This window comes from Oncorhynchus kisutch, linkage group LG19 (genome assembly GCF_002021735.2).
Source record: "Oncorhynchus kisutch isolate 150728-3 linkage group LG19, Okis_V2, whole genome shotgun sequence".
NCBI classification, from domain to species: Eukaryota; Metazoa; Chordata; class Actinopteri; order Salmoniformes; family Salmonidae; genus Oncorhynchus; species Oncorhynchus kisutch.
In genome coordinates this window covers 18,002,765-18,074,853 of record NC_034192.2, presented here as the reverse complement: position 1 = coordinate 18,074,853, position 72,089 = coordinate 18,002,765, and the positions used below count along the sequence as shown (strand labels likewise).

At 42.8% G+C, this 72,089-nt stretch overlaps 3 protein-coding genes across 4 annotated transcripts; 1 reads left to right on the top strand and 2 right to left on the bottom strand.

The window, feature by feature from the left end:
- Window positions 1–31,412: 31,412 nt before the first annotated feature.
- Window positions 31,413–37,453, bottom strand: creld2 (CRELD disulfide isomerase 2). 2 transcript variants are annotated; one of them, XM_020452158.1, is made up of 11 exons: window positions 37,036–37,453; window positions 36,539–36,621; window positions 36,217–36,327; window positions 35,899–35,990; window positions 35,634–35,810; window positions 35,374–35,472; window positions 35,180–35,263; window positions 34,913–35,008; window positions 32,208–32,348; window positions 31,931–32,002; window positions 31,413–31,725 (listed from the first exon to the last, which is right to left on the bottom strand). In XM_020452158.1, exons 1-11 carry the CDS (start codon window positions 37,165–37,167, stop codon window positions 31,676–31,678), a joined length of 1,137 nt encoding a protein of 378 aa, XP_020307747.1. In that variant the 5' UTR covers window positions 37,168–37,453; the 3' UTR covers window positions 31,413–31,675. The 2 variants fall into 2 exon arrangements, with proteins under 2 accessions (XP_020307747.1, XP_020307748.1); XM_020452159.1 differs by lacking the exon at window positions 31,931–32,002.
- Window positions 37,454–37,564: 111 nt separating this feature from the next.
- alg12 (ALG12 alpha-1,6-mannosyltransferase) lies at window positions 37,565–44,796 on the top strand. Its single transcript, XM_020452156.2, has 9 exons — window positions 37,565–37,740; window positions 38,173–38,305; window positions 38,510–38,683; window positions 42,249–42,443; window positions 42,678–42,781; window positions 43,017–43,240; window positions 43,451–43,620; window positions 43,876–43,951; window positions 44,043–44,796. The coding sequence occupies exons 1-9, from the start codon at window positions 37,582–37,584 to the stop codon at window positions 44,281–44,283; spliced, it is 1,476 nt and encodes a 491-aa protein (XP_020307745.2). The 5' UTR covers window positions 37,565–37,581; the 3' UTR covers window positions 44,284–44,796.
- A 254-nt stretch (window positions 44,797–45,050) lies between these two features.
- Window positions 45,051–52,373, bottom strand: zbed4 (zinc finger, BED-type containing 4). The gene is made up of 4 exons (XM_020452154.2): window positions 52,283–52,373; window positions 52,171–52,196; window positions 51,365–51,524; window positions 45,051–49,771 (listed from the first exon to the last, which is right to left on the bottom strand). The coding sequence occupies exon 4, from the start codon at window positions 49,579–49,581 to the stop codon at window positions 45,769–45,771; it is 3,813 nt and encodes a 1,270-aa protein (XP_020307743.2). The 5' UTR covers window positions 49,582–49,771; window positions 51,365–51,524; window positions 52,171–52,196; window positions 52,283–52,373; the 3' UTR covers window positions 45,051–45,768.
- Between the last annotated feature and the right edge of the window lie 19,716 nt (window positions 52,374–72,089).

The window sequence follows — 72,089 nt, the reverse complement described above, 5'->3', positions numbered from 1 at the left end:
TATAGTGAACAGATCAGAGTGGCAGCAAGTCTCAAACCTTTAGTGATTGCTAGCTATGTCCTTTGATTTGTTTGGCCTTGTAGTCACTGCCAGTTTAGAAGCCTTTGTTGAGGCCTTGACAAGTGCAAGTTATAAAACACAAAATATTCATAAATATGCTGTAATATACAAATACCTAACAGCCAACCTGTTTGCACTAATCCCATTTAACTACAGTAAAATAATGTGAAACACCAACATGATTACAGTAGTATTTACTTTCTTACAGTAGGCACATTTTACGTTATTGTACTGTGTCATTGTTCTGCAGTTTCTGCAGCTTACAGGAATCCGATGGCAAATTACTGTGATTATTACAATAACGTAGTTTGCACAAGTCAGAGATACATCTAAAAGATATCTCGTTTCTAATACAGCCTATTTTTAACTAAAGCAACATTCCATTCCCAGTAACGGTTACAGAAGCTTGGGTGAACATTTTAAAAAGCACCCCCCCCCGCAGCTCCTCGCCCAAGCCTCTCCAGGTTCTCCTTTACCCAAATCCAGATAGCAGATGTTCTGAAAGAGCTGCAAAACCTGGACCCGTACAAATCAGCTGGGCTTGACAATCTGGACCCTCTATTTCTGAAACTATCTGCCACCATTGTCGCAACCCCTATTACCAGCCTGTTCAACCTCTCTTTCATCTCGTCTGAGATCCCCAAGGATTGGAAAGCTGCCGCAGTCATCCCCCTCTTCAAAGGGGGAGACACCCTGGACCCAAACTGTTACAGACCTATATCCATCCTGCCCTGCCTATCTAAGGTCTTCGAAAGCCAAGTCAACAAACAGGTCACTGACCATCTCGAATCCCACCGTACCTTCTCCGCTGTGCAATCTGGTTTCCGAGCCGGTCACGGGTGCACCTCAGCCACACTCAAGGTACTAAACGATATCATAACCGCCATCGATAAAAGACAGTACTGTGCAGCCGTCTTCATCGACCTTGCCAAGGCTTTCGACTCTGTCAATCACCATATTCTTATCGGCAGACTCAGTAGCCTCGGTTTTTCGGATGACTGCCTTGCCTGGTTCACCAATTACTTTGCAGACAGAGTTCAGTGTGTCAAATCGGAGGGCATGCTGTCCGGTCCTCTGGCAGTCTCTATGGGGGTGCCACAGGGTTCAATTCTCGGGCCGACTCTTTTCTCTGTGTATATCAATGATGTTGCTCTTGCTGCGGGCGATTCCCTGATCCACCTCTACGCAGACGACACCATTCTATATACTTTCGGCCCGTCTTTGGACACTGTGCTATCTAACCTCCAAACAAGCTTCAATGCCATACAACACTCCTTCCGTGGCCTCCAACTGCTCTTAAACGCTAGTAAAACCAAATGCATGCTTTTCAACCGGTCGCTGCCTGCACCCGCATGCCCGACTAGCATCACCACCCTGGATGGTTCCGACCTAGAATATGTGGACGTCTATAAGTACCTAGGTGTCTGGCTAGACTGCAAACTCTCCTTCCAGACTCATATCAAACATCTCCAATCGAAAATCAAATCAAGAGTCGGCTTTCTATTCCGCAACAAAGCCTCCTTCACTCACGCCGCCAAGCTTACCCTAGTAAAACTGACTATCCTACCGATCCTCGACTTCGGCGATATCATCTACAAAATGGCTTCCAACACTCTACTCAGCAAACTGGATGCAGTCTATCACAGTGCCATCCGTTTTGTCACTAAAGCACCTTATACCACCCACCACTGCGACTTGTATGCTCTAGTCGGCTGGCCCTCGCTACATATTCGTCGCCAGACCCACTGGCTCCAGGTCATCTACAAGTCCATGCTAGGTAAAGCTCCGCCTTATCTCAGCTCAATGGTCACGATGGCAACACCCATCCTTAGCACGCGTTCCAGCAGGTGTATCTCACTGATCATCCCTAAAGCCAACACCTCATTTGGCCGCCTTTCGTTCCAGTACTCTGCTGCCTGTGACTGGAACGAATTGCAAAAATCGCTGAAGTTGGAGACTTTTATCTCCCTCACCAACTTCAAACATCAGCTATCTGAGCAGCTAACCGATCGCTGCAGCTGTACATAGTCTATTGGTAAATAGCCCACCCTTTTCACCTACCTCATCCCCATACTGTTTTTATTTATTTACTTTTCTGCTCTTCTGCACACCAATATCTCTACCTGTACATGACCATCTGATCATTTATCACTCCAGTGTTAATCTGCAAAATTGTAATTATTTGCCTACTTCCTTATGCCTTTTGCACACATTGTATATAGACCCCCCCTTTGTTTTCTACTGTGTTATTGACTTGTTAATTGTTTACTCCATGTGTAACTCTGTTGTCTGTTCACACTGCTATGCTTTATCTTGGCCAGGTCGCAGTTGCAAATGAGAACTTGTTCTCAACTAGCCTACCTGGTTAAATAAAGGTGAAATAAAACAAATATAAAAAAAACACTGAATATATCCCTTTTGAGCATGGTTACAATTTGGATGGTGTATCAATACACCCAGTTACAACAAATATATAGCCATCCGTCCTAACTCAGTTGCCGGAGAGGAAGGAAACACTCAGGGATTTCACCATGAGGCCAATGGTGATTTTAAAACAGTTACAGAGTTAATAGAAGTGATTGGAGAAAACTGAGGATGGACCAACAACATTGTAGTTGGTCCACAAGACTAACCTACATGAGGAAATCTGTATAGAAAACAAATATTCCAAAACATGCAACCTGTTTGCAATAAGGCACTAAAGTAATGCTGCAAACATGAAAATGTCTGTTTAGCAATGATCAACAACCAACTTGAAGAATTATTTTAATAATAATGGGCAAATATTGTACAGTCCAGGTATGCAAAGCTCTTAGAGCAGGGGTGTCAAACTCATATCCTGGAGGGCCTAATCTCTGCTGGTTTTTCCTTTAAATTAATCCCTAGACAACAAGGTGAGGGAAGTTCCTTAAAAATGTGTGTAATTAATTTGTCAATCAAGTACAAGGGAGGAGCGAAAACCTGTCACATCTGCTCCTGTAACGCCCTCTACTGCTTATCCTGTGTCTCCTTGACCTGCCGCCACTCCCTGGGTACTCTCTCCCTCTCCCTCTCCCTCTCTCTCTCTGTGTGATTGTGTGGGCGGAGACAGGTGTGCCAGAGTCACAGCAGATCCCCACCAGGTGCAACCTGTCCCATAATCAAGACCTCCACAAATACTCAGCCCTGCCACTTCTAAGCTGCCAGATCGTAATCTCTGCTCAGTCACTCTACGCTTCTAGCCGTTTGTTACTATTCAGATCCTGTTATCCTGTTGTGCCTGATTTCGTTGCTGCTACAGTTCTGCCCTCTCTGACTCTGGTCTCTGTCTCCAGTCCCACGTCTCATCATCCTGCTACTGTGTCTTGGATTCCCCTCCGGACCTTCTTACCCTGTCTCAATCCCTCTTGCTCCAACCTCAGTCTCCGCACCTGGTTTCCAGCAATGCACCCGAGCTTCCCCTGATCTGCACTCCATCTTACCCCTCTTTCAATAAATACCTTAGTTACTTCATCCCAGTCTCCTTGTCTGAGTCTGCTCTTGGGTTCCCCTGTTCCACTCCACATAACAGTACAAACTGGCCAAAGAGATGAACCCAGCAGACTCTGCTGCTCTTCACCAAACCCTCGTCGGCCAAGGTGTCCTGCTCGAGCAAGATGACCAAGCCCCGAAGACCCTTCTGGAGCACATCAAGGAGTTTTCAGAGAGCCTGTCTGACCTACAGGGCCAACCCTTCGCCCAGAGCTAACAACCAGTTCCAAGTTCTTCTCCTCCGCTCCGGGAGCCGTTTGTTTCCGACTCCCGAGCACTACAATGGCAACCTCTGAGCTTGCAGAGCCTTTTTGGTACAATGTTCACTAGTATTTGAGCAACAGCCCTACTCTTATGCTAACAAACGGGCCAAGATTTCCTTTCTGATTGGCTGCCTCCGTGGAGCAGCGCTTTCCTGGACCATAGCGGTGTGGGACTGACCGTCCCTCATCTGCTTCTCCTACTCCAGATTCACAGTCGGGATGAAGAAAGTCTTCGACCACCTGGTCTGTGGTAAAGATGTCGCTAAACAACTCCTCTCCCTCCGTCGTGGCCGCCATAGTGTTGTCATGAGGAGGCCCTTCAGGGAGCATTCCTGAACGCGCTCACTGAGACCCTCAAGGATGAGTTGGTGTCCAGGGATGAGCCTGGTGGACTTGATGAACTCATCTCTCTCGCTATCCGCATTGACAACCATCTCCGTGAGCGTCGGAAGGAGAGGGTAGGTAGGGTTACATGTCCCATAACATCTGATTCAGTGCCTTGTCCTCCTTCTCCATCTGCATCCCATCCCCAGGCTCATCCAGATCCTGAACCCATGCAGCTCGGCCGGGCCCCTTTCTCTCCAGAGGAGAGGCAACGACGAATAGGCGCTAGGAGCTGCCTATACTGTGGAAAGGTTGGTCACTTTATCTCCACTTGTTCCCTGCGTCCAGCAAAAGAGGGGGCTCGGCAGTAGTGGGGGATATGCAGTTGAGCCAAATCTCCTGCCCATCTTCCCCCAGACCCCTGCTCGAAGGCAACCTTGAGTGGCAGAGCCAGGCTTTTCCTCTGTCTGCTCATCGATTTGGGTGCCAACGAGAGCTTCCTGGTGTCGTTACCCAGTTGGGCCTGGACACTGTCCCACTCAATTTACCCCTTGATGCCAATGCTCTCAATGGACAACTCCTCGCCAGTGTCTGTGAGAATCGCCCCTGTTATCCTGCGTCTCTCTGGAAATCACTAGGAAAATATTCGTTTCCACATAATCAACTGTCCTTACTCTCCCCTGGTTCTTGGCTATCCATGGTTAAAGCTACATAACCCACAGATCGACTGGGCTGCCAAAAAGGTAACCACTTGGAGTTCATTTTGTCACTCTAATTGTTTACATTCCGCCCTTCCCCCTGCCTTGTCTGTGCCCCAGTTCATTCCAGAATCTCCGGACCTGTCATCAGTTCCTCCCGAGTATCACAATCTAGCTCCTGTGTTCAGCACGCACCACGCCCTGTCGCTGCCACCTCATCGGCCGTACCACTGCGCCATTGACCTCCAGCTTAGAGCTCCTCTCCCGAGTAGCCGATTGTTTAACCTCTCTCGTCCCAAGAAAGAGGCTCTGGAGAGGTACATCCAGGATTCTCTGGCCAGCTTCCTCCCTGATGGGGGCTGGGTTTTTCTTTGTAAAGGATGGGTCACTAAGGTCGTGCATAGACTTCCGTGGGCTGAATAATATCACTGTTGAGACAAGTACCCCTTGCCACTCATCAGCTCTACTTTTTCCCCCTTCCATGGTGCCACGGGGTTTACCAAACTCGACCTCCGGAATTCCTACCCCCTTGTCCGCATAAGAGAGGGGGGCGAGTGGAAGACTGCATTCAACACACCACTTGGTCCCTGAGTATTTGGTCATGCCTTTTGGCATGACCAAAAGGCTGTTTTCCAGAACCTAGTCAATGATGTGCTGAGGGATGTGATTGGACACTTCGTTTTTGTCTATTTAGGTGACATCCTGACTTTTTTACCCAAGGACCCTGAGGCTCACCAGCAACATGTTCGCCAAGTTCTTCAACGGCTGCTGGAGAGTAAGCTTTTTGTTTAATGCTGAAAAATGTTAGTTCTATACTGTCAGTGTCTTTCCTGGGTTATATTATTGCACAGGGACAGTTATGTATGGACCCCGCCAAGGTCATGGCAGTCACAGAGTGCCCTGTGCCCTCCATCTTGAAGCAGCTACAACGTTTCCTGGGGTTTGATTTTTTTAAACGTTTCATTCACAACTACAGCCGTCTGGCAGCACCTCACCTCCACCTCCATTCCATTCCACTGAAATCCTGAGGCAGAGGCAGCATTCCTGGAACTCAAGCGTCGCTTCACCTCCGCTCCGGTCTTTACTCAGCCTGACCCAGAACTCCAGTGGAGGTGGATGCCTCTGACACCAGGGTAAGTGCTGTTCTGTCTCAACGTTCCCCCTCTGATCAGAAGGTCCACCCATGTGCATTCTTTTGACGTAAGCTCTCACCCGCAGAGTAATTTTGACATCAGAAACTGGGAACTCTTGGCAGTTAAGCTGGCTTTGGAGGAATGGTGTCACTGGCTGGAGGGCTCTGTAACCCCCTTCATCGTGTGGACTGACCATAAAAGCCTGTCCTACATCCAGACCGCCAAACGTCTGAACTCCCGGCAAGCCAGGTGGGCCTTGTTCTTCGGTAGATTAAATTTCACACTCACTCACGCCTTGTTCGAAGAATACCAAGCCTGATGCCCTCTCTCGCCAGTTCACCAACGACAACACGGGTACCGAGCCAGAAGCAATTGTGCAATCCACCTCCATCGTTGCCGCTGTCCCCTGGGAGATTGAGTTCCGTATCCGCCAGAATTAGCAGAACCAGCCTGACCCGGGTAACGGTCCTAGTAATGTTCTGTTTGTTCCAGATTGTCTTCGCTCTGTTATTCAGTGGGGCCATTCTACCCACCTCACCTGTCACCCTGGTATGAACCGGTCCCTAGCCTTCCTGCGTCAGTGCTTTTGGTGGCCCACCATGGAGAGAGATGTCCAGGAGTTTGTCTCAGCTTGTTCGGTTTGTGCCTGGAACAAAACCACCACTAAACCCACTTCCGGTCTGCTCCGCCCTCTTCCTATACCCAGTCGACCCTGGTCACACAGAGCTCTGGACTTCGTCACTGGCCTTCCCCCATCTAACGGTAACTCTGTCATCCTCACCATTATTGACAGGTTTTCCAAAATGGCTCACTTCATTCCCCTCTACAAGCTCCCGTCCTCCAGGGAGACTGCGGACCTGTTAGTATCCCATGTGTTTCACCTGCATGGCATCCCCACTGACATTGTTTCCGACAGAGGACCCGAGTTTACCTCCCAGGTATGGAGATACTTCTGTTCAGCTCTTGGTCTCAATGTCAGTCTTCTGGATATCACCCCTAGACCAACGGCCAGACCGAACGGGCCAACCAAGAGATGGAGACTGCCCTACACTGCGTGACTTCTGCTAACCCATCCTCCTGGTGCACTCAGCTACCCTGGGTTGAATATGGCCACACCACCCTCACCAACACCTCGTCAGGTATGTCACCATTTGAGTGTGCTCTGGGTTACCAACCCCTTCTTGTTCACCGCCCCAAGAGGTTGCGGTTCTCTCTGTCCAGGACCATCTGCGCCAATGTCACCGTACCTGGAGGAAGGCCCGGGTTGCCCTCCTTCGTGCCTCCGACAGGACCAAGTGCCAAGCCAACCGTCGCCGGGCCTCAGTTCCAGTCTACACCCCAGGTCAAAAGGTATGGCTCTCATCGAAGGACCTGCTATTGAAGGTGGCGTCTAAGAAACTTTCCCCCTGATTCATTGGTCGCTTTGAAATTGACCATGTCATTAACCCCTCTGCGGTGCGCCTGAAACTGCCAGCCTCTCTCAGGATTCATCCTACCTTCCATGTATCCCTCATTAAACCTGTCTGCTCCGGTCCCCTGTCCCCTCCTGCAGCAGCTCCTCCACCCTCTCGGCTCATTGATGACCATCTTGCCTATACCGTCCAGCGGCTTCTGGACGTGCGCCATCGTGGCTGGCAGTACCTGGTGGACTGGGAGGGATAGGGGCCTGAGGAGCGCTACTGGGTACCCTGCCATCACATTCTGGATCCCTCCCTCTTATGGGATTTCTATACCTCCCACCCAGATCTGGTGGTCTGGTGCCAAGTGGCGCCCATCGGGGGGGGGTTTACTGTCACATCTGCTCCCACAACGCCCTATACTGCTCATCCTGCGTCTCCTTGACATGCCACCATTCCCCCAGTACTCTCTCCTTCTCCCACTCTCTGTGTGGGCGGAGACAGGTGTGCTGGAGTCAGAGCAGATCCCCACGAGCTGCAACCTGTTCCATAATATAGACCTCTACAAATACTCAGCCCGGCCACTTCCATGATGCCAGATCGTAATCTCTGCTCAGTCAGTCTACGCTTCTAGCTGTTTGCTACTATCCTGTTGTGCCCATTTTCCTTGCCTGACGCTGTTTTCCCCTCCGCTACAGTTTTGCCCGCTTTGACTCTGGTCCCTGTCTCCAGGCCTCATTATCCTGCTACTGTCTTGGATTCCCCTCTGGACCTGCTTCCCTTGTCTCAACCCCTCTCACTCCAGCCTCTGCACCTGGTTTCCAGCAACGCACCCGAGCATTCGAGCACTCCATCTTCCCCCTGTGCTTCAATAAATACCTTGGTTACGTCATCCCAGTATCCTCGTCTGAGTCTGCTCTTGTGTTACACTCCGCATAACATGTAGACACTCGGCCCTCTGTGGAATGAGTCAAAAGCCTTGTTCACACTGCAGGCCTTATTGCACAAATCAGTTTTGTTTTTCAAATCGATTTGGGACTACTGACTTTACAAACAGCAAGTTACAAGTGACCAAATCGGATTTGTGTCCATTCAGACAGCAGTCATTTGCTGACAGGGTTACGCTAATTGTCATGGTAATGACAGGTATGTATGCAGTGGTGTAGGCTGATTGCTGGTGCTTCTTATCACTCAGAAGTTCTATAGCAAGCTACGGTGACAACAAAGCCTGCCATTGACATTTCCAAGTTGCTTTGAATGTTAAAAATCTTAGAGTAACAACACTTTTAAAACCTCAAAGGACAGCATGATCCAACTTTCAAAAACAGTCCTTTCTGGCTAGCCACAGCAGTCAACTAGCTAACTAGGCAGTTTAGCTTTCTAGCACAGTCACTAATTTGTAAACAATTAACAAGCTAGTTAACTGCCATATGTTCTTGTCTAACTGTAAACAGAGTAGCAAGCAACAAGAGATTCCAAATAACAGTCTAAACTACTTCAGGGTAAATAAATAAGAATTGACTGTTCAGATACGAATCTGATTCCTGGCCATGTGACTTACGAAGGTGGTTTTGAAATATCCAATTCCATGTGACTTTTGGCTGTTCAGACTACTTGAAAAATAACACATTTGAATTGGATATATACATAGGATTTGAGTCAAAACTGCCAATTTGAACACGGCTTTAGAGACTTACCCAAACGCGCTACCCTCCTGTGGGGTTTCACTCCAACCCCAGTTGTAACTAATCTGATTCAGTTTATCAACCAGCTAATCATGTGCACTAGATTAGGGTTGGAGTGAACACCTACAGTACTGGACAGTAGCTCTCTAGGAACAGGGTTGACTTGAGGGGGAATACTTACTCTATAATCAAGATATATTAGTGTTTTATTATTCAGAAAAATACATTAATTTTCTTCCACTTTAACATTACAGAGTACTATGTGTTTAATACCATATACCCACAAATGGTTTTTAGATTCCCAAAATATAGTGTGGTGCTGTATTCTGTGGGGTGATACTGAATTACAGTAAATTACTGGTTGTACAGTAGCCAGTAAGTTACTGTCAATTTACTGGACAAAAATATGGTACTGTATTCTGTGGGGTACAGCATTCTCACTAATCGGTGTAAGAAATATAGCCTCTTACAAGGCATGCATCAAAATATGTTATTGAGAGATGCTTTCCCCCCACAACCCTAATTGACAGTATGCTGCTGTAAATATACAGCAAAACCAGCAATACAGTACTTTATTGTAAAATGGTTTTCCTTTTACAGCAGTGTAGCTGAACGCCATTGAGCCCCCATAATGCATTGCTCTTTACAGTACTGTACTGTAATATTTAATGAGAGTAGCTAACAGTAAACGTTTTGCTGTGAATTTACAGCAATTTGTTAGTGTGTTTTCCACCCATTCTTCTTCTTACGTTTTCATGAGTCATGAACTCCCTGAGTGTTTTTCATATGACACTATAAATAAACCCAAATGTATCTGCTCTGTTCATGTGTGCATGTGAATGCTCGCTGAAGTGTACTACTAACCAAGTGCTTAATTATTCAAGATGTGGAAAAGGTTGTGTTTTCTTAGACGGGGATGTGCCTGCGTCATCTCTGAGTGCGTGTCACTGTGTCATTCGTTCATACGTGCCTCTGCCCGGTGACAATTATAGAAAGGATCGTGGCACTTGTTGTTGTCACACAGCGTGTGTCATCTGAAAAAAAGACCAGTGTGGCTCAGAGCTAGAAATCAGGGTGGTGGTCAGGATGTGACACAAACACACACACACTGCATAATCCGCCTCACCGCCTCAATGTGACTCCATGGGGCTGAATCGTTCATACACCGAATAGTCTCTATTGCTCTGGACCTGGTTTCCAATAGCAATAGAAATGTTCTGTAGCCTAGTATGTTTGTAGGTCTAAGTGATTTCTATTAGGCTATGTTTGCCATGCGTTATCTATTCAGTTTTCTCATGATATTTTGTATGCAATGTGTGATTGTGTAAATTCTGCATTTTTTTCAGTGTGTGTAAACTGTGAGCAAAACGGAATGAATCCAAAATCAAAGTTGCTTGATCCCTTGTTTGCTACGGAAAATATCAAGGTGACCTAAAAACAGGATATGATGACAATTGTTTTCGTAATTGCTGAACAAATCATTGTAGTCTAATGGTAGGCAGGAATTGGGCTTCAAGTAAGCCTACAATCATCCTACAATTAAATCATTAAACAATTAAAATAATAAAAAATGATTAAGGAACAGATGGCAATTTACTGGGGGGGAGGGATGGTCCAAAATGGGGGAGGGCTGTCCATTTTGTTTTGTTGCTTTGGATAGGGTTGTGTGGTGTTTTATTGGGCACGGGAGGGTAATGCATTTTTTTTCCTGGTTAACATTCGCTGTTTTGTAGGTTTTAGTATATAATTTCTTCCATCCTGGCCAAATTTCCTCATCTGCTTGCATATGTCAAGGTGTTTTGGTAAAAACGTGAAGCACTATGCTTTCCATGTGCTAACTCTTACTATACCACAGGTCAGTATTGTCTACCAGGCTACGGGTCTATCCTGCCCGTTATTGACCATTCATAGTGACAGTGGCAGGTGGATCGTTTGTCCAGCTCTGGAATAGGCTAACTAGCAATCATCCCACATTTAAAACCATTCAAAGCTAGATCAATTTTCAATATGAATTGACAAGAACAAATAGGAATAGCTGATAGGCAGTGGACAGGCCAGGTGCATCATTGCACATGAAAGAACAGTGAAGAGATGAAATGCACATCCCAGAAACGTAGGGACAATACAAGTATCCTACCTAGACTATAATAGCCTACAACACCACAAGTAGGCTAGTGGTTAGAGCATTGGACTAGTAACTGAAAGGTTGCAAGATTGAATCCCAGAGTTGACAAGGTAAAAATCTGTTGTTCTGCCCCTTAACAACGCAGTTAACCCTCTGTTCCTAGGCTGTCATTGAAAATAAGAATCTGTTCTTAACTGACTTGCCTACTTAAATATTGGTTTAAAAAAATGTGCCTCTTTAATTGCATTGTTGTTTTCAAGTGAGTACAAAATTTAAGTGAATAACAAAGCGAAAGCCCTGTGACTTTGTTTCATTCGATTTGCATCCGTTGTGGGTCTACTCTTGAAAGTTTACGAGGGTTAGTAAGGCACACTATAAGGTAGCAGTCTGGCTGTATTTTTACTTGTGATACTGAAAGCCCTGTCTGTTTCAGATCATCATTCTTCCAAGTCGTTCTATTATAATTTGCCCACTTTAGCATGCTTTCTCATGGCAGGCCCAGTTATTCAGGAAACACACGCTCTGCCTCCTCTCCAGTACCAGCGACTATTCCTCATGCACCTAGACCATAACACTTCAATATAGCCAAAATATGTATCATTCAACTTTTAAAATGTATTACCTTTTATATGTGGCATAAAAAAACTGTCACAATATTTTCATCTGATTAGGCTACTTCAAAGGTGTGGGCAGAGTGGGCATATTGCTATACCTACACAACATTTTTTATGACAAACAATCAGTAGGCCTAGAGTTGAAAAGGTGATGGAAACTCTTTTAACTTGTATTTTTTATTCAGTACATGGGAATTAACCTCAAAGGGTATTTTTATGTACACTACATATTAATTCACAGACTTTTATCTGCAACAAGTCAATTTGATGGTAACAACTCTGATGGGTTGTTTCCATCAAATACCTTAGCCGGTAATAGCAGCTTTTGGTCAAAAATGTAAAAAAATCTATAAATAAAGTTGGTGCAGGCCAAATTGTCCAGGAGAGACAATCAAAGCCTACACCTGAATTCACGCTTCACCTCCATTGCAATTGTAAAGTATTCAGACACATTTAATTTTTACACAATTTGTAGCGTAACAGCCTTATTCTAAAATCTATTAAATAATTTCCCCCTCAAATCTACACCCCGTGTCCCATAACAACAAAGCAAAAACTGTTTTTTAGAAATGTTTGCAAATGTTATGAAAAAAATGTGTTTATAAACCTTATTTACATACAGTTGAAATTGGAAGTTTACATACACCTTAGCCAAATACATTTAAACTCACAATTCCTGACATTTAATCCTAGAAAAAAAATCATTGTATTATGTCAGTTAGGATCACCACTTTATTTTAAGAATATGAAATGTCAGAATAATAGTAGAGGATGATTTATTTCATCTTTTGTTTCTGTTAATCACATTCCCAGAGGGTCAGAAGTTAACATACAGGAAAAAGGGTGAGTTACACCAGTATTTGGTAGCATTGTCTTTAAATTGTTTAACTTGGGTCAAACGTTTCTTGTAGCCTTCCACAAGCTTCCCATTATAAGTTGGGTGAATTTTGGCCAATTCCTCCTGACAGAGCTGGTGTAACTGAGACAGATTTGAAGGCCTCCTTGTTCGCACAGACTTTTTTAGTTCTGCCCACAAATTTTCTATAGGATTGAGGTCAGGGCTTTGTGATGGCCACTCCAATATCTTGACTTTGTTGTCATTTAGCCATTTTGCCACAATTTTGGAAGTATGTTTGTGGTCATTGTCCATTTGGAAGACCCATTTGCGACCAAGCTTTAACTTCCTGACTGATGTCTTGAGATGTTGCTTCAATATATCCACATAATTTTCCATCCTCATGACGACATCTATGTTGTGAAGTGCACCAGTCCCTTCTGCAGCAAAGCACCCCCACAACATGATGCTGCCACCCCTGTGCTTCACGGTTGGGATGGTGTTCTTCGGCTTGCAGGCCTCACCCTTTTTCCTCCAAACATAATGATGGTCATCATGGCCAAACAGTTATATTTTTGTTTCATCAGACCAGAGGACATTTCTCCAAAGTACCATCTTTATCCCCATGTGCAGTTGCAAACCGTAGTCTGGCTTTTTTATGGCGGTTTTGGAGCAGTGGCTTCTTCCTTGCTGAGCGACCTTTTATGTCGATATAGGATTTGTTTTACTGTGGATATAGATACATTTGTACCTGTTAACTCCAGCATATTCACAAGGTCCTTTTCTGTTTTTCTGGGATTGATTGCGCTTTTCTCAGCAAAGTACGTTCATCGCTAGTAGAGAGAACGTGTCTCCTTCCTGAGCAGTATACGTGGTCCCAGCTGCATGGTCCCATGGTGTTTATACTTGCGTACTATTGTTTGTGCAGATGAATGTGGTACCTTCAGGCATTTGGAAATTGCTCCCAAGGATGAGCCAGACTTGTGGAGGTCTGCAATTTTTATCTCTGAGGTCTTGGCTGATTTCTTTTGATTTCCCCATGATGTCAAGCAAAGAGGCACCGAGTTTGAAGATAGGCCATTAAATACACCCACAGGTACAGCTCCAATTGACTTAAATTATGGCAATTACCCTATCAGAAGCATCTAAAGCCATGACATAATTTTCTGGAATTTTCCAAGCTGCTTAAAGGCACAGTCAAGTTAGTGTTTGTAAATTTCTGACCCACTGGAATTGTGACACAGTGAATTATAAGTGAAATAATCTGTCTGTAAACATATGTTGGAGAAATTACTTGTGTCATGCACAAAGTACATATCCTAACCGACTTGCTAAAACTATAGTTTGTTAACAAGAAATTTGTGGATGGGTTGAAAAACTCATTTTAATGACTCCAACCTAAGTGTATGTAAACTTCTGACTTCAACTGTAACTATTCAGTGCCTTTGCTATGACACTCGAAATTGAGCTCAGGTGCATACTGTTTCCAATGATCATCCTTGAGATGTATCTACAACTTCACTGGAGTCCATCTGTGGTAAATTCAGTTGATTGTACATGATTTGGAAAGAGACACACTTGTTTATATAAGGTCCCACAGTTGACAGAGCATGTCAGAGCAAAAACCAAGCTGTGAGGTTGAAGGAATTGTCCTTAGAACTCTGAGACAGGATTGTGTCGAGGCACACATCTGGGGAGGGGTTCCAATAAATGTCTGCAGCATTGAAGGTCCCCAAGAACACAGTGGCTTCCATAATTCCTAAATGGAAGAAGTTTATAACCCCCAAGATTCTTCCTAGAATGCTCAGCCAAACTGAGCAATTGGGGGAGAAGGCCCTTGGTCAGGGAGCGGACCAAGAACCCAATGGTCCCTCTGACAGAGCTCTAGAGTTCCTCTGCAGAGATGAGATAACCTTCCAGAAGGACAACCATCTCTGCAGCACTACACCAATCGGGCCTTTATGGTAGAGTGGCCAGACGGAAGCCAAGCCTCAGTAAAAGGCACATGACAGTCCGCTTGGAGTTTGCCAAAAGGAACCTAAAGGACTTTCAGACCTTGAGAAGCAAGATTCTCTGGTCATTTGAAACCAACATTGAACACTTTGGCCTGAATGCCAAGCGTCACATCTGGAGGAAACCTTGCACCATCCCTACGGTGAAGCATGGCAGCATCATGCTGTGGGGAAGTCAGTGGCAGGGACCCGGGAGACTAGTCAGGTTCGAGCGAAAGATTAACGGAGCAATGTACAGAGAGATCCTTGATGAAAACCTGTTCCAGAGTGATCAGGACCTCAGACTGGGGCGAAGGTTTCCTTTCCAACAGGACAATGATCCTAAGGACACAGCCAAGACATTGCAGGAGTAGCTTTGAGACAAGTCTCTGAATCTCATTGAGTGGCCCAGCCAGAGCCCGGACTTGAATCCGATTGAACATCTCTGGGGAGACCTGATAATATCTGTGCAGTGATGCTCCCCATCCAACCTGACAGCGCTTTAGAGCATCTGCACAGAAGATGTGCCAAAATTGAAGCGTTACACTCAAGGAGACTTGAGGCTGTAATCACTGCCAAAGGTGCTTCTACAATGTACTGAGTAAAGGGTCTGAATACTGTAAATGTGATATTTGCAAACATTTATAAAAAACAGTTTTTGCTTTGTCATGATGGGGTATTGATGAGGGGGAAAAAACTATTTGATCAATTTCAGAATAAGGCTATAACGTAACAACATGTGGAAAAAGTCAAGGGGTCGGAATACCTTTCCAATGCTCTGTATACATTTTGAACAGGATTATCTAGTTTGGATGCAATTTCAATGGAATTGATAGAGAAAGAGTGCTCACGTGCTTACTGATTTAAACAACAATATTTAAGTGATATGCTGTTTTAAAACTCCATAGCTGAAAAGCAACTATAAACAAAATAAGGTAACCCCCAAAGCCAGATGGAGATGTATAAATTAGATATGCATTTAGTCCTTATATTACTGTAGCATAGGCTGCAGCAAATATAGGTAATACAATGGAAATACATACCTGACTTTATTGTGCAATCCTGGTGACTTTAAAAATGATTTGTGTATATACAGTATGTATTTTCTTCACTGACAAATAAAATCTATCTATCAATAAATCCAACCTGTGCAGCAGCAATTTGATAAATGGAAAGAGACATCTCTTACAAAACACCAAAAAGTTTAATGACATTCACAGATTGTCAAGCCAAGCCAAACCGGGCTGTGACTGTGCACCATGTCTCCAGTGCGCAGTCACAGCCCGGTGCGCCATATTCCAGCTCCCCACATTGGCCAGGCTAGAGTGGGGATCCAGCCAGGACGGATGGTGCCGGCTCAGCGCTCCTGGCCTCCAGTGCGTCTCTTCGGCCCACGATATCCTGCGCACTGTGTCTCCGGTGCGTCTGCACAGCCCAGTGCGTCCTGTGCTAGCCCCGCATTTGCCGGGTGAAAGTAACCATCCAGCCAGGACGGGTTGTGCCAGCTCTAAGCTTGAGACCTCCAGTGCTCCTCCATGGCCCAGTGTATCCAGTGCCTGCTCCACGCACCAGGCTTCCAGTGCATCTCCCCAGTCCGGTGAGACCTGTTCCGGTTCCACGTACCAGGCCTCCAGTATGTTTCCCCAGCCTGGTAAGCCCTGTGGCAGCTCCACGCACCCTCAATCCAGTGAGACCTGTTCCGGCTCCACGTACGAAGCCTCCAGTGATAATCCATGGCACTAAGCCTCCAGTGATGATCCATGGACCGAAGCCTCCCGTGATGATCCATGGCCCGAAGCCTCCAGTGACGATCCATGGCCCGGAGCCTCCGGCAACGATCCATGGCACGAAGCCTCCGGTGACGATCCATGGCATGGAGCCTCTGGAGACGGTCCCCGGTCCGTGGCCCCAGCGACGGTCCCCGGTCCGGAGCAACCAGCAATGGTCCCCGGTCCGGAGCCCCTGGTGGCGGTCCGCGGTCCGTGGTCCGTGGTCCGTAGCCCCCGGCGACTATCCACGGTCCGGATGTCCCGGCGACTATCCATGCACCGGAGGCACCACCGAAGTGGGGAGAGCCTAAAGTGTGGAGGGGTCTGTGTCCCGCACCGGAGCCCCCACCGAGAGTAGATGCCCACCCCGACCCTCACCTATAGGTTCAGGTTTGCGGCCAGAGTCCACAACTTTGGGGGAGGGGGAGGGGGGGGGGGTACTGTCACGCTCTGACCTTAGAGATCCTTATATATTCTCTATGTTTGGTTAGGTCAGGGTGTGACTCGGGTGGGAGAATCTATGTTTTTTATTACTTTGTTGTTTTTGCCTAGTGTGGTTCCCAATAAGAGGCAGCTGTCTATCGTTGTCTCTGATTGGGGATCATATATAAATTGTGATTTTCCATTTGGGTTTTGTGGGGAGTTATTTTCTGTTTAGCTGTTTTGTTGCCTGACAGAATTGTGTGCTTTCGTTTTTTCTACTTTGTTATTTTGTTGCGGTGTTCAGTTTATTAAAAATCATGACTGCCTACCACGCCGCACCTTGGTCTCCTTCTTCAACCCACGAGAGTCGTTACATGCATTTTCAAAGTATATCAGGTATTTAAATACTTTGTGATAAAATAAATAAAATGATATGGCCTCATTTGCATACATACACTGAGTGTATTTGCAGACATGACTCAAATATATAAAAAGGGGAGGAAAGGCTGCAACCACCAAAATCTTGCTCTGTCTAGGTCTACCTGTGCTCACCTGTGCCGTCTAGACTGCTGCCTCATTAATTATTCATTACTGTTTTTGTCACATTCTCTTGCATAATTCAACAAGTGTGTCAAGAGAAGGATACCCATGTGATTTAAAATCAAAATGCTTGGCTCTAGATTACACGTATCTACACATACTTTACATCGTTTGCGAGATCAGACAAAATATCACCATAATCCAAGTTGTCTTTTTCGTATGTTGCTATAATTACAGCGCGTCTAATTTTTACAAATGTTAACTGAATTAAGTCATTACTTTTTTCAAATGCACTGTGACAAAGCTAACTCTGTGCTTCCTCACTTGTCCTATTTTACAGTATACACGGTGATATACTGTAATTGCTTGATCACCTCAACAAATATTCATTTTGGTTGAGTGTGTTAGCTGTGTTTGATCTATTTTAAATAAAGATTGGAAATAAATGACAGAAGACATGAGAAGAAAATCAGATACAGTTTATTAGTTATGTTGCTGGTCTCAAGCAGTACTTACACATGCTTTGTTTGAGATCTGTCTTGTAGCATGTGGAGGGACGTGGCCACCAAGCACACAGTTGACCATGGTCTGCTCATTAAAAAAGGACACTCCATTACTAATTGTGGGGGAAAGAGTTTCTGCTTTAGTCCAGCTCTTTAAAAGTATTGTATATATTCCTGTATCGTACAGGTTATAGTATCTAACCTGTTATTGTAGAGTTGTTTACTTTGCTAAGTGTTTAATGGCTTAGTTTGACAAACGGCCTCCAATTTCAAGTGTTTCCTGTCACCTGGTCTCTGCCACATTATAAATGCTCAGGCGTAGAGCTTTATGGGGGATTAAGATGGCAGCCTGTCTCTGCAGGGGGTATGTTAGAGTTGTTTTGAGCCCTAGGGGCTAGTCAGACTGGTCTTTATAGTCATTTGACTCGTTTTTTATCCATTTATTATTTAGTTTGAGCCTGGTTCATTATGGTGTTGGAGGATTTGTATGTATTGTACATACCTGCAACTGCTTCAAGAGCCTTAAAATAAAAACCTTGCGCTCTGCAAGGAATCTTCTGCTCCCTGCCCCTCTTTGCTCACCAACACCAGCCAGACAGCTTGAACCATCCAGGGCAAGTAAGGGGTAAAGTAAGTAAAATCAACACCCATCAAAATAAAGTTATCTTTCTTCTCTTTCTTGTGATGTAAGTGTTGAGGCGGTGCGTTTAATCCTGACCAAGCGTTGTCGTTAACCAAGCGTTAGCTGCATCCGAAAGCCAATGTGTTCCATTGAGCCTTTTCAGCCATTACTGGAGTGTGTCTGTCAGGTCTTTACAAACGTTTCCGCGGTCATTACGTCAACGGGGTGAAACAAATGGTACAAGCAAGAAAGAGTCGCCAGAGTAAGGTTAAATAAATCAATCAGCGAGATTTAAGTGACAAGTGGATTTTGCACCCATCAAACAGAGGGAAAAGACGTCTGAAAAGTTGATATCCTCAGGTGGGAACTGATAGTTTACAGTAGCTACCGCATTTATGGATGGATGCTATGCTGAAAGAAAGTATTACAATGGCATGTATTATCAAATGGTTGAAAGGCCAATGCTGCCAAAGACAAATTCATTGGTGTAACTTTAGAAAGACTCAAATGAACCGTTGTGTTTGAAATGCCAGGGCCGATTTCTGGTTCCAGTTCGCCCCTGAGAAAGAGACAATGTCATAGACCTTGAAGAGGAGACATTGACATTATATACTGTAAAGTGCTGACAATCTCTGTCACCGGTGCTCAAGTCGTTTCCAAGGTGAGATGCCATTGTCTGAGAGTCGGCTGTGTGTTTCTTTGTGTGTGTATGTGCCCGGGTGTCTGTCTGTCTGGGTGAGTGTGATTGTACACTCTTAGAACAAAAATGGGTGATCTAGAACCTAAAAGTATTATTTGTCTCTTTTTCCAAGAGTGTATGTGCATACGCTATCAAAGTGTATGACTGAGAGGGTGGTAGTGCATCACGTCCTCCTCTACTGATGCGTTAGCGTGTCAGAGCCCTCACACTCCCATCAAACTCTCGTCTCTGTGACGAGGCTGAGTCACAGAGGCCATAGCCTGTGTCACATCTCTGTCTCTCTCCTATCACAACACAAGCTGCTTCAACATCAGGCCAGCTGCCAGCCAACGCTACCACACAAGTCACTGTCAAAGACACAGAAACACATAGAAAGAAAGGCGGGTGGAACTCACACAAAGCATCTTAACTGGAAGTCTGTTTTCAAGAAGTAAAAAGAATAGTTTGATCATTTACACATCAAAGAAAAATGTGTAGCTAAACAAAATTGTCTTTAAATGCATAAACATCTTGACAGCTTTACGAAATGAAATATTAAAGCCACACAATACAGGCTTTCAATCCATACCAAAGACCATAACTATACTGAACAAAAATATAAGCGCAAGATATAAAGTGTTGCTTTCATGAGCTGAAATAAAACATCCTAGACATTTACATATGCACAAAAAGCGTATTTCTCAAAGATTTGGTGCACAAATTTGTTTACATCCCTGTTAGTGAGCATTTCTCCTTTGCTAAGATAATCCATCTGATTAAACAGTATGATCATTACACAGGTGCACCTTGTGATGGGGACAATAAAAGGCCACTCTTAAACGTGCAGTTTTGTCACAAATGCCTCAAGTTTGGAGGGAGCGTGCAATTGACATGCTGACTGCAGGAATGTCCACCAGTACTGTTGCCAGAGAATAGAATCTTAATTTATCGCACAATTGGCCCAGTGTCGTCTGGGTTTGGCCGGAGTAGGCCGTCATTGTAAATAAGAATTTGTTCTTAACTGACTTGCCTAGTTAAATAAAGGTCAAATTAAAAATAGAAACAATTTGGCAGTATGTCCAACCGACCTCACAACCGCAGACCATGTGTAACCATGCCAGCCCAGGACCTCCACATCCGGCTTCTTCACCTGCGGGATCATCTGAGACCAGCCACCCAGACAGCTGAAGAAATTGAGGATTATTTCTGTCTGTAATAAAGCTCTTTTGTGGGGAAAAACTCATTCTGATTGGCTGGGCCTGGCTCCCCACTGGGTAAGCCTGGTTCCCAAGTGGTTGGGCCTATGTCCTCCCAGGCCAACCCAAGGCCCTGCCAATTCATGTGAAATCCGTAGATTTGGGCCTAATTTATTTATTTCAATTGTTATCTTATTTCCTTATCCTGTCTGGGATGAGGCCTTGAAGCCTGAAATGTGGCAAAAGGTCGCAAAGTTCGAGGGGCCCGAATACTTTCGCAAGGCACTGTATTTGTTTCCTATTTATTTTATCCAAAAGTGTCTGGTACAGTCATTTCTTATCAAGATCAGGGGTAAAATATCCCTGGACTGTCCATATTTTAAATGTGTAAATTAATCAGCTCAATTGGGGGTTTTAATTATTAGTGCCAGAAGGACATAGACTGGTATTCAACCCATGCCAATCTGGTAGGCCACTGACCCTAACCACTAGACCACGATTTAACTGAATTCTTACCTTAGGATATACTTGACACTTTTCTGCTGTAACCTAGTGGCAAAAAAAATGACTGTTGGTCATGTGTATGGCTTTCAGATACATTTTTGTGCATTTGAATTTTTGCGTAATAGGACCTAGGCCTAGCATTTGAGCGAGCGAGAGTGAAAATTATTTTGATGAGAACAAGCAATGATCCCAATGACTCGATAGAAAGAGAACTGCTCATTTTCAGGGACTCACCAGGCTCATTTGAATTTCCTATGCGGGGCAGGTAAATTCTCAGCAAAAAAGAGTGATCAAGTTAAGATCCGTACTAAGCATAATCAACGAGTTAGCCAGCTAACTTTGATAAACAACCAAAAATATTCCGGAACATTAAGAAAGCAATGTGTTTTTGGTCGTTGAGTCAATTACAATGCTCATTCCAAGCTATACTTTCTAAAAAAATAAAAAATAAAAATATTTCTGAATATTTAGGTAAGTTAGCTGGTTAACTCATCCATTCTGCTTTGTGGTATACCCCTCAGATGTTGCGCCTCTATATTTTTGTGTGACTGTTTTATTGTTGTTGTTATACCTGCCAGCTGACCAGGTGTAGAGTGGGGTGAGGGGAGGACGGAGATCCGACTTGGTGCCCTGTGGTGAGGAAGTTCATGGTCTATCATAGACTCTGTGTCAATCAGGGCACCAAAGGATTATTCCCCCTGTGTAACCTTGTTTTACCTCACCTGCTGTCTGCAGTCAAAGAGCAAATATACTGTAATGACAGAATGATATATAGGATTATAGTACCTAATAACCCAGAGCTTTTTCTGGTCAGGAAAATCTCTAGTCCCTGATAATAAGAGGTGATATTTGGTGAGAGCTGGTTGTGAATAGAGACACAGTCCTTTTTTTACAAGGACAATATAAAGAGGCCTGGTGTAAAGAGGTCATTCAGGTCATCTACTGTCACCCAGGGTGTCACACACAGAGCTGGCCCTGTCCTGACTCCACTTCGGCAGGAATGCTAAGAATGGACATTTACATTCACAGTTGTGAATGGTGTTTTTTGTTCATTTGTTTGTTTTATCAATTGGACTCAGGCCAGGACCCGCAGAGGGTCTTTGTCATTGGTCAACACCAGTAGGCCTTTGTCATTGGTCAGAGCATGTTCTGTGAACTGTGAAAGAACCTATGAGCATCAGCAACATCATCAGCAGCTCTGCCATTATACTGTGCCAGGGCTACATTTCCTGCAACACGGCAGCTGCATTATCACACTTTACAATACCACAACACAGGGACATGAGCGTGTAAGCCTTCTCTTTCATACCATACAGTGCCATACCTTACTAACCTACCTTCAATAGGTACACTACAGTCTTTCTGTTTCACTGAAAACCATGCTGTTCACCTTTGGTTCACCCGCCAACCCCTGAGTATGTTTCCTGCTATATTGAAAACAGACAGTGCTTCTTGTGGGCAGATTTTGTCATCAAACTTTGGCATTCTCTGGATTTATGGTGCTTTCAAGACAACTGTGAACTTGAAGGGGAAAAAAACAAGGTTGAATCATCAGGTCAGAGGTCTAGGAAGTTCCCGACTTGGAATTCCAAGTTGGATGACTGTTCAATATGGATTTTCCCAGTCAGAGCTTCTTTTTTTTGAGGTCCCAGATGTCTTGAACTCACTGAAGTCTGCAATTTCCCAGTTCTTTTTTTTAAACTTGGCAAGTCAGTTAAGAACAAATTCTTATTTTCAATGACGGCCCATGAACAGTGAGTTAACTGCCTTGTTCAGGGGTAGAACAACAGGTTTTTACCTTGTCAGCTTGGGGATTTGAACTTGCAACCTTTCAGTTACTAGTCCTACACTCTAACCACTAGGCTACCCTGCCACCCCAGGGTAGTCCAACGCTGGATTGACAGCATGGCCAATGTATTCAAACTTATTTGGCCCATGGTGTTGAACGTTTATCCTTTTAAGATTGGAAAAGAGACCATTAAACCCAGACATGGATCCACTCCACTAAATAGCAGGCTAGTGATTGCTTTGCAACACTTGCAGTTAGCCACAGACTCATTCCAAACCACTCATTGTTGAATTTGCGATTTCCGACTTGTTGTGAAGTGTTTATGTCCAATGGCCAATGAGCACCAATACGTTTAATCTATAATTTATCTTTATATGACAAAGATTGAAAATTATTTGCCAGTAGATCGTCAATGCGATTCATGACGATGGCTGCTTGTCTTGCTTGCTAGCTAAGATTTTGAAAGTATGATGTTGACATGATCAGTCCAATCAAAGCTACGGTAGATATAACGTGATTTGACATCATTTTATCTCTGGCCAATGACCTTGAGCCTTCTTGGATGGGCACTTCTAATGTAACTCTATGGCAGTATCCAAGGGACTTGAATTTTCGAGCTCTCGCCGTAGATTTTGCGGTGACGTGGTGTCCCCATGAGTGACAGAACACTGAGCCAATCACAGTGCAACTAGAGAACATTACCAACCCCTATGCTACATATTTTCTGCTGGCTGCCCCACCACCACAGAAAACACTGAGCTAGGCTGAAACACCTGCATTTTGGAGCTGCCTTTTCTCAAGAAAGCAAAAAAGAAACCATGATTGAATCCGGCTTCATTATTTTATATTTTTTACATTGTTTGCAAACTGATATGTGACACACGTATTAATGCCAAAATAACATGCAAAACAGGCAACAACCGCCCAAAAATAAATAAATATATATATATATATTATATATTTTTTTTTGCTAAACAGGTGGGGCTCAAAACAGGTGGGGCAGAGCGGGTCGCCACTGCACCCTGGCTGCAAGCAGATGTGTGTGTGTTTTTGTGGGAGAGCCGCTCAGTCCTCTCTGGTCAAGGTCATCAGGTCTACTCCATGTCTCCACCAGGCATATATCTCTTTATTTATATTTGTGTACTGTATGTGTGTGAGAGTGTCCGTGACCGAGTGAAGGAGAAATGTAGTATTTTAGGTTTGGGAGGTTTAACCTCAGATCTTACACAGGCTCTCTCACTTGGCTCTGTGTGTTCAGGCCAGGCAGGCCAGGGGAACAGCCCAGGGAACAGGTCTGGGGCTCTGGGTTTGGAAACTGGGGCCTGGTGCAACAGAGCAAGGTGACACCAGACACTACAGAGAGCCTGTTGTTAGGCACTGGGGATAGCAGGGTTATATCCCAAATGGTCCCGTATTCCCTATATAGTACACTACTTTTGCACAGGGCTTTTGTCAAAAGTACTGCACAACAGGGAACAGGGTTCAATTTGGGACACAGACCAGGGAGAGCTGAGGGCATTGCTGTGTGTAGTGGGAGCCACTATATCTGGTTCTAGTTAGGAACTCTTTCAGTGGACCTGGGTTGCATTTCATTGTTGTTACCTATGAATAGCCACTTCACCCCCACTTACATGTACAGACTACGTCAACCAGCCTGTACCCCTGCACACTGACTCGGTACCGGTGCCTTGTTATTCTTATTGTGTTACTTTTTATTATTACTTTTTATTTTAGTCTACTTGGTAAATGTGTTGTTCTTCTTGAACTGCACTGTTGGTTAAGGGCTTGTAAGTGGGCATGTCACGGTAAAGTCTACACTTTGTTGTTTTTGAACCATGTGGCAAATAAAGTTTGATTTGATAACAAGCGGCAGGCGTGAACGCAGCACACACACAGGTGCAGGGAGGAATGACGCATATAGGCACACACACATGCACAAGAACACTCTCTTTTCTCTCCCTCTCTCTACCATCTCCCCCCACTAACTACGTATATGGTCACATTCTGCGAGCAGTGTGAGCTACAGGGGAGGCAGAGAGGGGAGGCAGAAAGGGCAGGCAGGGGTATGTGGGAAAAGGGCAGAAAGCTGGGTCTTTGACTAACTTCCTCTCTCACAAAATTAATTTTGAAAGATACATTTCTGTCGCCATGCAATTTGCATAAGAAAGTGTTCTCAACCATGCTTTGCCACCAAGTTTTACTCTAAGTTTGAAAATTGGCCTGAAATGTTAGTGCTTCTTTGTTACATAATGTCCATTCTGATTCCGAATGCATCCATCTGGGCTCCTGTGTGTGTGTGTGTGTGTGTGTGTGTGTGTGTGTGTGTGTGTGTGTGTGTGTGTGTGTGTGTGTGTGTGTGTGTGTGTGTGTGTGTGTGTGTGTGTGTGTGTGTGTGTGTGTGTGTGTGTGTGTGTGTGTGTGTGTGTGTGTGTGTGTGTGTGTTGGTTCCTTTTGGCTTGGATGCAAGTGTGTGCGTGTGGGCAAGAGCCGGATGGAGAGAGTGGGAAGTAAAAGAAAGCACCATTCAGTTCCACATTCAGTAACACACAGACAGAGAGCCATAGTGTTCCACCAGCACCGGCTGCAATGACACACTCATTGTTGAATCAATGCAGAGCCAGAAACAAACCAAATCTTGGCCAAGCAAACAAGCACAAATGCCATAAACAATGATATACATATCTATGATCAAGCTGACTGCTTATTGGCCACACAGACATTCCATTCAGGCATTTCTCTACAGACGATTAGAGGTAGTAAAAGTATTATGACCACCATGATGCATGCTGAGGTCAGAGTGCAGGAAAAGGCAAGCGGATGTTGTGAAAACACTCACGCTGTCTCCCCAATATGCTCAACATCTTAGCTATTTCATTCACCGTCGACCAATCGCTGAGCCCTTTTCCAAGTTGTCAAACGGACCATTGAGAAGGGTTTAGAGTTTAGGCAATAACATGTAACCACACAAAGGAGAAGAGGGAATGGAGTAGGCATGTGGAAAGGAAAAGCACTTGTTGACCAGACTGGAGGGAGGGGAGAGAGGGAGGGATAGAGGGGGAAGCGGCTGGATGGCTTGTTCTTCTCCGATGAATTAGGCCTGTGTACACAGATAGCAGCGGTAGGTAAGTCTTGTCCTGTCTCTCCTCTGAGGATTGCAGACTCACAGGGCCCACCTCCTCCTCTTCTACCACTTTACTACTGGCTGGACACGATACACAGGCCAGGCACAGAACCGTCCTACTCAGGGAGAGGAGATGAGAGGATGAAAGGAGGAGAAGGGGAAAGGAGAAGGTGAGAGGGGAAGAGGGGGAAATATAGGCATAAAAGAAGAGCAAAGGGGAGAGGAGGATAGGGGGAAATTAAATTAGGAGGGAACAGGGAGGAGAGGAGAGGGTACGAGGGTAAGAGGAGAGCGGTGGAGGGGAGAGAAGGACAGGAGGAGAGATGTGGGGAGGGGGAAAGAATGTTGGCCCTGGGGGCAAAGATATGGACTGATACAGGTGTCTGAATGGGAGCTCAGCAGGGAGAAAATGAAGGGGTGTTGGTGTCACACATCTCCCATTCGATCCTAGACACTGGTCAGTTTAGCATTTTTTTCTCTCTAATGGTTTTGGTTATTATCGGGGGAGGGTAAGCTGATCCTAGATCTTTGCCTAGAGGCAAATTCTACCTGGAGCGTTCCAAAAGGGAAGCTCCCTCATCGCTTACGTAAGAGCAGCTAGATCAATGGCTATAAGCTGGGCCACAAACCAAAGTGTTTGGTCCTGAGGCAAAAATCCCAACATAAAAAAAAACTAGTCTGACTAGGAAATGGTCCTTAAAGCGGCAATCAGCAATAACAAAGACGTGTTTGATACCACTCCATTAACTTAATTCCAGCCATTATTATGAGTGGTCCTCCCCTCAGCAGCCTCCACTGGTGTGTTTCATTAATTTAGAAATAAATACAAAGTATGTAATGACTGCAAATTGCCCCTTTAAGACCACTGCGGTCTACGGCTGGTTTTAAATTGTTACTGTGCCCAGATTATATTAGTGACGCTGACGTTTAACTCACTGGGTTACAGTATGTTTGTGTAAACAACTTTTCCACCTAGTGGAGAATAGGCACTTGAACAGGATCAATGCCCGTGTCAAATTAGTCCCATCCACCAGCCGGATACTGTATCTCGCTGTCGGGAGTAATTAGCCTGGGCACACAAGGTTAGGATCAAATAGCCTTGGAGAGAGAGAGAGAGAGAGAGAGTATAAGGATGATACTCAGATTAGCAATAGGATGACATGTTTAAATAAGTGTGCCCAAAAGAGCTGCTGATATATGTCCCAAATTGCTGACCTGTTAGAAGGCAGCTAGCTGACCCAGCACTGTTCCCTGCCTCCCTCTCTACCCGGGCAGGAATGGGACTGCAGAGTCATCACTGTCTTTCTCTCTCTCTGCCCCCCTATAACCCACCCAACCCCACTCTAGTACACACATGCACATAAACACGTGTACAGTACATGCTCATAAAATGTGATTATTTCGTACATCACTTTCATTACAGCTGCTGATTAATTTGCAATGACAATACACAAACATGCATGGTGACATAGCAGTATGAAAAGTACCTTGAACTCTCTTCTGAAGGGAGAAGTAAGGCACACATGACATGGTGGAGTGGCTATCCACTGTACTATGTGACGAACAGCAACACAATACAAAACTACATACTATTTTCACAGGATTTACATGACAGCGAGTTGTCATAAACACAGTCCTTTGAAATCTAATTTGGGGATTTCCATTTCATCTTCTTTAAAAAGATGTAAACAGTCAAACGGTATGTGACCAGAGCCCCAAGTAGTGCACTACTAATGACCAAAGTCAGCAGCTTCCTGTTACGTAACATCCAGTAGTACATCAAGTTGGTCAGAATGACGATTGTGTGTGAATTACTCCGCTAAACACTCTTATTCTCAATCTCACTCGGGGTCACCGTGGAGATAAAACCGAACCAGATGATATTGATACTGGTCAGGAAATGAAAGAGAAGGGATAACGCAGAAGCAAAAGGCTAAGTCCCAAAAGGCACCATATTCCCTATTGTAGTGCACCCACTTTTGACCAGAGCCTCAAGTAATGCACTATATAGGGAATAGGATGCCATTTGGGACACATACACAAGATCTGGATCACTATAAAGCCTTTAATAAGCAGCATAAGAACTGGTACCTGCTTTGAAACTGTTGTGGCAGTGGCTTTCTGTGATGTGGTGGTTGGGGTTATCACAAACAGGCTTTACACAAAAGTCAAGACTAATTTCCCTTCTTTTACAGTCTCAATATTACGAAGTGATGTAATAAAAAATGTCAAAAAAAAAAAGGCCTAACACGGTATGATTAAAGAATGTTGTCATGGCATAATTTAGATCATAACATGATAACGCTGATGACTCAATGTTATGATTTGATGGCTTGATGTAATGCTGACTAAACATTCCAATTGCTTTTATATTGAAGGACTGTGCATCCGACACACCATTCCATAAAGTAGAGGTGAAATTTTTCCCAAATGGCTAAAACAGACCGATGGCCAGTCTCGAGAAAATACTTAAAACATTTTGTACAAATAAATGTCTGAAAGATACTGAAGGCCACCAAAAAGCTCATCAAACATCCTCCTATTCTCTCCTAGTGCCTCATGGACTGGACACATCATCTAATTTCACACAGCTTCCTTGTTCCTGCTCCTCCATGTTTGTTTACATCTCCCATCATCAGAAACATGGCCCAGACACCACACCAACACTTCGACCAACCAATGCAGTCGATGTTGACTGACTGCACTGAACTGAGGCTGGCATGCAGCTCTCGTCTAGAGGTGGAAACCAGACAAAGCCCTCCTGAGAGATCAAAGTCAAAGTCCTTTAATTCCTGATGTGTGTGTGTGTGTTAGAGATCTGAGGTGACACACACGCAAACATGTAAGGGTGTGTGTACACACACACACACAAACACACACACACGCTCTGAGGACAGAGAGAGGGGCAACATCAATCCATCTGACCAGTCTGTCCACAGAGTCTCTCAGTAGCGATGCGCAGCAGAAGTGTGTGTGCCAACGCCACTCCCTCCAGTCTCCTGAGAAAAAATGCTGCTGTCTGCCTCTGACTCAGGTCTGGGCTCACATCTGCATCAGACTGCAGCAGACAGCACTGGTTACATTCAGACTCACTCCTAGGAGCAGAGCACAAGTCTCAAATCACTTTCTATTCCCTGCATAGCGCAATACTTTTCATCCGAGTAATACATCATATAGTGCACTACTAATGACCAAAGTAAGCAGCTGTGGATAAGTGAAAAGATTATGGATATTATGGATATTCATCATAGTTATCACCTTAATTTAGCTAGAAGGGAGGGTGAGTGACTCATAATGGGGTCATGATGGAAAGGCAGAAGGGTTGGTAGTCCACTGCAGGCTGTGCTCAGCTGCTCATGGGTGTATATCAGCAGCATTGAAATCATAACACAGAGCTCCTTGTATCTCAACACTAGGGGTCAGCCATGTTACAGAGGTAAGGACATTAATTCAGATCACACAATACAATTTCCCAGCAAGCAGCTCCTCTACTCTGCCTCTGGCCACAAAACAGGCCCCAGCTGGTTTCTCCTCTACTAAGACTCAGGGTCCATCCCAAAGGCACCCTATTTCCTATGTAGTGCATTACTTTTGACCAGGGCCAATAGGGCAGTAGTGCACTATATAGGGCATAGGGTGCAATTTGGGACACTGACTTAGACACATCCAAGGCTTCTGACTATATCCATTATCCAACTGTGTCTGCAGGGCTTTAAATTTGTCCGGGCTTTCTTGATGGACAGCGGTTTCCAGCTGTGTGTAGAAAAAGCAGACCTGACCACAGAAGAGTACAGAGGAAAGAAGCGAGCCACATCACAGGCAGTAGCCTGAGCGAAAGCACATGGTGTAACTGCTTCACTTCTCTGCAGCGATACGAACCCCTAACCACAGCTGGAGGAGGGGTGAGAGGAGTGGGAAGGACAGGGCACAGGGTTTGATGCCAAAGAGAGAGAAAAGGGGGGAAACGAGTATCCTGCATTGCACTTCCGTGGCCCATCATTGACACACTGCCCTCAGAGAAGTGAGTTCAGAGTGAGTGACATTCATTAAGGTCTACCCCATCCAAAACCAAAGAGTCATCATCATGCCCAACCAGCTGGTCAGCCTACAGTCTCAGACAATTTAATAAGGGGTGATGACACCAGATGCATGTAAAGGTATCAATGGATGGCACCTGTCTTACTTGAACTCATGAATGCATTTCTGAATGAAAATACAGTTTCAGCATCTCCATCTCATTCTCCCAATTTCATCATACCTTGGGAAGTCAGTCTGTACTCCCTGTCCTTGTGGTCACCCTGAGTACAACCAGACCATGTGAACCACAGCTGGCCTTTACTGGCAGCACACAACCACAACAGAGAGGTGGAAGAGAGCCTAACAGCCCTTCAACCAACACACACACACACTTGTGGACTTCTGAGGCTATTTGACAGTTCAGGCAGGGATTTACTCCACAAAAGGGTTAGATTGCAGGCTAATAAAAACATCTGAATGGAGTGTACTAGTTCCTTTTGAAGTGCCTTGTTCTGGGAAAGACAGCTGCAAAGACATCCATGTCAATCTTCACAGTATTGTTGTTTCTGTTTCCGATCTTGAGAGCGAGAGAGACAGAGAGAGAAATGCTGGAAGAGCAAAGTTGAAGGACTACTCATGGCATCACTAAGTATCCACAGCAACCTGTTGTGACACGAATGCATACTTTCCTCACTGACTGCAATACACTGTTGAGTCGGTGGAGTGTTGCAAGTGTTTCCTTGTATTTCCGAGCCATATTAGGGCATCATCTATACACCACTTATCTATACAATCCTGAATCACATTTATATAGCATATGTAGGGAGATCTTGGCCCATCTAATTTTACAATGCTGACATAACATCTTGCATCTGGGTGCAAAAAACAAAACCATTATGCATACAGATGGGGAATATCATTGAGGTTTCTTGTAAACTCAAATCTCATCTCACTTTTGGCACACATTGTGGTTTTCAGCAGATGAAACACTGGAAAAGTACCGCAGAGGAAATGTGGGCAATAACAGTGTGTGAATGGGGGGGGGGGGGGGGGGGGGGGTCTTTTTTTTGTGGAAAGCACCAGCCAGGACAGGTTTCGACTGGCTCCTCATCCAGCTCTAAGGCTGCAAAAACAGTCATAACAATTGTCGTCATTCCTTAGAAGGGTGAGAAGCAGGTTAGTTGGATATGATAGGAGTAGACAACAGTTGATTTAATGATTTAGGATCAGGTTCATACTAAAACATTCACATTTCACTAGTTTAGCCACAAGACATGGTCATCAATCTTTTCAATTGCCCTAACCCTAAAATAATACCACATTTGATCCATTTCATCTCAAACAAAACAGTAGGTTTCATTCTGCCGATTCATCCAACTAACAGCTGATTTGAGATTTATTCTATGTGGTTTGGGTGCCACTCTGAGTTCAATTTTGAAAACTACATCAACAGTATTTGAATTGCATTGACTGCCCCCAAGAGGATGTTTTAGGCACTGCTAATCCAGAAAGATCCATAATCTGATTTATGCACCATCATTTCTGTTCTCAAAAACTTTATTTGAATTACGTTAAAATCCTGCATGAATATAAAAACCAGGCAAAAACAAGAACCAGAGTACTTGGGGGGGTTGAACCTTTATTTTCACAGCCATTCTGTTGGCTGTCCATCCATAATCCACAGGTATAAAAGTCTGTAAAGAGTGCAGTATGAATGTCAAGTGTTCAATAACTGCCATGTAGTTATTTAAAAGTAGTGGCCTCAGGATATTTTGATGCTGTGAGCTATAGGGATGTAGTCTCACAGGTCACAACCACCTAATACATTTACTCCAAATGCTCTTCCTGGTCTGTTCCAATTGGTTCTTTTCCTGAGGTCAAAGGTCCACGTGCTCTTCTGGACGTTTCACTGTGTCAGCATCCTCCTCTGAAGGTAACAAAGACAAAACCACAAGCACTTGAAAATAACTGACCAACACTGGAAGTCCCACACCCCTCAACTCATATACTGTACAAGGCAACACAATATCCTTTCCTTGTGGTGTTTATTTTGTCTTTATGTATAGCGTACGCTGCAAAAGGAATGACCTCATTGTGGACATAGAATTTGAGAAAAAACATCAAACACATACTTGCTTGATCATGCACTGATGTCAAATACAGTGTCAACCAAGAGAACCAAGAGTCATCTGATACAACTGCACCTGCAGTATTTCAGAGAGTATTCTGTTACTGTAGTAGTAACTACAGTGTACTTAACCTGATTTGGATTTAATTCATGGTTGTGGTCAACATGACTTATTATGCAGAATGCAGTTACATGAAACAATAACACAAGATAACTAACGACACTCAATTAAAGTGTGTTGTCATGTATAAAATGCATAACAGGTTGTTATTATTGATTACCTGGCTCAGGTATTGTGACGCAGACTCCCTCCTGTTCCTCGTACCCGCTGGCACAGATACAGATGTAGCTTCCTTTGTTGTTCACACACTCCTGGTTTCCCGCAGTACACACAGCTTCAGGCTGCTCACACTCGTTCACATCTAAACAGATCAACCATCAAATTGGTTTTCAGCACTGTCTAATGACTTTGACAATTATTTTTTAAATGTTGTTTACATTTATTAAAAGCATTAAATTCCCTCAGTGTACTAATTTCATGACTCTATAACCAAGAATGTATTCAAAATAGCTCCTGAAGTTTTATAATTGTTTGTTCGGCAATGGGAAAATATGGTCATTTTTTTCAATTTCCAGAAAAAATTGTTTTGGAGATGAGGTTCAGACAGAGGTTTTATAAAGCCCTTTTACATCAGCAGTTGGAAAAGTATTTGCATAGTAACAAACAGCAACCATCCTCAGTAATCACACCACCAAATAATTGATTAAAACAGACTGTTTTAAAATGAAGGTCTACAGTAGCCCCAACAGCACTTTGTAGGGTAGCACGATGGTGTAGCCGGAGGACAGCTAGTTTCCGTCCTCCTCTGAGTACACGGACTTCAATACAAAACTTAGGAGGCTCATGGTTCTCAACCCATTCCAAAGACTTGCACAGTAATTAAGGCAACTTCCAGAGGACAGCCTCCAACCTATCGGAGCTCTTGCAGCATGAACTGACATGTCCATCCAATCAAAGGATCAGAGAATGAATCTAGTACTGAAAGCATACTCTACAGCTAGCTAGCACTGCAGTGCATAAAAAGTGGTGAGTAGTTGACTCAAAGATAGAAAGACAATAGAAGTACAGTTTTGAACAAATGAATTTCTTGAAAAATTAAGGAGAAACAAGAGAGCTAGCTATATATAGTTGTATTTCTTTCATTTTCACTTTGCTGGCGAATGCAGCTAACTAGTATAGCTTAAACTGAAACAGAGGGATGCTATGTTAATTAGCTAGCTATGGCTATCCAACACTGGAACTCTTCCAAGTCAAGGTAAGCTTTAAGTTTTAGTAATTTAATGCCACCAGGACCCGCCGGTGAAACTGCTGAACTGCATGATTGTAGCAGATTTACTAATGTGTTGGGAATGATGTTCGCTAATATGGTGACAATGTAGGCTGTGTGAAGCAGTTATGATATGAAGGTGTTGCTTGGAAAGTTTTTCTTCCGCCTGGTCACTAACAGCTGATGTGTTTTGCACTGAAGTCCACAAGTGAAAAAGTGAGGAGGAGAGTACGTAGATGCGATACAAAGCACAAAACTATCATGCTGTTCGTATGTGGCTGCTATGAAAGTGCTATGTGCTAAGTGCTATGAAAATATTCATTCCGGCAATTCTGTTGAAAAACATTTAAAACGGAAGCGAACGGAATGGGGATAAATATACCTGAAGTTGTCCAAAAGAAAGTCTTGTTTGCTAAATTTGAGTATTATGTAGTAGCCTAAACCTATCGATGTTACATTGGGCTGGGTGAATAAAATACGAATGACAGTCATCCAATATGCTGTAATAGAAATAAGGCCATGCTCATAAAACAAATCATCGTCCTCCCTCATCTTAAATGTCACAGACCGCCAAGGAGTTACGAGCATGTCAATAAGCATTCAACAACATCCATGTCATTCCCATTTCATTAAAAGATGCAATGTGTTACTTTTTGGGTGACCCGACCAAATTCACATAGAAATGTGAGTTACAGATCTGTCATTCTCATTGGAAGCAAGTCTATGAAGCGGTAGATATGTTCCATGGGTGTTATTTCTATGCTTCCTGTTTTTAAGTAAGTATTTTACTTTCGGTTTTGTACACCAGCTTCAAACAGCTGAAAATACAATATTTTTGGTTATGGAAAATATATTTCCCAGCAGTTTAGATGGTACAATGATTCTCTACACTATACTTGCCTGACATGTCACAAACTGAAATTAGGCAAACAAATAGAATTTCAGCAACAAGGAAATGGCGGAGCGATTTCAGCATAGTGCATCTTTAAAGCATAAAAAGTATATTTAAGCAAAGTATCTGACAGTTAAAACATGGATCTAGATTTAGCATGTAGAGAAATGTAGGGATAGCATTGCGAGTGGTAATGTACTGTATCGTCCTGCCTTTAAGGTAGTGTCCAAACTATGGACAAACCTCCATTGTGGACGAGTTACTCTATGTCCAAGACGATTGCCTCTCTGTTACTGGCCAACAGGGTACACAGGCTGGACAACTGAAGGTGGCAACATCAAGGAGGGAAAGAAGGAAGGAAGGATAAAATCATGAATAAAATGACAAAGAAGTGATGAAGGGAGGGAGAGAGGAAAGGAAGATACTTCAGGGCCATACTGTAAGGTGAGATGTCCTAGCTCCAAGTGTGGGTAACTGCATATGTGGAATGTGACAAAGTGGGCATTGCGTGAAAAAAAGCGGGCAGATTGGTCTCCACTCAAGACTTTTGTGTGACTGCTTCCTTGTAGCATTTTAGCAAAGCCGGTTAAGTATGTCAGGAAAAGTAACGTGGCACGTTAGGAGAATGAGGTTTAGGTTAGGCTTAGCTAAAATGCTACAAGGAAGCGGTTACTTTTTCGATACACTTCGTGTTGATCCTCCCACTTGTTTTGCAAAGCCCACTTTCAGACACACTCCACGAACGCAGTTAACCATGACTCCCTACCTGTGCAGGTGCCCTCTGTGTCCTGGTACCCAGGAGCACAGCTCTGGCACTTATCAGGCCCTGCCTCAGTACAGCCTGAACACACCTTATCACAGCCTACCAGAGAGGAGAACAGAGTTCAAATGTTAATACTTGTTTAAAGTTTATTACAAATAGCTTAGTCAGTATACATATTTATATTTTCAGTCCCTAATAGAATAGCTGTATGCATCCAACAATATAGTAAATATGGTCCTCTCACTAAGTAGTAAACCAGTTTTACAGTACCTTTACAGGAGAACGAGCCATCTGTGTTCAGACAGTACTGATCCTCTTTGCAGAGAGGAGGGTCGTTCAAGCACTCGTTCACATCTAGTGTCACACAATGAGAAGCAACAGGAAAAGTGAATTTGATCTTGATGTCAAATTCATGACAGGGAAAGTACTTATGCCACAGAAAAGTATAAAAATGTCTCTCTCACCAAGACAGGCCCCCTCGTCATCCTCCCCCCAGCCAGTCTTGCACTCCTCACAGTCCTCATTGGTTAGACCAGTGCAGGTCTTGCAGGAGGAGTGGCACTCTGTAGTGTATGGGATTGAGTGGGAAAGGTGGTCTGAGATGCATGCCCTGCTCCAAATACACCCCTAGCCTGTCCCCTAGGCACATTGCTTAGATCTGAAAGGAATGGATTTGTGTAAACCATTGTTAAAAAATAACATGCAAACATAATAAACCAAATACCTGTGCATAGTGAAAACGTGTCGTTCCTAATTTCATTGAAGTATCCGTCGATGCAATCCAGACAGAACTCCCCCTTGTAACCATGGTCACAGTTGCACCTGCCATTACCCCCTCGTGTTCCATCACCGTCACACACACCGTTGCCATGGCAAGGCCTCTCGGAACCCCCCACACAGGCTGTCAGAAGGAAACAGATGATTCTCATTCACCCATGGCTGGTTGGTATTAGTCAAATAAATGTGGTGTTGGAGGAGTACGTATTTACCATTGCAATCAGGGCCAAATGTTCCCTTCAAACAGCACACATTGATGGTATCAATGCAGAACCACTTATACAGATCAGGATGCTTCTTTTGCCTGGATTGGAAGAGCGCGATGTCAAATCACAATACACCATTGACTTGTAGCCTGGAAGTTCAGATATTCTACAAGGACAAATAGTGATAAGGGGTCATGAAATCTGATGTCAATGGCCTATGCTCCAGGAGAAGTAAAAGGCCTAAGTAAGTAAGTAAGGGTTTTTGTGCTCATGGGACATGTGCTGCCCTCGTGTTCTAGCTGATCACTCAGGTAAAGTACTCACCTCTTGAACCACCAGGTCTCAAAGTGGTCCTCATGCTCCTCTACCATGTGGTTACAGTCAAAGCTGCTGCTCTCACACAGATTCTCCAGAATCTCAACTAGGCGGATCTCACTGAGGAGAGAGGGAGGAGGGAAAGGGAAGAGGAGACAGAGAAATCAGCTTCTATTGTGCCACTGGGTCAACAGAGAATACGTGGTCTTGGTCAGCATGACAAATAGGTTTAGCAATCACTGATCAGAGCAAACAGATATGTGATAAGCACAGCAACAGTCCAGCATTAGGAGGAATCGTTTGTGTGATGAGTGGTGTATAGGAATCTTACCTCGTCTCATATTTGGAAAGTGCCCTCTCCTCCCAAGCGGTGTTTCCTCCACCAAAGTTCTGCTTTTTTGTTTGGTCCAATCCCTGTTGGTACAAGTAGTGTGAGGATGAAGACTAGCTAACCAGACACATATTATGGCAGTCATTTGATCAATTGTGAAAATGTACTACAGCACTGTGTCTGGTAATCTGGGTGTAAAGAGCACACATATGTTAGCTAGTTATTTGGTCTGACTCCCACATTATAAACTGGTCTAACGTTAATTGACTCACTAGTATACTGGTGTTACGATATGTTCAGTCATATTACATAGCCTACATCAAGGTCAGAACAGGAGGGCTTAGTTACATTAAAGCATTGCAAGCACAATACACCATCATTGGTTGCCCACTGGTAAATAAAAGCACATCAATTGATTGTGGTTTGAATCAGACCAATTGATAGTACTGCCAAGCTAGCTAAGGCAAATTATTCACAGAATAACATTTCAAACTTACCTTAATGAAGTTATCAGCTATCTGTTTGCAGGTATGACATGAGCTTTTTAAGTCTTTTGCATGGGTGCATTGTGATAGTAAAATAAAAGCTAGGTTAAAAAATAGCCACAATAATTGACGGAACGATAGCATTCTGGCTAACTACAGTAACGTTAGATGGATAGCAGTTGAATGACTCGAAGTTTCACATCATAGCTAACGTTATACCTTAGCCACTTGCCAGCAAACTTCCTATCCCTAACAACATGCAGCACAGAGTCCAGCCACATATAAAACAATTCATTGGAAGTTAGCTAGCGTTATCTATGCAAAGCATTCGAAAGTATTATGTACATGCAGGTAGAAAAAAAATAGCTACTTTTTTCCGGACAGGCTCTTGGTACGAGTGTGGCTTGTTGTGATTTGCCATTTTGCCCGTCAATCACTGTAAGTACCAATGATATTCTGCCACGCGCGGGACACCGGTCTTCATTCTTCCCACGTGGAAAAATAAATTAATATTTCCATATTCTTGCGCATGCGTCAACTTCCTATTTGCGTCACGTCATGGCAGAGAAGAGGGCTGCGTCTGGGAAATCACTGTTGTTTGTACTCATTTCGGTGACTCTATTACATTTGTTTATTTGTCCTTTTACAAAAGTTGAAGAGAGTTTCAACTTACAAGCAGTGCATGATATTCTTTATCACAGACTTGATTTTGAAAAGGTAAGACAGACCTACGCATACAACAGCCAACTAACGTTAACGGTAGCTAGCTAAAAGTTAGCTAACATTAATCTTCTTTACACATGCATGGTGCAAATGCTTGTTGACAGTGTTACACTATCTTTTGATAACGCGTTCTACAACATTACCTTCCCGTAAGTCATTTTGTGCCCACCTAAACAATGACAAATAGTTTAGGCTCCCGGGTGGTCTAAGACACTGCAGTACCTGGTTCGAATCCAGGCTGCAACACATCCGGCTGTGGTTGGTAGTCTCATAGGGAAGCGCGCAATTGGCACAGCGTCGTCCGGGTTTGGTCGGGGTAGGCCATCATTGTAAATAAGAACTTGTAATTAACTGACTTGCCTAGTTAAATGTAAATGCCAGAACTCCATTGCTTATGTTGACAGTATCTTCCCACTGTCTCACCAGTATGACCACCATGAATTTCCTGGTGTGGTGCCACGGACATTCCTTGGTGCTGTGTTCATATCAACGGTATGCTCCCCATTGTTCTACCTGCTGTCACTACTGGAGGCTTCTAAATTCTACACACAACTGATGGGTAAGTCCTGCTACTATTATATGATATCCATAAACAACAGCAGTGCAATAGAGAAGACCTGGGTTCAATAGATTTTTTCACTTTTGGGACTACTCAATTGTTTCCATAGTTCCAGACAAACTAAATCAAGTACAGCTTGACAGGTATGGCACAAATCAGTCCACTTACTCAAATGTATTGATGTGTACCTTTTTTGCTATCCAGTGCGAGGTTGCCTGGGAGTGTGTGTGACATTAGCTCTATGGAGCATGCAGAGGGAGGTTCGGAGGCAGTTCGGGTCGACAGTTGCGGGACTGTTCTGTCTCACCTGCGCCTCACAGTTCCATCTCATGTTCTACAGCACGAGACCCCTCCCCAACGTATTTGCACTGCCAATAGGTAAGAGACACTGATATATATATATTAAAGACATGACTATAGTATACAAATTTATTGGATGAAAATTTTGATGAAAATACTGTTGGAGAAGCCTCATGTAGGATAACTCATAATTTGTATTATAGATGTCGACCGATTAATCGGAATGGCCGATTTTATTTAAGGCCGATTTCAAGTTTTCATAACAATCGGAAATCAGTATTTTTTGACACTGATTAAAAAATGTAAAAAATGTAACACCTTTATTTAACTAGGCAAGTCAGTTAAGAACACATTCTTATTTTCAATGACGGCCTAGGAACGGTGGGTTAACTGCCTTGTTCAGGGGCAGAATGACAGATTTTTACCTTGTCAGCTCGGGGGATTCAATCTTGCAACCTTACAGTTAACTAGTCCAATGCTATAACCACCTGATTACATTGCACTCCACAAGGAGACTGCCTGTTACGCGAATGCAGTAGAAGCCAAGGTAAGTTGAAAGCTAGAATTAAACTTATCTTATAAAAAAACAATCAATCATAATCACTACACATGGCTGATGTTATTACTAGTTTATCTAGCGTGTCCTGCGTTGCATATCATCGATGCGGTGCGTATCGTTGCTCCAATGTGTACCTAACCATAAACATCAATGCCTTTTTTTAAATCAATACACAGAAGTATATATTTTAAAACCTGCATATTTAGCTAAAAGATATCCGGGTTAGCAGGCAATATTAACCAGGTGAAATTGTGTCACTTCTCTTGCGTTCATTGCATGCAGAGTCATTGTATATGCAACAGTTTGGGCCGCCTAATTTGCCAGAAGTTTACGTAATTATGACATGGCATTGAAGGTTGTGCAATGTAACAGGAAAATGTAGACTTATGGATGCCACCCGTTAGATAAAATAGGGAACGGTTCCGTATTTCACTGAAATAATAAATGTCTTGTTTTCGAGATGATAGTTTCCGGATTTGACCATATTAATGACCTACGGCTTGTATTTCTGTGTGTTATTATGTTATAATTTAGTCTATGATTTGATAGAGCAGTCTGACTGAGCTGTGGTAGGCACCAGCAGGCTCGTAAGCATTCATTCAAACAGCACTTTCGTGTGTTTTGCCAGCAGCTCTGCTGTTTATGACTTCAAGCCTATCAACTCCTGAGATGAGGCTGGTGTAACCAATGTGAAATGGCTAGCTAGTTAGCGGGGAGCGCGCTAATAGCGTTTCAAACATCACTCGCTCTGAGACTTGGAGTAGTTATTCCCCTTGCTCTGCTGCTTCGAGGGTGGCTGTTGTCGTTGTGTTCCTGGTTCAAGCCCAGGAGCAAGGAGAGGGACGGAAGCTATACTGTTACACTGACAATACTAAAGTGCCTATAAGAACATCCAATAGTCAAAGGTTACTTAAATAAAAAATGGTATAGAGAAAAATAGTCCTATAATTCCTATAATAACTTGGGAATATTGAAGACTCATGTTAAAAGGAACCACCAGCTTTCATATGTTCTCATGTTCTGAGCAAGGAACTTAAACGTTAGCTTTTTTACATGGCACATATTGCACTTTTACCTTCTTCTCCAACACTTTGTTTTTGCATTATTTAAACCAAATTGAACATGTTTCATTATTTATTTGAGGCTAAATGGATTTTATTGATGTATTAAATTAAGTTAAAATAAGTGTTCATTCAGTATTGTTGTAATTGTCATTATTACAAATACATTTTTAAAAATCGCCCGATTAATCGGTATCGGTTTATTTTGGTCCTCCAATAATCGGTACTGAAAAATCATAATCGGTCGACCTCTAATAAAAATGTCCACCAATGTGTTAAAAGTGCTACAGAAAGGATTTTTTCCATTGTAATTTCAGATCATGTCCATAATATATCTCCAGTAATAGTGGAATGATGGTGTTTCACAGTATTACTTACCCGGTCAATTGTGATTGGCTGTGATATTCGCCTATTGCTTTCTCCTGCCGAGTGGCACCTGTTGTCAAATTGGGAGAGCTGTTATGACTTTGGCTATGTTATGTAGTGGATATTGGATCAAGTGCCAAATGTAAAAATTACTCTGCCATTTCCTGGTTGCTACAATTCTACACTGTTTTCTCAATTTCAGTGAGGAAACAAGCACGGCATATTGTAGGGAATCATTGTACCATTTAAATCAATGTGAAATATATTTTTGATAACAAAAAATACAATTTGTACAGCTGTTTAAAGCTGGAGGACCAAAACTGAAAGTAAGGCTCAATTGCGAGTCTCCCATGTTACATGAAAATGGATTGGGGTGAGGGGGCAGATTTGTTTTGACTGGAGCCTAGTGCTGTTGCAATTAGCCTAGCTTACACATGCTATTGGTGAACAATTATAGGTGCAGCACCTTTTAAAATACACTACATGACCAAAAGTATGTGGACAACTGCTCGTTGAACACCTTTTTCCAAAATCATGGGTGTTAATAAGGAGTTGGTTCCCCCCTTTGCTGCTTTAACAGCCTCCACTCTTCTGGGAGGGCTTTTCACTAAATGTTGGGACATTGCTGCGGGGACTTCTATTCAGCCATAAGAGCATTAGTGAAGTAGGGGACTGATGTTGTGCGACTAGGCCTGGCTCGCAGTTGGTGTTCCAATTCATCCCAAAGTGTTTGATAGGGTTGAGGTCAGGGCTCTGCAGGCCAGTCAAGTTCTTCCACACCGATCTCGACAAACCATTTCTGTATTGATCTCGCTTTGTGCACAGGGGCATTGTCATGCTGAAACAGAAAAGGACCTTCCCCAAACTGTTGGAAGCACAGAATCATCTAGAATGTCCTTTTGTATGCTGTAGTGTTAAGAACTCCCTACATGGGAACAAAGGGCCCAGCCAGTAACATGAATAAGAGTCCCAGTCCATTATTCCTCCTCCATCAAACTTTACAGTTGGCACTATGCATTGGGGCAGGTAGCGTTGTCCTGGCATCCGCCAAACCCAGATTTGTCCGTTGGACTGCCAGATGGTGAAGTATGATTCATCACTCCGAAGATCACATTTCCACTGCTCCAGGGTCCAATGGCGGCAAGCTTTACAACACTCCAGCCGACGCTTGGCATTGCACATGGTGATCTTAGGCTTGTGTGCGGCTGCTCGGCCAGGGAAACCCATTTCATGAAGCTCCCGACAAAGTTATTGTGCAGACGTTGCCTCCAGAAGCAGTTTGGAACTCTTTAGTGAGGACAGGCAAAAAAATTGTCCCGTTCTGTGAGCTAGTGTGGCCTACCACTTCGCTGCTGACCTGTTTGTTGCTCCTAGACGTTTCCACTTCACAATAACAGCACTAACAGTTGACCAGAGCAGCTTTAGCAGGGCATAAGTTGATTAAATAACTTGTTGGAAGCTGGCGTCTTGTGACGGTTGTGTGCTCGATTTTTATACACCTTTCAGCAACGGGTGTGGCTGAAATGGCTGAATCCACTCATTTTAAAGGGGTGTCCACATAATTTTGTGTATATAGTCTATTTTAAGTCCTTTCTTCCAGCAGTTTCACTGATGATTATCTTATGCAGTTAAATGGTCTGTTCTGTTTTCTTCCTAGTTCTGTTGGCGTTCACTGCATGGATGGGGCAGAGGTATGGGTCCTTCATCTGTCTCTCTGCGCTCGTCATCATCGTGTTTAGATCAGAACTGTGTCTCTACCTGGGTCTTATGCTGCTCATGTCACTACTGAGCAGGAGGCTGGGGATCCTTCAACTGTTCTACTATGCCATTCCTGCAGGTGCTCTGTCACTAGGTAAATCTGTTATCAGCAACACTAATTATGGTCCTGGATAACTACAGAGTGTGCAGGCTTTTGCTCCAGCCCAGCACTAACACAGCTGGCTAGGCTATAGTAGTTAGATGAGTCGGGTGTGCTGTAGCTTGCCTGGAACAAATGCATACATACCCTGTAGTTTTTCAGGATTAGAAGTGTCATAAATATATGTGCTCTTTAGATGAACGTCTAATTTTATCTTCTCTCTTTCAGCTTTGACTGTCTGCATTGACTCATTCTTCTGGAATAAGCTGCTTTGGCCTGAGGGCCAGGTACTCTGGTACAACACCATCCTGAACAAGAGCTCCAACTGGGGAATATCCTTCACTTCACTAAATGCTTGTTATAAACCCCTAACAATAATGCCCACAGTCAACTAATTAAATCATGCAACGCAGCTTGACACCTGCTTCTCCTTGATCGATTCTGAGTCAGTATCAATGTTTGTGATAATATTACGAAAGTAATGGGGTCATTTTCCACTCATCACAGAGAGCCCACTTTTGATCTGAAAACAACTTGCTATCTTTCCTTGACTTTCTCCCCCAGTAAACCTCCCCCTTTCTGTGGTACTTCTACTCTGCTCTACCCCGTGCCCTGGGCTGCGCAGTTCTGTTCATTCCCCTAGGCCTGCTGGACAGACGGACGCGCACCCTGCTGCTGCCGACTGTAGGATTTATCCTGCTCTACTCTTTCCTGCCCCATAAGGAGCTACGCTTTATCCTCTACACCTTCCCTGTGCTGAATATAGTGGCTGCACGGGGCTGCTCCTTCATGTAAGGAGAGAGAGGCTGTTATTGGCATGAGTGTTGTCTGTTCAGGGAGGTTTAGTATAATGTTGAAAAAACATGGGAGAAGCTTATTGACATTTTTGGCCTTCAGGATGGAGTCACAGTTCAATTGTCTTTCGGGGGACATACTTTAAGTGTGGACAGAGAAACCACATTATTTAATAATGTTTAACCTTTTAATTCTCGGTCCTACAGTCTGAACAACTACCACAAATCTTGGATGTATAAACTTGGCTCCTTAATCGTGGTTGGCCAGTTGGTGACAAATGCTGCATACTCCAGCATATCTCTGTACGTGTCCCATCACAACTACCCTGGAGGCAGGGGGGTGCAGGTACTACATAAACTAGTACCATCTACATCAGGTAAGAGCAGTGATGTAGTGGAGGGTAAACGGTGTTTACACACCTTTCTTACTTTTAGTGAACTTTTCACCACCTTTTGTGGAAAAATGTATTATGTATAGTAGGGAGCGTTAATGTACTTGCTGCTATCAGTGTTTACCCACTTTATCCCTTGGTAAGAGGTTATACTTTTTTTTTTTATCAGACAGTAAGGGAAGTATCATGGTTGCAGAAACACTGATTAAAGGCTGTATGTAATCAATTGCTTCTCCTCAGATGTCTCTGTTCATATTGATGTATTTGCTGCCCAAACTGGAGTGTCACGTTTCTTAGAACTGAACAGAAACTGGAGGTTAGTTTGACTAGGTATTCTATTCTGGAATATAACTGTTTCCAACCTTCTAAAGGCATTCTAAGGATTCAGCTTTGTGTTCTATTGTCAGGTATGACAAGAGAGAAGACGTTGGCCCTGGACACCCTGATATGAAGACCTACACCCATGTTCTGATGGAGGCCAATGCCACTCAGATAGCACTACTCAAAGACTCTCACATGCCTTTGGCCTTTATCCAAGGTTACAGCAACATGTTGTTGAATGCCTTTCAGTTTCCTTTCTTCAGTATAAACCTGGGAGACAAACTGGTGTTGCTAGAAAGAGTACCCGACCCTGAGCGTCCCAGTTGAACTGACAGGGATGTCGTTTTTCAGGATTTTGTTTTTTCCTATGACCAAATTGTAAATAACCAAAACTAAATTGCAGTGTATTGAAAACAGAACACTCAATCACTCTTTTGGGCTATAAGTTGTTTGGAGCCAGGTATTGGTAGGGTACGCCGAAAGGATCACCTGCTTTATTTTTAATATGGAAATGACTAGAATGGTTAAGTTGGCCTTGCCAGACACATTCACATGCAAAGAAAGTGTGTATATAGGCCTTTCATTACTTCAACTGAAAATGATCCAATACAATATACTTATCCAATTTTACTCCACCAAACCAGGTAACTGGTTTACTGTCTAACACTTCCTTCAAACAAAGTGGTCAGATAACTGCCATCCTTCAAAACTACATTTATTTTTCTGAAATAAGTTCAAAGATCTCATTATGCTATTGATCCATTTTAATGTGTTTATGGTTTCCTATATGAACAAAACTGCTTGTCGTGATCTTTGGAATAAAACTGAAGAGGAAACTTGTCCTGTGTGTTGACTTACAAGGCAGTACTTGAGGCACTATTACATGTTTCTAGAGACCACTGTTTACAGAAAGGTTACATTTTAAACATTCCCTGGTGACTGTTCCCCATGACAGTGGGATGTCTGGGTCATGTTTTGTAGGGAGAATACTAAGTGAAGCGGTGGTGCCTGAACTTTTCTATTAAGAATATTTTTTGCTACAATGTCCACTACCAAACAGGTCCAATTTTGTATACAAAACCAGGAACAAAGGATTACATAAGAAACCTTTATTTACAAATGACAACAATTTGCATGGTTCCACGTTTATCAAATTAAGTTCAGAAATCATTATTTATACATATGTACATTACTTGACAACCCATAATTTAATCCCTTAAATAAGCTTAAAATTGTGCTATAGACATGTTCAAACAAATTGCTTCTGAAACGGCAATATCTTGCATAATATTAAATATTTCAGCAAGTTAAAGCAATTTCTAAATCAACAGTACCATGAGCCACAAATTCACAATGAAATAATTAAATAAAACTTAACATCTTTAAGTCACAGCATTTATTTTTGGGCCATGTGTTCATTTAGAAAAAAAACCCAGCATTGTTTCTAAAATTAAGCCATGATTTGCGCAAGTATTTACAGCATTTTGACCTGAATTATTTTTGGATAAGGCACAAGGAGAGAGAAGACAACTGACATTGAAAAAAAGACACAGGAACAAATATTCACAACCCCTACTGCTAAATACACCCCTCCCTCCCTGACACGTCACTGAGTTGCTGACTGATGCAAGTTCTAAAGTGTTTCAACAGTAGTACACATTAATGCAATTAACAATTCCAAATGCACTCATGTTTTGAAAATGAACCTCTGTATATCTATTTTCCATTAGTTACCCCTGAATCTAAAAGGGTAATTTCACAGTTCTATGAATTGGACCTTGATAAGGAGCTCCTCATAAGCAATGGTTTTAATCAGTGCTGATAATAAATTAACGGTAGGTTGACCTTTAGAAAGAGCAGCCCCTCCATGTTTTCTAGTAATGGCATGGGCTGATTCAGAGTGCAGTTCACACTGGCTGTGCTGAACAGAATCTCTGCTGGGACAATGCTGGGAGGGCAGCCCACGTAGCGGACAGCGACTTTGGCAAGGTCAGGCCACAGTAACTTCTTCAGGTTCCAATAGTCCAGCGGATCACAGCTTTGATCAAGTATGTCCTCCTCCAAGTATTCCAGCACTGCCAGCTCTGATGATTTTGGCTTGTCCTCCTGTTTTATCTTGTGTCTGATGTCATCCATGAGTGCCCAGAGGTTGTCCTTGTTGTTTGAGGGAGAGCCATTTGATGACGCTGGGACCTCTCCACCACATCCGTTGGATAGTGAAGGCTTTGTCTCAATTGAGGTAGAAAGGGACACCTGAAGTTCACTGATGAGGTCTTGTTTGCATTGCTCCGCCTCTTCCTCCGTGAACAAGGAAGCCTTGTACCGCGGGTCCAACATTGTCGCCCAAGTGTACCTGGGGTTGCGTAGGGTTGATGACATCCTACTCACCATCGCTTCCTTCAGAGACTTGAGCATGTTGTCGATGCCCATCGTCTCGTCGAAGAGCATGTCTATCTTTCGGTTAAGGATGTGTATCAGTGGTATGACTTGACCCAGAGTGGCAGTGCGATTGCTCATCTCCCTGCAGGCCACTTCGAAGGGCTTCAACGCATTGCACACCGACTGCATCACTTCCCATTGGTCGCAACTGATCATTTCCCTGAAGTTGCACTCTATTGACATCTCGTCGACCGCTTTCTTTTGTTCCACCAGACGTTCAAGCATGAAGAAGGATGTCCTCCATTTTGAGGGAACGTCCTGGATGAGGCAATTTTCAGGTAACTGGTAAACCTTCTGCAGTTCAGCCAACTTTTCCTTTGCTTTGTCTGAGCGATACACTCGCTCACAGATCTTCCGAGCGATGCTGAGAAGGTTCTGAACCATCCTCTGACTCTTTATGGCTTCGCTCACAATTAGGTCTATGGTGTGTCCAAAGCACTGCACGATGACATGGTCGTTGTCCTCCAGGACATTTGCAATGGCATTGTTGTCGGTAACAGTAAATCCTTTCTTCAGCCCTAAGGAGCTGATCCAGGTGTCCCAGAAGTATTCGAGCTGCTTCTGTATATTGAGCATGTCATGGTCACAGTCTATCTGTGACACACTGAGGAGAGCAGAGCAGTGAAAGTCCTCGCCCTGAGGTCTAACACATGATTCGTATGAAACCCAGTGGGCAGTAAGAGTCAGAAATTCCCGAGTCTGGCTAGTGACCCAGATGCTTGTTGTGAAATGGACGATACCACTCTCAGCCTCTTTCAGGTGTGTGAGAACAACCTCCTTCACCCTCTCATACATGTCTGGTATGGCAATGCTGGTGAAATATGAAGAGGAGGGTAGAGAATATTGAGGTTGAAGGTACTCCAGTAGTCGGTTCAAACCAGTGTTCTCTACTAGGGCTGATGGCTGAAGATCCAGTGCAAGCATTTCAGCAACGAGTTTGGTGATTTTTTTGGCAACCGGATGGTAGTCATCAAATCTTTCACAGTTTTCGTCATACACAGAAGTGTCCATGAGTTCGTGTTTAACGTGAATTTCAGCAGACGGCACATCACCTGAGATAGTACTGTTACTTTCAAGAACATTTCCATGAAATCTCTGCATGTGCCTAAATAAACAACTAGTTCCGAGGTTTGTCGTCTTTTTGCCACGACTTATTGTGCGGCTACAGTGCAAACAAACCACCTTAGTGGGATCGGAAGGGGAAATAGAAAAATGATTCCACAACTTTGATGTCTTTTTACTGAACACAGAGTTATGTGGCTTTTTCTCTTTAGCAGGGCTGTTAGTCAGTTTGGCTGGAACAGCCTCAGTGGCAGAAAGAATAGCGTAGGGATGAGGTGAGGAGTCCTTAGCATTTGTACTTTTTTGGTTTTTGAGGACATCAGGGTGCCTTCTCATTAGATGCCTCATCAAACAGCTGGTTCCGAAGTCGCCCCGTTTCCCCCGGCTGATGACACAGGGGCAGTATCGACAGAGGGCTTTAAGCTGATCCCCTGGAGAGACGATGAAATGGTGCCACACTTCGGATTTCACCCGTTTCATTATTTTTTTGTTTTGTTGGAAGATTGAACTTGCCGGATCCTCTTTCAGGCCTGAGCCCTCAAGGGACAGATCGCACGGTGAGGAAGGTAAAGGAACATCCTCATCTCGAAGTCCAAAGCAGAGATTGAGGGAGGAATCCTGTTCCAATTGGTTTATTGTGTTAGACTCCTTCACATCCATGCTTTCATCTTCGTTATGGGGCACTTCGTCAGATATTGTTTCTGGGGAGGATGGAGCGAAGAAGGATTCTTTTTTAATGTCCACTACTGAGTCCTGATGCAGCTGAGAGCGAGACAATAGCGTTGGTGGGTTTGTATATGGTGGTGGGATGTTGGAGCCCTGTCCATTTTCTTCAATGACAATTTCTCTGTGGGCTCTCCACATATGGCGAATCAGACAGCTAGTGCCCAAGTCCTTTCCATTTTTACCCCTGCTAAATTCATTCATGCAGTGTATGCACACTGCTTTGGAACTGTCAGCAGGTGACAGGTAGAAATGCTTCCACACAGCTGATCTTCTACGAGAACTTGAGTTTTTAGGAGTTGCAGCGAGGCGCTCAGACCCACCTCCATCCATCGCTTCTTCATGGTTGTTGTTGGAATGTGAGGATGAGACTGTGCCAGTGTCGTTTTTGGCACCCTGTTCTAGTTTTGGTTCGAGTTTTGGTAACACTTCTTTGGATGATGATATGTCAGAGCCCTCTGCTGAAGAGGTGGACGGTGAGGAGTTCTTTCGTGCGGCGGGAGTAGTAATGCTAGCTGCCAGGCTTCCGTTATTTGAGGGGGATATTACCGATGAGGCAGCAGAAGCAGTCAGAGTATTTGAGGAGAGGTCGCCATCTTGTAAAAGCACAGTGGGGTGAGCCCTTCGTACATGCCGCATTAAACAACTTGTACTGAGGTCCTTCTCGTTCTTACCTCGACTGAACTCTTTCATACAGTACATACAGATTGCTTTGGTACTATCACGTGGAGATATGCAGAAATGGTTCCAGGCGGGGGATTTCTTCCTGGGATTAACATTAGCGGGACTTCTCATGGATGACAATAGGCTTTGAGTGACAGCATCCATCGCAACCTCATAAAGAGTGCTTGTGTACCCACTAAGCATACTACTGTAATCATCTGTATTGTCTCTAGTAACAAAGGGGCCTACAGAACTATCATATGATAACCTTTCATCCTCTTGGGTCCCCTCCATACTATTTGGATCCTCTTCCTCAATATGTTCAGATGTGTCATTTTCTATCTTGACCTCAGTGTTTAGATTTAGGCTTTTGTTTGAAATGGCTGGAGAAGTAGGCCTAAGAGAATTATGTTTGTCACATGCCTCACCTGTTTCATTGACAGACCCATTCATTTTAAATTGTCCATCAACCTGAGAAATAGATAAATTGTCTGGTTCCTCCTCGTGAATTGAAGCCACGGGGGAAGAGTCTTTAGCCAGTGTTTTAGATGGACAGGAGGTCTTTGCATCTGCAGTGTCATGGGGGGCAATGCTGTATGATTTAAACACGTAGCCATCTTGCCCCTCAATTTTTAGACATGTTCCTTTCGCCTCTCTTTTCTTGTTTTCTATGCCATTAGTTTCTGAATCTACTACATCTTCTTCACTCTTAAGAGAGAGGTCTTCCTCACCATCCATGTTAGCTGACCAAAGTTCTGCGAAAAAAATCAAATTCTGATGTAGCTTGACAAAAGTTAATGAGTCATGGGTGTGAGAGCATTTCTCACACCAACGTTTCAGTCTGTTTGTCCAGTTCAGAAGGAGCAAGCTTGTAGTCCATTTTCTCCATTTACGAATGTGTCAAAGTTTCCACCTTTTCTAGTAGGATCTGGAATGAGAGAGAAATTCAATAAACATCAATATGTCAGCAAATAACAGATAAAAACAAGTTGACAGACTAGAAACTGTTTAACATGTCAGGCGGCAACCCAACAGACCTCACATTACCCTTAACAGATGTGTTAGGTTATATTATATATTAGACATGCTTAGCAGTACGACAGTGTAGAGCAGGGGTATTCAACTCTTACCCTACGAGCTCCGAAGCCTACTGGTTCTGTTCTACCTGATAATTAATTGCACCCACCTGGTGTCCCAAGTCTAAAGCAGTCCCTGATTAGAAAGGAAAAACAAAAATGCAGTGGAATGGGCTTGAAGGTCCAGAGTTGAGTTTGAGGAATGTAGAGTGATACTAGCCTACCATTATTTAGGTGGTACCCCACCCAAAACATTTTAATTTAAATGGGTTTCAATGTTGGTGTGCATTGCTTCCAGCAATGATTTTAACTTTGGGGTCCTTTAAGCCCCCTCCATGACAAAATGTATAGTCTGACATTACATTTGTGACATTTTATTCATATTCAAAGTAGGTATGATGATAATTTTATGTAATTATTACATGAGTATAATTTCCCAATGTATGGTTGAAATATAGCCTAGATCACAATACATTGTTATTGGTTATCAAATTAATAATCAGTTGCATGGTTGCCACAGTAAGTAAACCTTATTTTATTAGCAACAATGCCTTTATAATTAGCCTACAAATAAAACTGCTTATTGCACATTGAGTGTTCATTAAAATTAACTAACCCAGAACAAGAAACAAATGGGGAATTAATCGTTATTCATTCAGCCACCAGCAAACCACAACAAATGTTCCACCAAGATTGTAGCAACTACAGACGTAATTCGATTTTACAAGTGATCGGACCATATTTATGTCTGGAATCTAGACAAAATAGCTACCGCAGTATCATACTCGTTTTCTAGCTTGAACGTTATCCAGTTGGATAGCTAACTAGCTGGTTAGCGTGAAAGAAAGCTAGCTAGCTAGCTACAGTAGCCTTATTTCCTGATCCAACGTTAGCAAGCTGGCTACTACTTTTCCGGGTAGTTAGCTAACGAGCAACATCCAGGATTAAGTTGACACATGGATTTGCCTTAAAATAGTAGCTATTTCAAACTCTACTCATAATTTGGAGCCCATTTAGGTAATGCCAAATGCTAACCCCAACCTAGCTAGCCAGCCAAGTTAATAACAATGTCAGTGTCAAGAGGCTAACTAGGTATCACATTAAACCTAGCTACACAAAAACAAACATATATATACCACACACACGGGTTTCTAAAACAGAAATCTGAAACCATAATTTCACAAACCGACTAGCCTTTCAACTACATACATGAAGCAGCCTATTTATTAATTGGGGACAGTGTCCGATACAGTACAGACCCTGGTCGTGCCAGCTAGCTAAACCACACAGGGCATAACCTGCCTGGTGAGACAGAACCAGATCGTGCCCTGGTAATGGAACAGACGGACCAACCGAATCAGCCCAGAACATTACTCACGACGTTATTTGGAGAGAGAGAAAAATAGACTCCTAGAAATCATATTAGACCAAGATAGCATACATACCTTGAAATCGTGGTTTATGTTCCAGTTACTAAACAGTTAAATACGACACATTTGATTGATCCGGGGGGGATTACTTCATTGCTTTGTCTCCTAGCAGTTCACATTCAGTTGAATCAGGTCCACACAGCATCGGACGGAAGGAACACGCTTTATGATGTCACTGGGTGGAAGGGTTTTCCAATATGGCGGCAGGGACAATAAAATACGAAACATTCGTCGTTAAAGCAACACTTCTTAATAGATCAAAACGTGAATATTACTTCTTGACAGACGTCATGGTGCATTATTAACATTGTGTGCATATGCCGTCGCCAATACACAGACACTAATCAATTTTACCAACGGTGTTGTTTGTTTTCCTCCTGTTATCACTGCTCTTACATTTTAACCTTAACAACGGGGTTTCTTGACCTGAAGGGTCTCTCACAGGGGCACTGAAACCATCACGTTGGGCAAATGATTTACACAAACAAAACTCGACACTTATGCATATGAAAATATTTAACTTCTATAAGCACAGGCAAAACAAATTGTTATGAAAAGCTTGCTGTCTGAGAACAATGTGAAATCTAAAAAAGTTACTATGTGTGGAGTGAGTCTAAATTTAGACACTGTCTCAGCCAGCATGAAACTCAAATCAAATGTGAATTTTAACACAGTCCAAACTTTGAACAAATTACTAGGCTACATGTATGTAAATCCTCTTGCATGCCTTGAGGCTTCATATGAAGGGGAAGATGGGGTAAAGGATGGTGGCTAGTTTACTAAACTTGATCTGCATAACATTCCAAAACCAATAGACATACCTTTGTATGCCTCCTCATCTGTATACCTACAGACACAAAAGGTGAGCAGTTCAGTCATCTGCACTCAATACAGCTAGCCTTCAACATATTCTTATAGCCTACATGTTCTTACCTCTGTTGATTGATATCCATTTAATTGTGTCCATTTTCTGTTTTAGAAAGATTTGCACAAATATGAAAAGATAGAGGGTATCATCATAAAACAATAGGAATTTAGATACCAGGGACAAACCTTAAATTGAGGAGATCTTTACATTTTTCAGTTAAGTGCCTGCACCTGCTGTCCTTTCAAATCCAAATGTTTCAGTTGGGCAGTTAGGTTCCTGCGAGAACTAATGAGGTTCCTCAATGAACCCCAACAACAATGGGTTCTTGGAATAACATTTTCCTATGGGTTCTTGGAAGAACCTTTTGGGGGAAATATTTACAGTGCCTTGCGAAAGTATTCGGCCCCCTTGAACTTTGCAACCTTTTGCCACATTTCAGGCTTCAAACATAAAGATATAAAACTGTATTTTTTTGTGAAGAATCAACAACAAGTGGGACACAATCATGAAGTGGAACGACATTTATTGGATATTTCAAACTTTTTTAACAAATCAAAAACTGAAAAATTGGGCGTGCAAAATTATTCAGCCCCTTTCAGTGCAGCAAACTCTCTCCAGAAGTTCAGTGAGGAGCTCTGAATGATCCAATGTTGACCTAAATGACTAATGATGATAAATACAATCCACCTGTGTGTAATCAAGTCTCCGTATAAATGCACCTGCACTGTGATAGTCTCAGAGGTCCGTTAAAAGCACAGAGAGCATCATGAAGAACAAGGAACACACCAGGCAGGTCCGAGATACTGTTGTGAAGAAGTTTAAAGCCGGATTTGGATCAAGGGGGCCGAATACTTTCGCAAGGCACTGTAAGTGCCAAGAACCCTAAGGTTTTGAAGAACCCTTGTTGAACCCCTCATTTTTAGAGTGTGGCCGTTTGTTAACCATTGAACATTTTTGAAAGGTTCCTGTCTGTGTAAGTGGGCATTCCCTCTCTCGCGTGAGCATGCTTTCCCACGTGAGCTCATGGTTCCTCCATAATATCTCACACAAGAGAGGCAACAGCTGGCTCAGAAGTATTTTTGTTTTTATTATGATCCCCATTAGCTGTTGAGAGGGCAGCAGCTACTTTTCCTGGGGTTCACACAAAACAATAAACATGACATATTACAGAACATTAATAGACAAGAACAGCTCAAGGACAGAACTACATACATTTAAAAACGAAACCTACAGCCTACATATTAATACGTACACACAAAATATCTAGGTAAAATAGGGAAGAGGCGTTGTGAGGTGTTGCCTCACTTTTTTTAAACCAGGTTTGCTGTTCATTTGAGCAATATAAGATGGAAGGGAGTTCCATGCAATAATTGCTCTATATAATACTTTACACTATCTTGAATTTGTTCTGGATTTGGGGACTGTGAAAAGACCCCTGGTGGCATGTCTGGTGGGGTAAGTGTGTGCATCAGAGCTGTGTGTAAGTAGACTATGCAAACAATTTGGAATTTTGACACTCATAGGACTTAATGTTACACAATACATGTATGTTTTGTTTGATAAAGTTCATATTTATATAAAAAAAATCTGAGTTTACATTGGTGCGTTACGTTCACTAGTTCCAAAAACATCCAGTGATTTTGCATAGCCACATCGATTCAACAGAAATACTCATCATAAATGTAAATGAAAATACAAGTTATACACATGGAATTATAGATATACCTCTCCTTAATGCAACCGCTGTGTTGCATTAAACTTCAGGAAAAAGCAAACCATGCAATAATCTGAGAACGGCGCTCAGAAAACAAATAAAATTATCCCCCATGTTGGAGTCAACAGAAATCAGAAATAACATAAATATTCCCTTACCTTTGATGATCTTCATCAGAATGCACTCCCAGAAATCCTAGTTCCACAATAAATGTTTGATTTGTTCGATAATGTCCATTATTTATGTCCAAGTAGCTACTTTTGTTAGGGCGTTAGGTACTCAAATCCAAACACTCGTGCAGGTCTAGCATAACGTCGGACAAAAACTTTAAAAAGTTATATTAGAGGTCTTAGAAACATTTCAAACTACGTATAGAATCAATCATTAGGATGTTTTTATCATAAATCTTCAATAACGTTCCAACCGGAGAATTCCTTTGTCTGTAGAGAAGCCATGGAACGCAGGTCGCTAATCATGTGAAATGCGCGTGACCCGGACCTGGCTCTCTGCCAGACACCTGACTCATTCAGCTCCCATTCAGCCCCACAACACAGTAGAAGCCTTATTCAAGTTTCTAAAGACGGTTGACATCTAGTGGAAGCCCTAGGAAGTGCAACTTGATCCATATCCCACTGTGTATTCAATAGGGGTTGAGTTGAAAATTGACCAACCTCAGATTTCCCACTTCCTGTTTGGATTTCTTCTCAGGTTTTTGCCTGCCATATGAGTTCTGTTATACTCACAGACATCATTCAAACAGTTTTAGAAACTTCAGAGTGTTTTCTATCCAATACCATTAATAATATGCATATATTAGCAACTGGGACTGAGGAACAGGCCGTTTACTCTAGGCACCTTTCATCCAAGCTACTCAATACTGCCCCTGCAGCCATAAGAAGTTTTAAGAGAGAATGGCATGAATAGTATTTATATTATCCCTCTGCATAAAGAAGGGCAAGCCTGGTGCTCTTGAGTGGGAGCAGGAGTGACAGTACCTGGGCGAGCCTGATGTGTGCGCTGGATAAGCTGGCTGAGGCGTAGAAGTCGACGAGCCGGCAGAGGCGTGGGAGCCTGACGATCTGGCTGAAGCATGCCGTGCGGTGGGAGCCTGCCGAGCCAACTGATGCAAGAAGACCTCTCAAGCCAGCTAAGACATGGAAGCCCGACGAGCTAGCTGAGGCATCCCCGGATCCATCAGCGATGGCACCTGGAACTGACGTAACCAATCAAAACAAAAATTCCCTGATGCTTCCTTTACTGGTGTCAACATTCTGTAAGGATCACCGCTGGAGACGAGAAGCAGGTACAGGGAGTGAATATGTAATGAAACATGGACATGAAACAGAACAGGACCAGCGTATGGACAGAGTGTGTGATGTCAAAAAAGCAGAGCATCTTTTTAGTATGGACAGACCTCTCCCCATCTTTACAATAATTTAATCTACATTGCCCTCCGTAATTATTGGAACAGTGATGCATTTTTTCTTATTTTGGCTCTATACTCCAAAAGTTTGGATTTGAAATCAAACAATGACTATGAGGTTAAAGTGCAGACTGTCAGATTTAATTTGAGGGTATTTTCATAGCATGCAATGACTACATCAAGCTTGTGACTCTACAAATTTGTTGTATACAAATATCATACCCCCAAAATGCTAACCTCCCCTGTTGTTGTAATGCTGAGAGGTTAGCATGTCTTGGGGGTATGATATTTGTGCATCTGTCTCACTCATCATTATTCACAACTCATTCAGGATTATTCATAATCATGGTAGCATCCACATTAATGTAGAAGTGTTAAGAAACATATTTGATTCTTATTTCAAATAAAAGTGGCTTGAATATGACACAATACATTATTTACCATTAATTTACCATTAATTGGGAACAAAATAATCGGAAACATAACCAAAACAAACAGCAAATGCATCCAACACATGTGCAGAGTCACATGCTTGATGTAGTCATTGCGTGCTATGAATATGGGTCCAAATACTTAAATTTTTACTACTTGAATACACATATAAGTGAATTTGTCCCAATACTTTTGGTACCTTAAAATGGGGGAACTATGTACAAAAAGTGCAATAAATTCTTAACAGTTTACCCGATATGGATGAAAAATACCCACAAATTAAAGCTGACAGTCTGCACTTTTACCTCATAGTCATTTTTTGATTTCAAACACAAACTTCTGGAGTATAGAGACAAAATAAAAAATAAAGGGCGCTGTATATGTTTTGACCATGACAGTTTACAATCTAAGGTAACACCAAGTAATTTAGTCTACTCAACATGTTTAACAGCCACACCATTCATTACCAGATTCAGTTGATGTCTAGGGCTTAGGGAATTATTGTTCCAAATACAATACTCTTAGTTTTAGAGATGACCAGGACCTGTTTATTACTGGCCACCCATTCCAAAACTGACTGCAACTCATTGTTAAGGGTTTCAGTGACTTCATTAGCTGTGGTTGCTGACACGTATATGGTTGAATCATCAGCAAACATGGGCACACAGGCTTTGTTTAACAATGCCAGTGGCAGGTCATTGGTAAAAATAGAAAAGAGTAGTGGGTCTATAGAGCTGCCCTGCGGTACACCACACCCTATATGTTTGACATTAGAGAAGCTTGCATTAAACAAAACCCTGTGAGTTCTATTAGATAGATGGCTCTGAATCCACAACATGGCAAGGGTTGAAAAACCATAACACATTCTCGTCGACAGGATATGATCAATAATATCGAAGGCTGCACTAAAATATTACAGTACAGCTCCCATAATCTTCTCATTATTAATTTCTTTCAACCAATAATCAGCCATGTGTGTCAGTGCAGTACATGTTGAGTGCCCTTCTCTATTAGCATGCTGAAAGTCTGTTGTTAATTTGTTTACAGAGAAATAGCATTGTATTTTGTCAAACACAATGGTATCCAACAGTTTGCTTAGAGCTGCCAGCAAGCTGAAAGGTCTGCTGTTATAACCAGTTAAGGCTGCTTTACCACTCTTGGGTAGTGGAATTACTTTGGCTTCCCTCCAGGTCTGAAGACAAACACCTTCCTCTAGAATCAGATTAAATACATGACAGATAGGAGTGGCAATAGAGACAGCTACCATCCTCAGTAGCTTTCAATCTACAGTAAATTGTCTATGCCAGGACGTTTGTCACTATTGATGGATTACAATATTTTTTCCACCTCTTCCACACTAACACAATTCAAACTTACAATGCTTTTATTTCATTATTAGTTATTTTTATGCATGAACATGATGGCTCACTGTTCATTGTTGGCATTTCCTTCCTAAATTTGCCCACTTTGCCAGTGAAGTATTCATAAAAATAGTGAACATCAAATGGTTTTGTGATGAATGAGCCCTCTGTTACACAATACATGTATGTTTTGTTCAATTAAGTTCATATTTATATAAAAAAGTCTCAGTATATATTGGCGCGTTATGTTCAGTAGTTCCAAAACATCTGGTGATTTTGCAGAAAGCCACATCAATTTACATAAATACTCATAATAAACATTGCTAAAAGATACAACTGTTATGCATGGAACTTCAGATACACTTCTCCTTAATGCAACTGCTGTGTCAGATTTCAAAAAAGCTTTACCGAAGAAGCACACCATGCAATAATCCGAGTACAGCGCTCAGAGACCAAAACAACCCAAACAGACATCCGCCATGTTGTGTAGTCAACAAAAGTCAGAAATAGCATCATGAATATTCACTTACCTTTGATGATCTTCATCAGAATGCACTCCCAGGAATCCCAGTTCCACAATAAATGTTTGTTTTGTTCGATAATGTCCATCATTTATGTCCAAATACCTCCTTTTTTTCATGAGTTTAGCCCAGTAATCCAAATTCATGATGCACAAGCAGACGAAAAGTAAAAAAGTTCCATTACACTCCGTAGAAACATGTCAAACGATATATAGAATCAATCTTTAGGATGTTTTTAACATAAATCTTCAATAATGTTCCAACCGGAGAATTCCTTTGTCTGTAGAAATGCAATGGAAAGCATGTGAACGTTTGATCTATTCTGTCACGTGAACGCGCGTGGTCAGCTCATGCCTCTCTGGCAGACCTCTGACTCATTCCCCTCTCATTCGCCCCCACTTCACAGGAGAAGCATCAAACAAGGTTCTAAAGACTGTTGACATCTAGTGGAAGCCTTAGGAAGTGCAATATGACCCAATAGACACTGTGTATTCAATAGGCAATGAGTTGAAAAACTACAAACCTCAGATTTCCCACTTCCTGGTTGGATTTTCTTCTCAGGTTTTTGCCTGCCATAATAGTTCTGTTATACTCACAGACATCATTCAAACAGTTTTAGAAACTTCAGAGTGTTTTCTATCCAAATATACTAATAACATGCATATCTTAGCTTCTGGGACTGAGTAGCAGGCAGTTTACTCTGGGCACCTTATTCATCCAAGCTACTCAATACTGCCCCCAGCCATAAGAAGTTAAGATATGGCTAGCGCTATGTCAGATCGAAAACTCCCTGAGTGGTACATCCCTGCCCAGCTACGTGTTGGAAGAGGAGGTGTGTGATGATTTGAAAGCCATAAGAATCTCTTCAATGGTGCATAGCCCCTACTCCAAATTGACAATTATAGTCTGTGAACAATATGATAGTTCAAATGCTACAAAATCAGTTAGTTCATATGCATTTTCCAAAGCCTGCAAGGATGTGAACAATTTTTTGCCCGTCTTTAGCTTTAAGTAGGGAGATTATCATATATTCCTGGCCATGATGAAAAAGCTGGACAATCTTTTCCAAAATCGTGAACAATTACGCCGCTGGGCGCGTCTATCCATAAGACATACCCAGGGTCTACAGGCACGACGTTTGATCTATCCATGGAATGAAAACTTACAGAACGTGGAATGTGCGGGACATCTAGCGAACCAGAAAGCCTGTCTTGACGACGGTGAATTGGAAACGGATGGATGTCAGGACTAACCCTATAGCCGGCCCCTTTATCTGTAAGAAAGGAATAGTCAAATTGTTAATATATTCATCTATCTGAAATGTATTTAAAATTTTGTCTCACCTTTAACGCCTGGAATATCACGCTCTCTCTCTCCCTGTGTGTCTCAGAAAAAAGTATTTCAGGAAGACGGGTGTGTGTGCGTGTGTGCGTGCATTCAGACGTGTATGTGTGTGTGTTTAAAAAAACAATGTGTTTTTCGAGGGTGTGTGTCTGCATGGGGTGTTTGAAACCAGGTAGGCACTTTCATGTCATTAGCACATAAGCCTCTCAAATCTGAATTTATTTCCCCCCTAGAAGATGTGGGGGCTCAAAAGTCAAACCCCCACAGCCAGAATATAATCGGTCTAGACAACCCCTAAGGTTTAAAAACAATGCTATTTCTAAGCAACACCGGTACTAACGGTTCATTATGCATACTGGGTGTCACCAAAAACAGCAGTTGTTATATCCTGTCACGAGTCCGACCGAGGGTGGCTTCCCTTCCCGGTCGGGTGGCGCTCGGTGGTCTTCGTCAAAGGCCTATTAGCTGCCACTGGTTGTCTTTCCTCCCCCTCCTTGTATGTTTATTGGTAGCACCTGTTTGTGATGATTAGTTGGGCTTCTTTAGACAGCCGGCCCGCCTGTTTGTTGTGCGGGATTAATTATTGTAACCTTCGGCTCTGTAGTAGAGGAACGTGTTTGTTCCTGGTCGTGTATTTTCAGTTGTACATTTTTCATTCCCCGTGTTTGGGGCCGTTATTATTGTGAGCACCCTGTGGTGCGTTGGTGCATTAAAGAGCACAGCATTGCACTCTCTGTCTCCTGCGTCTGACTCCACACCCACGACACCCGGAGCATTACATATCCCCCGAGAATGTAGGAAGCTATAGGCAATGCCGCCCCCTGCATATAATAGGTCTAGACATTCCCCCTAAGGTTGAAAAACAATGTTTATTTCTAAACAATACCGTTACTATCGGTTCATTTTTGCATAGAGGATGTCGCCCAAAAAACACTAAACTTCCCCATCACTCTGTAAACATCATTCCATAGTTTGTTTCAGTCAGAACACAGCGGCCCAGCTGAAAACTCTTTTCCTGCTTTTCTGCAAACCTACAAATATGAAGAATTTTGAAAGTGAGGTTGTGAAAATAATACTTTCGCATTTGGGTGCATTAGGTATTTTCTGGGAATTGTTTGATATTACGAAATGAATGCACTGTTGGGAACTATCTCTCTCTCTCTAATATTAAACCGGTGTTATATATGTTTTTACAGATATTCTAAAACGGGTGGACAACGATTTTTCAGGTATGTATTTATGTTAATTACACGTATTTTTATAAGTATAAATGTATATATTTCATATAATTATATGTTAATATTATCTAACGTCTATAGGATACACAGCTGCTACTGGGAATAAATGATTTGGATCATTCAAAACGTCTATAGGATACACATCTGCTAACTGGAATAATTGATTTGGATCATCCAACATTAGATGAGAAATCCGAGGTTCAAACCGAGACCGCGTCTTCTTTATGAAGCCTGTCCCCATCACGCTATTTTCGACGTAAGTCCAAAAATAAAATCCATAATAATATTTATACATTAAAAACAATAAGTGTGTACCCTATTTTAAAGAGCTTATCTTGTGTTTACAGTGGACAGCCCCCCACAACAAGGATACCTGAAGCATTATTGACTCTAACTATGAATGTCTTCGGTAACTATATATACAGTGTATATATTGTTAATATATTCATATATCTGAAATGTATTTAAACATTTGTATATAATATATATTTTATTTTTAATAGCCTATTTTGTATATATTTTTCTTTCAGACTCCTCCCCGGCGTATACCGGCACAGAAGGCCCTACACATTGAGAGGGGGTGTTCGAGGTGGAATTCGGCACCCAGGACATACCCAGTAAAACACTGTAACCGGATGATTTCAAAGCTTTAAATGACAATTCTGAGGTAGACGATTTGTTGCTGAATGAAGCGACCAGAAAAGCTTTATACAGCCAATTCTTAGGTAGAAACAATAATCCATCAGGATATTCTAAAACTGGAGGACACCAAATTTTCCGATATGTCTCTATGTCAATTGTATGTATTTTGTATGATAAAATGTATGTATTTTATTTAAATATAGTTGAATATTATTGTAGAAAAGGCCCATGGAGTTGGTGGAATCGTCCTTAACTTCATGGCCACTTACTCAGCTAGACTAGGGGGTGCTTTAATTAGGTCGGGTGGAAATGTCTCACAGATCTCATCCTCATAAACCGATCTTGCTGCTTTCTCTTCCTTAACTCCGTCTAATCCAGAAGTTCTGTGCGTCCATGAATCCACGTAAGTCCACCGAATCTGTTACATTTCAGCGGAACTATCTGTTGCGATCGGGAGAGTGGGCCATCAGTTATTGTTTATAGTTATTACCGTGGAGTGCAGCTTGGAGTGCACGCTTCAAATCTATTGTGTAATGTGAATGGTCAATGATCACGGCCCTACGGATCATCACAGGCCAATTCAAATCAAATCAAATGTATTTATATAGCCCTTCGTACATCAGCTGATATCTCAAAGTGCTGTACAGAAACCCAGCCTAAAACCCCAAACAGCAAGCAATGCAGGTGTAGAAGCACGGTGGCTAGGAAAAACTCCCTAGAAAGGCCAAAACCAGTCCTCTTCTGGCTGTGCCGGGTGGAGATTATAACAGAACATGGCCAAGATGTTCAAATGTTCATAAATGACCAGCATGGTCGAATAATAATAGGGCAGAACAGTTGAAACTGGAGCAGCAGCACGGTCAGGTGGACTGGGGACAGCAAGGAGTCATCATGTCAGGTAGTCCTGGGGCATGGTCCTAGGGCTCAGGTCAGTTGAAACTGGAGCAGCAGCACGGCCAGGTGGACTGGGGACAGCAAGGAGTCATCATGTCAGGTAGTCCTGGGGCATGGTCCTAGGGCTCAGGTCCTCTGAGAGAGAGAAAGAAAGAGAGAAGGAGAGAATTAGAGAACGCACACTTAGATTCACACAGGACACCGAATAGGACAGGAGAAGTACTCCAGATATAACAAACTGACCCCAGCCCCCCGACACATAAACTACTGCAGCATAAATAATTAGGCCAACGATATATGGTTAACATGAAATTGCATGTACACATGAAGACACTTCAAAGGGTGAAATATGAAACGTCATTGTTTGCTGAACTGATCGATTTTGATATCAAACTAATGGGGATTATAGATTGAAGATTAACAAATAAATATATTGATTTTTAAAAAGTTTTTCATGTGTAAACTACAATATTTTCTCTAGATGTCCTTTTATTTTCTCTAATTTCAAGAACTACAGACAATTACACTAACTTTGGTAAATTACATGTAGTTTTACAACTCTAAAATAATCTAAATGTGTGTGTTGTGCAAAGTATTTTTATTCTCAGTCCACAGAATGGAACACCTATCATTGGACCATGATAACGTGAGTTACCAACGATATACACTATTAGTTTCTGGGAAATACATCCTTGTTTCTATCGCTTCTAGCATACGAGGCTTCTACTCTCCAAGCTAAGACCTTGAAGCTGAGATATCTTTCGTTCTCAACACAAGGTTCTGGGCGTACTGCCAAATTGCAGATACTGATAGTGAGGATTCCTCCCAGGCACGATCAATCACTCACTTACATTAACCCAGTCGAATTGGTTATTAGAAAAGCAAAACAATCCACATTTCCATCACCGGTATCCATTACATTTTGCCCAAACTAGCTTTAGAGGTTCCAGAACAACTGTTGCATCACTAGGAGGCATCCAAATAGAGCAAAACACTTCCAGAGCCATGCTAATAGTGACAGTATCAACACATCAACACACAGGTTAAATACGTCACAACTCACTGAATTTGATATTACAAAAATAATACAATTTGGACTGTAAATCATGGACAGAATTGCTTGAATTCATGTTTATATAGCGTGCATTATAGTATACCCCTCAGGAAAACTCTGGGCTCTGGTTACATCCTACAGCTAGGGCCAGGAGTTTTGAGTGGGGGTACACCATACCGGTAAAACGTGAGCCTATCACAATTAATACAACATGCCCAAAAAACTATAGGCTATTACACAATTATTTAACATTAATGCATGTCAGCCGCATGAAAAATATGAGAATTGACTGGAAACCAGGTAGTATTTGCTCCAAATTGCATTGTGGTTTCAAGGAGAACAATTAGATTTTGTCAGAGATGAGTGGCCATGATACTCATTGACAAGGCAGCGATTACGTGTGGACCACAGTGGGTGCATCAATTCAGGCTATAAGTCTAGGTCTAACAGGGTTTCCATGTTCGCGATTTTACTGGAAATTGGGCTACTTTGAAAACGATATTGAGGGTGAAAATGTATTGGTCGCGGGTTGCAGGTTTTTGAGCTACTTTTAAGTTGCACAACAGCCGACATGGCATTTCTCCCCCCAAAAAATGTATTTCACTGTGACCTGCTGCTGGTGACTATCAGGCAGTGAGGCAGGCTGTTGCTGAGTGAGTGGTTGGGAGGGCTGGAAGGGTGTGTTTGGGGGTTGATTCATGCCTGAATTAAGCCTTGTGAAGCTACTGATACCTCTCAGCAAGTCACCTAACATTTTCCGAGAGCCATCAAATACCACCATGAATTAACATAGGCTGTCAATGTAGACATGGAGACAAAGTTTTTTCTAAGGCTTCAAACTGCTGAAACGTTCACTTCACATGACACGTATACATCATGTAGGCATAGTGTTCATGTCGTGGAACGTGGCACTGACACGTCACGTGTCAGTTTGCTTGTAAGTTTATTACGAAAGATCTCACCATGAACGCCTTAAAAAAGTCTACATGACATCTACGTTTACATCATGCTTTCACGTCGTGTACACGTGACATTTACGGGTCACGTGTTAGTTAAAGTGTCTGTTTAGTTTATTATGAAAGATCTCACCATGAACCCCTGATAAACATCGACATGACATCTATATATTTATGATTTTGTTTAAAATAAAATCATTGCCAGAGTAATCAAATTTCATTTGTCTATTTAGCTAAAATAGGCCTATCACCTCAGTACAACATTTATTGATTTGCTGTCAGCCAACATTACTGTGTAGATATGCCTATTTCTCAAATCAACACGTTCACAAGGGCTTCTTTGTTAGAGGATGCCCTATTCAGAAATAAGAGGTAGCCTAGGTCTCTAGTGGCGCATTCAAAACCACTTGGAACTCTGCAATCTCTGACTTCGGACGTCAGTGCATTCAAGACAACTGGGAAGTCGGGGAAAAAACTAGCTAAAACTGGGAAAAATAGTTTTGAATGGCCATCCAACTCAGAATTCCAAATCAGAAACTCTGGCATCTTTCTCTGACCTGAAAATCACTGATATTATGATTTGACCTCGTTTTTCCCCCAGAGTTCCCAGTACCGGTGTAACAGAAACAATCTTTCACGTTTCAGGTATGACCCAGATGCAGACAGTGTCAAAGAAACAAAAGTGTATTTCTAATACAGGGGCAGGCAAACGACAGGTCAAAGGCAGGCAGTGGTCAGTAATCCAGAGAAGGTGGGGCAAGGTATAAAACGGCAGGCAGGGTCAGGGCAGGCAGAAGGGTCAAAACCGGGAAGGACTAGGAAACAGGAGCAAGGAACAGACAGGCGCAGGGGAACAACCACTGGTAGGTTTCACAAACAAAACTAACTGGCAACCGACAAACAGATAACACAGGTATAAATACACAGGGGATAATGGGGAAGATGGGCGACACCTGGAGGGGGGTAAAGACAAGCACAAAGGCAGGTGAAACAGATCGGGGTGTGACACAATCACTGTCACCAAGCAATCCTTAGGCTATACATTTCTGTGGATATGTTTTATGGTTAAAATCAGGTCTTGAATTGAGGAGGTATGTGAGGATATAGGCCTAACCCTTGTTATTTAGACAGGCAAAAAGCATATGCTACCCCTTGTTTGCTTAGCCTTAGAAAAAACAAAGGTCCAGATTATATAAAGCGATCTAGGCTATAACAATGATTAACTCCGCATAGATTATTTCCGCATAGTCTACTAGCCCATCAAAGGTCTTGCTCAGCCTCAACATCACAGAAAAAATGTGGTTGTTTTATTAAATGGCCCCTAATTTAGAATATTAGTGGTAGGCTATGCATACAGCAAAAGACCAAAAAGATGGAATCGGTATGGGTCTATCCATAGACCAAACAGCTATACAGATACACTTTTTTATTTAGGAGAATCACATTGAATCAGGCTATTGATTTCAGTACAGTTGTGTTCTTACACATAAGCTTAGCCTTAACGCAACCGAAAACATCCCAGCCTATTTTGATTACAGATCATGATGAAGCCTGAGCATTTCAGCAGTTTGTCATTGATTTAGCCCACAATCGCCTACAGATTTGGTACAAATGAAGATCTGTGTTGAATCTGGATTTGACAAATAGCCTGACGAGGATCCTTTGACTTTTCCCCATGTTATATTTGTTCCCAATTAGGCTAAATGTAGTCCTATTAATAAGCTTTTAATGTTTTCCTATTAATTTGCATAAGCTAACCATTGCAATTAATGACATTTAACTTCTGTTTTTTTATGAATAAATAGGCATCGGTGTCAAGACCCGGTTACGAACTCAGGTCTCCGGTGTGAGAAACAGTCACTTAGCAAACTGAGCCACTAATCAAAAACAAATAAACGAGAACAAAAACAGAGTACCACAAGAGAGTCCAACTGGAGCAACAAATGTTCACAGCATCGCTGTGGCTGGGTGCTAACATTCAAACACAGAGCAAAGAACTGAGGAAAACTAAGGGTTTAACTACATTCAAGGGAAACGAGGCACAGGTGCAAATAATAACTGGAAACAAGGGAAAACAAAAGGGTCAAAAAGCACAATAGGGGCATCTAGTGGCCAAAACCGGAACGAACCTGGCCAAATCCTGACAATCGGGGAATAAAAATAAATAAAAATAATAACACACAGTAATGTTACCTACCTTACAGATCACAAAGTCAGCTAATTTCCACTCCTTTCATATGCAAATACATTTGATTCATACACTGGCTTGTCTGGCTGGCATGTTTTCATTTTAAAACGGGCCTGCCCTTATCTACACGGAAATAATATATCAGTAGTCCTCTATTATGATTTATTTTTTATCATAACTTATCAGTACAGCCTTGTGGTTGAAAATATATCTATTTTAGGTCCTAGGGTACAACAATGAACAATGTAGAGGGATAAGTTAAAATGTACAATAATGAACACCTTGTGAAACAGTTGTTGAAACCAATCTGGCAATATTTAAGATTTAAATATAAATGTTGGTATTTTTTTGTACGTGTGTCCATTTACTTTCACAGATATGTTGTACACTCACATGGCAATCAAAAACTGAAATACTGAATTCTGGTGTGTGGAATAGAGAGGAGGTGGGTGCTGTGTGAGTGGGAGGTTTAGCCTGTCACTTGTTCTCAACAGGCAGTCAGTCTCTGAAGGGGGACTCGAAGAGGGAGACTGCGAAGTCCAGGCACTGATGCTCTCTTTGTTCCAAGTGTTTGCAGTGCTAGTCTTTGTATCTGTATATCTCACATTATGTGCCCAGTATGATCATTTTCTTGCTCTTTCTAATAATGACAACATGACAACATGACAATAACAATAGCTGTAGATACCTGTCTGTGAGAAACTCCAGGGTGGTGTCATACACCTTAACAGTACCTACCTGGAAGTGGAGGTTACTTAACATGGCCCAGTAGTTGGCCTTGAGATTTGGAGAAACCCCTGGGCCAGTGTTGCTACTGCTGATAGCATGGCGATGCCGCCCACCACGAGGAGACAAATGAAAGTAGTTATCATCTGAGATTTTTATATTCACCTTAACGGATGGTGAACCCAGCTAGGAACAAAAGAGCAGCAAGGTTTCCCAGATCTCACCCTCCTTTTGTCATTCTTCCAAGCCAAGTCATTCACCTGGATGTCAAAGCACTTGGTCCCATTCCTGATTCTCCTCCGGTGGCTCTCCTTCTGTTTCTCCTGCGCCTTGTCCATGTTCCGTCTCACCTTGATTGATAATAAATGCAATTATATTTCATATTCTTACTTATACATCTCTTACATATCTCTTGGAGGGCCATAAAATAAATTAACAGCGGACAATCATTTTTTGCCGGGTCAATAACCTCAACATGCTTCTCAGCTCATGCCTGAAGATGATACTCGAAGGCGTTCTGATCTGGTTTGACAACTTCCACCACATAAGGTGGGGTTTCAGTGATCTCAGTGATTTCAGCAATACTAAATAGCAATAGACAAACAATCCTAAGTTAATCACAAATTCTAATACTACAGTATATGCAGAAATTGTATAGACAATTTCGTTGTTTACCTCAGTAAGCAGCTGCGGCTCCCGTCCGTACACCAGGCGATAGAGTGAATACTCTGGAGGCCTGGACACTGCTGTTGTGTGCAAAGAGAATTACCTTCAGGTTGTCCTCCCACCATTCCTGCCCTTCAAGGGACTTGCCCAAGGCAGTCTTGAGGGTCTGGTTGGTCCATTCATCCAAATCTGGAGTCACCATAGATCTCCACATTCACATTACATATAACTCACTGTACTAGTAGTGTCAATTTTGAAAAATATATAAATTACTGGAGGCCTATGCAAAACAATGCTACAACCATTACATTATTAACCACTAACATGTAAGCTAAGATTGACAGAAACATTGCCTGGAGCTAGCTAGCGCTTAGCCAAGATGCATTTGGTTAACATCAAGGTAGGAAACTGCTAAACGCTATTTTCATACAAATATTAACACCTTAACACATTTTATCGTGACATCACATATTTACATATATTACCTGAACTAAACTGAGCCTTCGTTCACAGAAAATAAAACAAATAGGATCTAAAATGTTGAAAAGTACAGAAAGTTTGGACGTACAGAAACCTCCATTAAAATGGGGAAAATTCCAACCAGTTTTTCCACTCAGTTAAAACTCCCTTCAGTTGCCTTCAAACATCACCAAACTCATGGACTATGTAGTTAACCATGTCACCTCAATATTTTGAAAGTCAAATTGAACTTTTGCACATTACATACCTGAATGTAAAATGATGAGAAGGAGAAACGTTAGTTAGTCATTTTAGTAGTAGGCAATATCCAAGATTAAAAAAGAAACCTCTAAGACCTCACAATCTCACTAAAGCTCCCCATTGTCGTAACAGCACCACCTAGGGGAATTAATCATATACATTACTTTAAATGCAAATAGTTGGGAGGCCTACAAATTGGTACAAAGGATGGCTTGATAAAATAACAAACAAAATTAAACATAAAAAATAGCCATACATATTTGTGTGTGTCACATATACACATGGCATATGCTTGAGTATCACCTTGACATTTCTAATCTGCTTGCCTCAATAAATAAATGCAAGAACATTGGAAGCCAGGATTAGCTATTTATGTCACGTCTCTTAATAATTGCATAACAGTGCAAGTCAGACACATGTTATCTTTTGTTTGCATGTGAGCATGTATTTTTCTGTTGAGTGATCACACATGCCTCAGCACGCATAGAAGTTACTTTCCCTGCGTGAAAATGTGTGCTAAAAGTGGGGATGTTTCATAATATTTCTGATTATCTTAACTCCCCACCACCAATTAACCATTTAGAAAAAAACTGAAAACCACGGAAACATCACTGCAATATAGGCCTACACTCAGAAAAAAAGGTGCTATCTACAACCTAAAAGGATTATTCCGCTGTCCTCATAGCAGAACCTTTTTGGGTTTCAGGTAGAACCAATTATGTGCCAAGATAGAACCTCTGCTCAGACTATAATATGTAAACTGGAAACCACATATCCTTTGGCTGCATTTATTGTAGATGGGTATTTTAACAAAGCTAATCTGAAAACAAGGCTCCCTAAATTTTATCAGAAATATATCGAATGCGCGACCTGGGCTGGCAAAATTCTGGATCATTGCTTCTCTAATCTGAATCCACGCTTCAAGATGGCTTTGATAACGTGGACTGGGATATGTTCCGGATAGCCTCAGACAACAGCATTGATGTATACACTGATTCGGTGAGCGAGTTTATTAGCAAGTGCATTGGTGATGTTGTACCCACAGTGACTATTAAAACCTTCCCCAACAAGAAACAGTGGATTGATGACAGCAATCGCACAAAACTGAATGCACGAACCCCTGCTTTAATCATGGCAAGGCGACTTGAAACATGACCGAATGCAAACAGTGTAGTTATTCCCTCCACAAGGCAAACAAACAAGCTAAGCGTCAGTATAAATACAAAGTAGAGTCGCAATTCAACGGCTCAGACATGAAGGTATGTGTCAGGGTCTACACTCAATCACGGATTACAAAAAGAAAACCAGCCCCGTCGCGGAAACCGATGTCTAGCTCCCAGACAAACTAAACAACTTCTTTACCTGCTTTGAGGACAATACAGTGCCACTGACACGGTCCGCTACCAAAACCTGCGGGCTCTCCTTCACCGCAGCCAACGTGAGTAAAACATGTAAACGTGTTAACCCTCGCAAGGATACCGGCCCAGACAGCATCCCTAGCCGCATCCTCAGAGTATGCGCAGACCAGCTGGCTGGTGTGTTTATGGACATATTCAATCAATCCCAGTCTGCTGTTCCCACATGTTTCAAGAGGACCACCATTGTTCCTGCTCCCAAGAAAGCTAAGGTAACTGAGCTAAATGACTATCATCCCGTAGCACTCACTTCTGTCATCATGAAGTGCTTTGAGAGACTAGTCAAGGACGATATCACCTCCACCCTACCTGACACTGTAGACCAGCCCCAATTTACTTACCGCTCCAATAGGTCCACAGACCAATCACACTGCACACTGCCCTAGCCCATCTGGACAAGAGGAATACCTATGTAAGAATGCTGTTCATCGACTACAGCTCAACATTTAACACCATAGTACCCTCCAAACTCGTCATTAAGCTCGAGACTCTGGGTCTCTACTCCACCCTGTGCAACTGGGTCCTGGACTTTCTGACGGGCCGCCCCCAGGTGGTGAGGGTAGGAAACAACATATCCACCCTGCTGATCCTCAACACTTGGGTCCCACAAAGGTGCGTTCTCAGCCCTCTCCTGTACTCCCTGTTCACCCATGACTGCGTGGCCATGCATGCCTCTAACGCAATCATCAAGTTTGCAGACAACACGACAGTGGTAGGCTTGATTACCAACAATGACGAGATGGCCTACAGGGAGGAGGAGAGGGCCCTCGGAGTGTGGTGTCAGGAAAATAACCTCTCACTCAACGTCAACAAAGCAAAGGAGATGATAGTGGACTTCAGGAAACAGCAGAGGGAGCACCCCCCTATTCACATCGACGGGACAGTAGTAGAGAAGGTGGAAAGTTTTAAGTTCCTCAGCTTACACATCACAGACAAACTGAAATGGTCCAGCCACACAGACAGCATCGTGAAGAAGGCGCAACAGCGCCTCTTCAACCTCAGGAGGCTGAAGAAATTTGGCTTGTCACCAAAAACACTCACAAATTTTTACAGATGCACAATTGAGAGCATCCTGTCGGGCTGTATCACCACCTGGTATGGCAACTGCTCAACCGCAAGGCTCTCCCACAACCGCAAGGCTCTCCAGAGGGTAGTGAGGTCTGCACAACGCATCACCGGGGGCAACCTACCTGCCCTCCAGGACACCTACACCACCCGATGTCACAGGAAGGCCAAAAAGATCATCAAGGACAACAACCACCCGTGCCACTGCCTGTTCACCCCGCTATAATCCAGAAGGTGAGGTCAGTACAGGTACATCAAAGCTGCGAACGAGAGAATGAAAAACAGCTTCTATCTCAAGGCCATCATACTGTTAAACAGCCATCACTAACATTGAGTGGCTGCTGCCAACATACTGACTCAAATCTCTAGCCACTTTAATAATTAAAAATTAGATGTAATAAATTTATCAGTTGTCACTTTAGTCACTTTAAACAATACCACTTTATATAATATTTACATACCCTACATTAATCATCTTATATGTATATACTGTACTCTATACCATCTACTGCATCTTGCCTATGCCGTTCGGCCATCGCTCATCCATATATTTATATGTACGTATTCTTATTCATTCCTTTACACTTGTGTGTAGAAGGTAGTTGTTGTGAAATTGTTAGATTACTTGTGAACCATGTGTTCGATGAACCATGTGTATGTGACCAATAAAATTTGATTTGATTTAATAGCAGTGTTCCAAGAACCTCCACCTGGGGTGACTGTAGTGTCCTGAAACTGATAAAAAGGGGAGACAATCATTTTAGATACCAAGGTATCTTTATTTTCATACTGTTTTGCTCTTTCTCTCATCACTATCTAACTTTGCCATCTTCCATTTTTGGAATTTCGACATTGACACAGAGGTAATGTCACACTCATATATTTTCTTGAAACACTGTCATGGTTGGATGGGGAATGTCACTCCCCAGCTATTTTCAGGCCTCTCCAGAGATGTTCGATTGGGTTCAAGTCCGGGCTCTGGCTGGGCCACTCAAGGACATTCAGAGGCTTGTACCGAAGCCACTCCTGAGTCATCTTGGCTGTGTGCTTCAAGGCGTTGTCCTGTTGGAAGGTGAACCTTCGCCCCAATCTGAGGTCCTGAGCACTGGAGCAGGTTTTCATCAAGGATCTCTCTATACTTTGCTCCATTCATCTTTTCCTTGATCCAGACTAGTCTCCCATTCCCTGCCGCTGAAAAACATCCCCACAGCATGATACTGCCACCACCATGCTTCATCGTAGGGATGGTGCCAGGTTTCCTCCAGACGTGGTGCTTGGCATTCAGGTCAAAGAGTTCAACCTTGGTTTCATCAGACCAGAGAATCTTGTTTCTCATGGTCTGAGAGTCTTTAGGTGCCTTTTGGCAAACTACAAGCGTGCTGTCATGTGCCTTTTACTGTCACGTCCTTATCTGTTTCTTCTGTCCTTGTGCTCTTCTCCACCCCCTCCAGGTGTCGCTCATCATCCCTGGTGTATTTATCCCTGTGTTTTCTATCTCTCTGTGCCAGTTCGT

What these genes read in the sequence shown, in the direction of transcription:
- creld2 (XM_020452158.1), bottom strand. Translation starts at nt 37,167, where the DNA reads ATGCTATCGTTCCGTCAATTATTGTGGCTATTTTTTAACCTAGCTTTT. An exon ending in TGGCTCGTTCTCCTGTAAAG is followed by an intron (nt 35,009 to 35,179) that starts GTACTGTAAAAC and finishes CCTCTCTGGTAG; the next exon opens with GCTGTGATAAGGTGTGTTCA. An exon ending in CGTCACAATACCTGAGCCAG is followed by an intron (nt 32,003 to 32,207) that starts GTAATCAATAAT and finishes GAAATACTGCAG; the next exon opens with GTGCAGTTGTATCAGATGAC.
- alg12 (XM_020452156.2), top strand. Translation starts at nt 37,582, where the DNA reads ATGGCAGAGAAGAGGGCTGCGTCTGGGAAATCACTGTTGTTTGTACTC. An exon ending in ACAGACTTGATTTTGAAAAG is followed by an intron (nt 37,741 to 38,172) that starts GTAAGACAGACC and finishes CTGTCTCACCAG; the next exon opens with TATGACCACCATGAATTTCC. An exon ending in ACTAGTACCATCTACATCAG is followed by an intron (nt 43,621 to 43,875) that starts GTAAGAGCAGTG and finishes GCTTCTCCTCAG; the next exon opens with ATGTCTCTGTTCATATTGAT.
- zbed4 (XM_020452154.2), bottom strand. Translation starts at nt 49,581, where the DNA reads ATGGATGGTGAGGAAGACCTCTCTCTTAAGAGTGAAGAAGATGTAGTA.